The sequence below is a fragment of the Urocitellus parryii genome, chromosome 1, assembly GCF_045843805.1.
Source record: "Urocitellus parryii isolate mUroPar1 chromosome 1, mUroPar1.hap1, whole genome shotgun sequence".
NCBI classification, from domain to species: Eukaryota; Metazoa; Chordata; class Mammalia; order Rodentia; family Sciuridae; genus Urocitellus; species Urocitellus parryii.
In genome coordinates, this window is record NC_135531.1 from 38,545,825 (window position 1) to 38,617,913 (window position 72,089).

A 72,089-nucleotide genomic window follows, 5' to 3' on the forward strand; every position below is an offset into this window, starting at 1 on the left:
CTTATATCATGTAGCCATATTCAAGGAACTAAGAAGCTGCCAATTCAGGATAAGAACTATAAATTGACTATTTTTATTTTAGTGCGACTGATGGCCTATTATAGTTCCATGTTAACCTATGAACTTATTTTGTATATGTGTAATAGCATAGTCTACGCAGTATTTGATTTCACAGACACTATGAATGCAACACTTAAATCATTGGAAGAACTGAAAGTTTTGAAAAAATAGTCTAATTAAATAATTTCAAGTTCTATTATGAAAATATAATTCAAAATACAATTAAAAATAATTACATCTTGTTCTGCTACAAAAAAAGAAATAATAGATGCATTAGTCCATCTAGTTTTCACCAATTCACAAAAATTAAAATCATAATCACTTAGTGGCCATAGTATAGATAGTGCTCTCATTTTTGACTTTTTAAAATTTTAATTCACTAGAATCAAGATTAACAGAATTCTGAGATTAGATCATAGACATCCCATTTGTATTCCATAGATAAATTTTTCTCCTTTTTTTCCTGTTGATCTTCGATTGTGTTCTGCCCATGGAGAAGCACCCTGCAATACAGAAGATGAAGACTTAACTGATTAAGCCCTGTCAAAGATTGAGAGTCTCTGTATGTTCCAATTATGTCAGTATCCACTGGATCTAACAGCTAAAAATATCACGAAGTCTATTCCTGCCACTTGGGTTTTCTAATATTAACACAAACAGACTTTAAGAAGTGATCACTTGTATGACTGACTTATTATTGTATACACACATTTGTAGGCACCTGTATACTTTTCAATAGCAATATCCTGGAAAAGAGGAAAAAAAAAAGACTTCAAAACAGTTAACTTGAACCTCAAAAATATTGTTTCAAATTCAATAGATAATATCAATATGGAGAACTACACATAGTTTTTAATTAAAATTTAAATATCATAAGGATGTTAACTTTATGTATTGATGAATTTGTATTAAAATAGCTGCAATGGGAATTAAGAAATGTAATTAAAGGAATTTCAAAATTATTATAAATCTATTTCTACTGCTCTGTAAATCATCCCACTGAAATGTCCAAAAAAATGGAAAAAAAAATTTAAAAATAATTCCATACAACCAGACAGGAAAGATGTTTTGATGAAGCAAATTACTGAATAATTTCTGGAAGAGATGAATAAGAAATAAAACATGGAATAAAATAATAAGCATATACCATGTGATTCCATAAGCAGAGAGAGTTCTAATGAGAGATAAGTAGAAACATTCAAATGTCAATATCAGATATACCGGAGCTGAGTTACTAGAGCCATGAGTTATGAGGGGTAAAGGAAAGACAGGTTAAATTGTTATACTTTCCAGAACTTTACTCAGTGCATGTTAAATATACTGAGAAATTTTTACTAATACATTATTATAGGGTCCTAAAATAGCCACAAGAAGAACTTTAAATACCCCATTTAAATTTGGGATATCCCAAAAAACAAGGAGAAAAATCTATCACAAACAGAACAATGAAGTTCCCAATGTAACTGCTTCCATAGTTCCTATTGGTGCTAAATGTTTTAACCACACACTGCCACAACTGAATTCCCACCAGCAGATGCTGGAAGGATGAATGGGTTAGAAGTTAGAGGGTGTGATGTGGGTTGAGAGCAGACAGGGTTTAAAAAACCTGATGGATCCTCCAGGCACACAAATGTGCTTATCTGTTAAATGTCTAAGGACTAGTAATGAAGGTTCTGTTGATCCATGCTCACTTGCTTCGAACAGGGAGACACCTATTCAAAGATTCCCCCAAACACCTTCACATTCCAAGGGGGAATCCTCAGTAGGTTAAAAACAACAACACGCTGGGTGCACTGGCACAGGCCTGTAATCCCAGCGGCTTGGGAGGCTGAGGCAGGAGGATCATGAGTTCAAAGCTAGCCTCAGCAAAAGTGAGGTGCTAAACAACTCAGTGAGACCCTGTATCTAAACAAAATACAAAATAGGGCTGGGGATATGGCTTAGTATTCAAATGACCCTGAGTTGAATCCCTGATATCCAAACAGCAACAACAACTATAACCAAAAAAAAAAAAAAAAAAACATTGCAGAAGGCATCCATTCTATGTAATAGTATTAACACAAATCTATGTGTATCCCTTTGAATGCAAAGGTAATTTGTAGAAACATTCAGCAAGCTTCATCCTGTATGTAGCAAGTTAATATGTATCAGCAAACACACACACAAATCAATTACATGAAAACAAAAACTTTTTTATAAAAAAACATAGACTTTAAAAAATCTAGTTAAATTGTCAGTAAGATTCAACAGCATGTGAACATCCTTTTAATCATATTAGTGTATTCATAAAAAGATTAGGATGAGATGAAGGTTTATCATTGTTGAATCATAGGGTAAGAGTGTGCCAGTGGTTTTCTTTTTGCATTCTGACAGTGAATGAGAGTTCCTGTTGCTCCACATTTTACCAGCATTTGGCAATCTCTGTTTTGGATTTTAGCCATTTTAAAGGTGCTTAATTATATCTCCTTTTAATTTACAATTTTCTAATGTCAGTGACATGGAATGTGTTTTCTCGTGTGTATTTGCCAATTGTATATCTTCTCTCGTGTAGTATTTGTTTACATCATTTGTTCATTTTTAATTTGTTTGCTTTTTGTTGAGTTTTAAAAATATTGGTTTAGGAGATCACCTTGAAGATTTCAATCTCTGTCAACAGCAATAAGACAAAGAAATGCAATATTTTAACAGCTCTACTGAGGTATAATTTAAATATCACAACACTCAGCCATTTTAGATGTATGCTTCAGTGATTTTTAGTAAATTTACAGTTTTGCAATCATCACAATCCAAATTTGTTTTCAATTTTCACTTTTATATAAAAGTATTAATATCACAATGAAAAAAGTTTTTTTTTTCGTGTGTGTGTATATATATATATACACACACACACACACATATATATATATATATATATAAAATAAACCAGTTTGTGCACTATACACTTTTGCCTTTCCCATCTTCAGAAATGTTCCTACACTGACAATGGTTACTAAATAGCATCATGCCTGAAGACATTGGCCACACAGTAAAACAAACAAGGAACCCAGAAGTGCTAAGATAAAATCAAGGAATAAGGGGAGACAATTTAACATTCACCCAAAAGGATTTCTTCTATTTTTTCCTCTTGATTTTGTCATAAAAAATACCAATACAATGGTGTGTGGGTTTTTTTAAGACAAAAAATTTTTTAAAAGAAGTAAACAACCTTGGGGTCAGCTCTTCAGCTCAGATGTGATCAGTATTGATTTTCTAATAATCCACACATTTACAGAGAAGTGTGAGTCAATGTTGGAGGGAGTGGTGGGGCAAAATTAAAAATATAAATACTCCACCTGGTGTGCCCCTTTTTCCCTGAATTCTTCTCCCTTCCCAAGGATGGAAGGGTTAAAGACTGGCAGGAATGGGGATTGGTGGTGGGATTGGGTTGTGGTTGGGGCCAGTGATGGGCATGCCTAGGCCACAGCAATTGGTAGCTCTTCGGGCTCAACTGGGGAAGCCCCCACTGATGTCACAGTGCAGCTCTGTTAGGAGGGAAGGGAAGAGAAAGGTACATATTCTTCAAATTCCAGTCATGCACTTGGTCACAAATCTGACCATGCCTTGAGTGAGAGATCTAGGTGAGGCAAGAGGCATGATGCTGCTGGATTTGTGAGAGGGGTTGAATAACAAAGGCTTGACAGTGGCATCTCCTGCAGAGGTAACAAAGTGCAGGTCAGCTTGATTCCACTCACAGAATTTTTAAACAAAGCCAAGTACTTGGGGCTGTTTTGTGGAACATGATTATTGATTGTGTGGTTGCCATAAGCTGGAGAGCAGCAGGTACTACAGCAACACAGAGCAGTGTACATGAGTAGAGAAATAATTAGGGAAATCCAGGATCTCAAAGCTGCACTTGAGGCACATCTACCAGCCTGTGACACTCATCCTCCTAATGGCTGTCCTCTGGATGTTGCACTGGACAGGGGGACAAAGGGAGACAAGCAGAGGGTCAGCTGAGGAGGTCAATGGGGCTGCCTCCTGCAAGGTGTTAGGAAGTGTATCCTTGGAAGATACAGGAACAATTCATGTCTGCCCTCAGGAAGCCTGATTATCACCTTGGTGCCTGGTTTCAAGCCATCCAGTTACTTGGATATTTTTGTGGTGCTGAAGCTTGTGTTCAATCTTGTTCTTGGCACAGAGAAACAACAGCCAGCACTGTTGTTTCTTTTCTGGTGCCTCGTGGACTGCTGTTGAAATGCACTGCCATTTTTGAAGGACTTCAGGCAATTAAGAGCAGAGCAGATGCTGGGTATCCTCATGGATCATCCCAAAATGGACATCTATCTCAGAGTCGAGTCAAGAGCAATATTGATACACCTGACAATCATAAGGCATCTCTCCAGGCTTATGTTTATCCTTCAAATGCTGGAGAAATAGTGGCTCACATTCAAATGTCCATTCATGGACCTTGCATTTGGTAGTAGATCACGGGGACTATGAACATTTTCCAAGTGGCATTGTAGCTGGAAGGAAGTGGAAAGCTGGTAGTAACAGTGTTGGCAGATAGTATGACTGTCCACCTCACCATCCTGCTGAACAAGTTCTACCTGGTGTTTCATATTGTCCATGAATAAAATGTTGTTTTTTAGCTTTTAGGTACAATGAAGTCATCGGAAAGATGGGATAACCTTACATAAGTTTGTGTTGGGATAATTTGCCACCATAATAAGAAATTCTCTACTAGCATAATGTGCTAGGTCTGGACAGCATCGCTGACCTTCTCATTGAGCTTTGGAACTTTGATAGGTGGTGACAGTGGGAATATTTGTAGAAGAAGGTGTGGAAGTAATGGAGCTATTTTCTCAGGGGATGGGGGCTTTGTTCCTGATGAGATACTGGGTTCTGAATCCAGGGACTTTCCTTTCTTGTGATATTCAACCATTTCTGGGCAATAGTAGCACACATGACCTCTCAAAGCTTCAATTATATGGAATTGAGCATAACACCGTGGACTTATTTTCTGTCTGCCATTCTAGAGGTAAAACATTAGAGTAGAAAAGTTATCTTCATTGAAGGATCCAGTCCACTGGTTGTTTGAACACCATGGGCAGATCTATTGTTGAATACCAGTGGCCCAAGGCTCTGGCTCAGGGTAGACATAGTTTTGAGAGTATTCACCAATTTGGACACTTCATTGTTATTTTCACCTGTACACCGAGTCATTTCATAGTGACAAGCCTGGCAATGCTCACTGAAGGTGAGAGAGAAAGAAGGGACTAGCTTGGGATTTGAAGTCTATTTGGAAAGGCCTAAGAGACTGGACAGTTCTACATGGTGTTTCATATTGTCCATGAATAAAATGTTGTTTTATTCATGGACAATATGAATAACTAATGAGGTTGGCTACATAGCAGTGAGAATGGTGGATGTGTTCAGAGTGGACCTGGTCTGCTATGACTGGGACTATCATAGAATGATGCTTCTAATGAGATAGTAGCTGGAATGATGGTGATGAAGGTGTTGGTGGTGGGCCTCATGAGCATTGTGGGGAGCCTGGTCTCATGGGGTTCATGTGAGAATAATTGTAGTTCCAACTGTGGGCTTAACAAACCAGATACTGGAGCTGGGACTATTGCAACTACTGTAACTGGCTTTGCTGTACATTCTACTTAATTATAATCTGCAACTAAAGAGTACTCAATGACATCACTGATTTTCTGCTATGGCTACAATTCCTTCTCCTCACATTGCCTAAACAGGTCAGTGTCTGCTATGCTCCTATCTGTGGTCATTGCCATCAGGATGGTCTCCAAAATTTATTTTGTCACTATTCAGGTAATCCCAGCCAGCACCCTTACCCCAGGCAACCAGTGACCTGTCTCATATATTTGCACAATCCAGACATTTGATATAGATAGAATTGTACAATATGTAGTCTTTCGTTTATGCAATGTTCTTGAAGCTCATTCATGTTGTCCATTTACCAGCAGGATGTTCCTTCTTACAGCTGGGTAGAATTTTATTTTTTGTAGGTACACTCATTTTATTTATGCATTCACTAATTGATGAAACTTGGGATTTAAGTTCAGGACCAATACAAGTAAAAAATTCCTATCAATTCTTGGTGCTGATATTGACATTTTAGTTCTGTTGGATAATAATAATTGCTGGGCTTTATAGTAAATACACACTTAACTTTTAATAAACTGCCAAGATTTTTCAAAGCAAATTTAATATTTCACATTTTATACCAGCAGTGCTTTCTTATTATTAGTTGGTGTTATCAGTAATTTCATTTATAGACTTTTGAGTGGTCATGCAAGAGTACCTCACTGTGGTCAGAACAATTTTGAAAGAAAAACTTAAAAGAAAGGAGAAAAATTGAAAAGATAAAAAAAAATTGCTATGGTTTGGATGTGAGGTGTCCCCCAAAAGCTCATGAGTGAGACAACACAAGAGGATTTAGAGAAATGATTGAGTTGTGAGAGTTTTAACCTGATCAATAGATTAATCCCCTGATAGGTATTAACTGAGTGGTAAATCACAGCAAAACATAAAAATAAATAAGCTTATATTTTATTATTAAAAAACTGAGTGGTAACTGAAGTGGTAGGGTATGGCTGGAGACGGTGGGGATTGGGGGCATAGCTTTGGGGTATATATTTGTATCTGGCAAAGTGGAGTGTCTGTCTCTGTCTCTCTCTCTCTCTCTCTCTCTCTCTCTCTCTCTCTCTCTCTCTCTCTTTCTCTCTTTCTTTCTCCTGCCAGCTCATCATGTGAGCTATTTACCTTTGCCACACTCTTCTGCCATGATGTCCTGCCACACCTTGAGTCCTGAGGAATGGAGCCAGCTATTTATGTGACCTCTGAAACATGAGCCCCCAAATAAAATTTTTCTCCCCTACAATTGTGCTGGTTGGTTTCTTTAGTCTGGCTAAAACAATATTTGATGAGGTTTTCAGGAATGGAAATTCGACATAATAGAGAAACAATAACAAAGCTAGGATTCCTGTGACACTGAAGAGAAATATACAAGCATACATAATTTTGAAGTTTGTAAACTCCAGTGAAAAAGAAAAAAAACATGCCAATTTCTGGAAAGCCAAATATAATTTCTATATAGAAAGATAATCAGATTATTGTTGGGACTGAACTCAGGGCTTTGTGCATGCTAGGCAAGTGCTCTACACTCCCAGCCTGATTTTTCTGAATTCTATATCCCCAAGTTCTGTACTCAACTCTTTTTTTTCTTTTTTTGAGTAATCAGTTTTTTAAAATGTGCATATACGAAAATCAAGTACTAAGTGATTAACAAGTGGAGAGAATTATAAAATAAAATCTTTCTTTCAAAGCAAAAAAAAAGATAATCAGATTAATATCAAGTTTATTGCTTAACGTGCTACATTTTGGATGACAAAGGAATAGTATTTAAAGTGCTGAAGACAAGCAGTCTTGAGATTAGATCAACATCCCAACTCTCAGTCACAAATGAAAGCAAAGGAAATGCTTTATGGAAAAAATTAAGAAAATATTCAAGTTATGATGGTGCATGCTTGTAATCCTAACAACTTGCAAAACTGAGGCAGGAGGGTTGCAAGGTCGAGACCAGCCTCAGCAACCTAGTGAGACTCTGTCTCAAAATAAAAAGTCACAAGAAAAAGGCTGAGAATGTGGCCCAGTGGTTAAGCCCCTGAGTTTAATCATGAGTACCAGAAAGAAAGAAAGAGAGAGAGAGAGAGAGAGAAAGAAAGAAAGAAAGAAAACATCTAGTAAATTAAAACATAAAAAATATAAAGAGTAGAATGTGAATCAAATTATGGTAATGGGGTATAAATGTCAAATATAGAAATAATAACAATGTTTAATATATTTGGCAATTAATGTCCTACAGAAAGACAAAAGAGGGAAATTTTGATATTGCCTGGAGATATCAAGACAGGGGTCTGAAAAGAGAGCATTTGAATTAAATCTTGAAGAATCAGCCTATAATAATTAAGTGAATATATATGGAGGAGGCAGGAAGCATGGGAAAGAGTTTAGGAAAAACAGAAGACATAAAATAAAATTGCTCTTTAGCTTAGGGCTTTATAAAACTTAAGAATTAAATTAAGGATCATGTGCCCGCTCTGTGGGGCATGATTTACTGAATAGTTTCAGTTTATGAAGCATACATTAAATATCTGGGTTTTTTTACTTTGATATATTCTGGGGGTCTAAAATAAGATCTTATAACTTCTATTCAACACATATTTATAGTTTAGAAGGAAAAAAATAAACAATTAGACAAATTACTATAATATATGTAATTCTTTAGGAAAAACAGACTCTGAGAGTCTGAAATTTGCATCCAGGAGGTTTACCCAGCAGTACTTTTGGAAACAAGACCTAAGAAAGGCGATTGGAGGGTTGTGCAGGGAGAGTTTAGCTGATGTCCAGGATCAACAAAAGTTCCGGGTGATTTCATAGGGATATATGGAGTTACGATGGCTGTTCAAGTTTCCCCCAATTAGCCAAAGGAGTCAGGCCTTGAAAGTCAATAGACAGGGAGAAAAACATCTCCAAATAGGCAGAGCTTCTATCCATGCATCTAATCATACACTATCTGTAAAATGAGAAGACCATGAGAAGAGAACATACATAGATTTTTTGGCCATTGCCAAAGGAGTTTATAGGATGAGGAGTTTATAGGAAATTAGCTGAAGATAAGAGAATGAGGTCTGAAACACAGTAACATCATAGATGGACATGTGGAAGTAGGTGCAAAGAGTAAATATTTGATATTGCCCATTAATGTTCCCCAGAAAATATTTATGATGAACGAATCACAACAAAATATTATAAAGTATTTTAAAGCATTGTAAAATATACAAAATCACTCCGCCAGTTAACAATAGCCAGTTTTTAGGTATTTTTTATCATTAAATGACACAACAGGCACATGAACTGACTGTCTATAGTGGCAGACATGCAACCTACAGGTCAACCCATCAGCATAGATTTTAGCTTACCAAATCAAGTTTAGCTACTGCTTCCTCTGAATGCCAAGCCTATCAGCAACAGACACCAAAGCTAGCCCAAGATATAGCACCTCAAAGGTTGCAGTAGCACCCTCCTTAGAAGGATCCAAAGTTTTACATCACAAGTATAGATATTTGTTCAAAGCATGAATGTTTCCTTTCCACAGAGCCTCAGCTAGGACCTCATGGAATCCATACATTACAGTATCTTACCAAGGGATTTGCACATAATATAGCATTTGAAAATTGGTCACATCATACATCACACCATCCAGAAGCAAGCTGACTTTATTGAACACTGAAAAAGCAACAGCCTTCTGAATGGGTAAAGTGCCACCTTAGAGGCCACTCCTTCAGGATGCAGTATGTGCAATATATCAGAGACTTCTACGTGGCACTCTCTCCTCAACAAAAACCATAGGTTTCTTTGTCCGAAAATAGAGGCAGAAAGCAGGAGCAGCCCCACATAACATCTCTTCCAATGACCTGCTGGGAATTCATGCTTCTAATCTTTGCAACTCTGTTCCTGCTACTCTAGGCTTTACAGATTTGGAGATGCTAGTCCCCAGAGGAAGCATATTCTTGCCAGAATACACTGCAAGAATACCATTAATTTACAGGCTATTTCTGTCACCAAGGACTACTTGTCTCCAGAGAGTATCAGTTAAAATGAGACGTCAGTAAGAAGAGGTGGAACTTCTTTTACAAAATGAGTTCAATTAGTAATACATAGAGAACCAAAGTGATCTACTTGGGCACTATTGATTCTAACTTAACCCCTCTGAACTGTGAATAGACATGCGCAGCAACTGAGGCTAAAGAAAGCATAATTCCCTAGGACTCAGTCTCCTCAGGTAGGAGGTTTTAGTTATAATACAGGCTAAGACAATTGAGGTGATAACTGAGGCTTTGGGTTACATAAAATTGGTAGGAGAAAAGAGGACGAGTGCTAGTTGTAGATTTGAGACTATCTGCCTCAATCAAGGGTGCAATTCATCCCACTAACCTCTTCTTTCTAAGTTTCCCCTTAGGAAGAGGGGAAAAAAGCATCAAGAAAAAAACTGTTTCTTCCACACTGTGGGATGGAGTCTGGTGGCCATAAAAGTTCACCACTCCTGCTTAGAGAACATGATTGATTGACAGGCAAGCTGCTGCCCTTCTGTATCCTCCCTAATACTGTACTGAGGCCAATACTTACTGTTGTCTGATTGCAACCCTGACAGCACATCAGGGATCCTAATGCAGGCCTCTTCCTGCCTGAGCCTGGACTCCCTTAACAAAGCTGTGGCTTGAAGGCTCCCCATTAATCTGGTCAAAGCTTTCTTAGTCTTGACAATTTCTCTAATCCTTTTTCTGTCTCCTCCGATCTCAAATTTGTCACACCTGAAGTATGTTCTGTACGTCCTCCCCACCTGCTCTGATTCCCTTTCCTTTATTCTACAAAAGAATTGCCCAATACAAATTTTTGCACATCTAGTTTCAGTGGGAAGTCCCAATTAATAGAAAAAGGATCATGATTGATTCATCCTTCTACTTCCAGTACTTTGGGAGTGTCAGGTATGTATAGGGATTTTATTCTCAACAGAAGTTCTATCACACAGTGGCCTAGTTGCTGAATGAATGGATGCATTCAAGAAATGTTTGTATAATTTATTACAAGTATATCTAAAATAGTAACTACATATAATCTTACAAATCCAAACTTCAGTTTATGATGATTGCTTTGGCATCCAGTCTATCTCAATGAATATAAATTCTAAATAGTTTGGTAATTTTTATGTGAGATGTATGCATGTGAAAAGAGATTTGTTAAAGTTAAGATAATTTAGCTTCAGAACATATTTTATAGATAGGTGCAATTGTCCTGATCTGTTAATGTTCTTAAAGGAGCAACAAGCAACTGTACTAAGAAAGGACAGTTTATGATGTGCCCAAACATTTCCATATGCTTCTGGGAAAATTAATGTTATTGGCATGATAAGATTATCATGGTACAAAATGCCTGTAGACTATAAATGATGTTAATAAAATGGACAAGAAAGTATAGTAGTAATAAATTGTAATCTGCAATATAATGGCACTAACAATAAAAACCTATTAATAATTTAGAAATAATGTTTTAGTCCGTGCATGCTGTTGCAACACAGAGTATCTTAAATACTGGAAATTTATTTTCTCACTGTTGTGAAGGCTGAGAAGTCCAGGATTAAGGCATCAGTGGATTCAGTCCTTTTCCAGGACTCTCCTCCTCACTTGCAGTCAGTCGTCTTCATAGTGGAGAGCTCTCTGTGTGTGTCCTCTTGTGAGAACACTACCCTAGCAATGCAGAACCCCATCCTATGATTCTATTTAACCTAATAACCTCCTGACTCCAATTCAGCCACAAGAAAAGCAAGGGCTTTGACATATGGATTTTAAAGAGGCACATTTCAATCCAGAGCGCTTATTAGGTCAAGTTGTTTCTGGATTTTCTTGGAGCTCTGGTTAGTAAATCAGTAATTACAAAAGAGGTTGAACACTGTTTCCTTGGCCGCCTGGCAAATAATACATTTTGTTTCTCTCTCTCCCTGTCTCTTTCTCTGTCTCTCCCCCTCCCTTCTTCTTTCTCAACCTTTCCCTCCCCCTCTTCCTCTCTTCTCACCCCACCACTCTCCACCTTCAGCCCTTTTCTCTGTATTTCTCTTCTTCCTAAATACCTGGAGTTTGAAAATTATGTATTGAAGTGTATATAAACACTAATTTTAAAAATTATAATTCTTAATGAAATTTACAGTTTATTTAACAGTAAACTGAAACATTTTACATAGACAATACATATTTGATTCTCTCTTCAAACCTGTAAAATGTAATATAAGAGAATACTATATGCCCCAAACTGTCTTTATTTTGCTTTTCCTAGCTTGAAGTTTCTGAGTCCATGACTTCTAGGCATAAACAATCATACTGGGAAAAGTGAGCATATTTGGCTTCTGTTGCTGCCTATAAATTATAATAAGATCAGTGGCCTTGAACAGCATCCATGTATTAGCTCGGTTGAGTAGGTCAGGAGTTGAAATGCAATGTGGCCAAGTTCTCTACTGGAGGACTCACAGGCTGAAACTGAGTGTCAACTAGGCTGCATTCTTATCTGGAGGCTCTGAGAAAGAATCCACATTCATGCTTATTTAGATTATTGGCAGGAAATTCTTTCCCTTGTGGGTATTCACCTGAGGTCCCTGTTGTTTTGGCAGCTATGGGCCTATAACATGTTCCAGCTCATAGAGGCTATTCTTAGGTCCTGGCCAAGTAGCCCTTTCCATCTCAGCCGTAGACAAATGCTTTACATCTAACCCATCTCATGCACTTAATTTCTCTGATTTCCCTTTCTGAGATCACCAAGAGTAAAAATCTCTGCTTTAAAGGGCTCATGAGGCATACCAGTCATATCCAGATAACCTTGATATCTTGAGGTTAGCTGCTTCAGCATATATCCTAATCAAGATGCAAACTCCATCACATTACAGCCTTGGGTGGATCAAACAGGGATAGGAAATCTTAGGGACCATCTCAGAATTCTGCCTATCATAATGTTAGAGGTGAAATGACAGCTTTAAAAATTATCAACAAATAAAATATGAAAACCTATCTTATTTTTTTGTGCAAAAAATTCACAGTAGCTTTATTTATAATATCCCCAAGCAGAAAACATTCAAATTTTTTATATATTCATTGTTTTATTTGTTCTACTTAGTTTCACATAACACTAGAATATATTTCAAATCTTCCTACACAAATGGAGCAAAGCATTTCAATTCTGTAGTTGTACACAGTGCAGAGATGCACCATTCGTGCAATCATACATGCACCTAAGGTAATGATGTTTATCTCATTTCACCATCTTTCCTACCCTCATAACCTCTCTCCCCATCCTCTTTGCCTACTCCAAAGATCCTCCATTCTTCCCATGCTCCCCACCATCATAGATCAGCATCCACTAATTAGAGAAAGCATTCAGCATTTAGTTTTTTGGGGATTGGCTTACTTTGTTTAGCATAATATTCTCCAACTCCATCCATTTACCTGCAAATGCCACAATTTTATTCTCTTTTAATGCTGAGTAATGTTCCATTGTGTATACATCCCACAGTTTCTTTGTCTATTCATCTATTGTTAATTCATCTAGTTTGGTTCCACAATTAAGCTATTGTGAATTAAGCTGCTATAATAATACTATAATGATGTCGTTGCATTACTATAGTATGCTGATTTTAGTCCTTTGGGTATAGACCGAGGAGTGGGATAGCTGGGTCAAATGGTGGTTCCATTCCAGTTTTCTAAGGAATCTCCATACTGCTTTCCAGAGTGGTTGCAACAATTTGCAGTCCAACCAGCAATATATGAGTGTACCTTTTCCCCCACATCCTCACCAGCAGTTATGGTTGTCTGTATTCTTGATAACCGCCATTCTGACTGATGTGAGATAAATCTTAAAGTAGTTTTGATTTGCATTTCTCTAATTATTAGAGATGTTGAACATTTTTTCATGTATTTGTTGATTGCTTATATATCTTCTTCTGAGAAGTGTCTGTTCAGTTCCTTAGCTCATTTATTGACTGGAATGTAGACCAATGGTACAGAATAGAAGATACAGATACCAACCCACATAAATACAGTTATCTCATACTAGACAAAGTTGCCATACACTGGAGAAAGGACAGCCTCTTCAACAAATGGTGCTGGGAAAACTGGAAATCCATATGTAGCAAAGTGAAATTAAACCTCTGTCTCTCACCATGCACAAAACTCAACTCAAAGTGAATCAAGGACCTAGGAATTAGACCAGAGACCCTGCACATAATAGAAGAAAAAGTAGGCCAAAATCTTCATCATGTCAGATTAGGCCCCCACATCCTTAACAAGACTCTTAAAGTGTAAGAAATAAAATCAGGAATCAATAAATGGGATGCATTAAAACTAAAAAGCTTCTTCTCAGCAAAAGAAGCAGTCATTGAGCTGAAGAGAGAGTCTATATTTTGGAAGCAAATTTTTACCATATGTACATACATCAGGTAAAGCACTAATCTCCAGGATATATAAAGAACTCAAAAAACTTAATACCAAAAAAAAAAAAACAACCTATACAATCAATAAATGGGCTAAGGAACTGAACAGACAGTTCTCAGAAGAAGATATACATGTGATCAACAAATATATGAAAAAGTGTTCAACATCTTTAGTAATTAGAGAAATGTGAATCAAAAAAAACTACTCTAAGATTTCACCTATATTATTTTTAAGTGTCTTTCAAAGCTTGTCATCTTTTAAAATGTGTGTAAAGCTAGTCACCTTTTAAAATATGTGTGTGTGTGAAAGAGAGAGAGAGAGAGAGAGAGAGAGAGAGAGAGAGAAAGTAGAAATAGTCTTTTGTGATCATTCTTTATTAGTTTTTCATTTTATGAGTTGCTGTGAACAGGCAATTTTTAAGAAATAATTAGGAGAAATTAAAGAAAAGTTCTCAGCTCCAACTCTATAACTGCCAAATTTAATACTTTATTTGGAAACATCTTACCCCAGTTCAACTTTTAGAATTTTCTATCATGAGAGCAAAGTTATATGTTAAAAACACAAGCACCCATGATTTTTTTTAATAAACAGATATCTCTGCTTGAATGTGTGTAGTCCAGCATAGTGCTTTATACATAAAAATTGACACACATTAATTCCGAGATGGTACAGATTGTTCATATATATTAGCATCAATAAATATGAAGATAATACTTTTATCACCCTTTTTTCTCACAAACATTATATAAAACACTTTAGCGAATTCACTTCTTGCCCACAAACTATTGCTCTCACACTTCCCACTCCCAAGTCTGAGTCATATTCATTTTTATACTAATCTTTTAACTGTGAAGTAATTTATTTGAGCTGACATTCAGGTACTTCATGTGAAATCATGCACATAGTTTTTATTAAGAAGAAAAATCTACCAAAGATCATATTCTGGACTTTAAAACCTTACATAACATTTCCCTTTAATTTGTATTTTCAATTTTAATAATACATTCTCAATAGTACTATCCTTGTTTAGACTTGCTACATTTGAAATAACAGTAGAATTTTATACTTTTGATTACTATTATCAAACAATATTCAGCTAGGGAAAGGAGTCCTAGTTTCCATGGCAATGGTCCAGAAGTTTTTACCTCTCTCTCACTCAGTAAAGCAACCAGAATCAATCCTGACTAGATGGCATACCCAGTTGTCTTCCTGGAGTTAAATTGGGAACATGTCCACTTGAGGCCTTGCCTCCACCAGCAGTGTCCAGGTATAATCACACTGGATTGTAGCAAACATGCTCAAATTTAGAAGGACTCCTTGAGAACTAAGCAAGATGATGTCTTAGTATCTGATTCTGCTAATGTTTTACACAACTCTGGAAATGTAAAAAAAAAAAAATGTTTATTTGTGAAGACAGACAAAGGCATTAAAATTCTGTGGAAGTGAAAGAGGTTAGGCTACAGATGCTGCTTGGCTGGGTGTAAGCACAGGGAGGTGAAAAGATTGGTATTTTCATCTTGATAGCAGTTGCAGAGCACTGTGGGACATGTTTCTATTTACATAAAGACTAGTTTAGTTATTCTAGAAATCTTGGCACTGGGAACACAGGAGGGAGAAATCCAAGAAACTCATGACTATGAAGAAGAAAGATTCTTTTTAAGTATAAGTTCACAGTTCAAACGGAATACAAATAAAAAGTTTCTAGGGCTTGTGAAGTTGGTTTCAAAAACTTGCTTAAAATACTTGCTCTGTAGAGAAAAATACAGCTTAAGGTGGAAAATCCAGGTTCTTTAAGAAATACTATGCTAATCGTTATTCTAAAGAAGAAGATAAATCTATAATTTTACAGCAAAGAAGGAAAATATTTAGACCATGAAATACTTAGCAACATTGACATTTTGAAAATGCTACAGTTTATTTAGGGGAAAAAAAAATTTTAAATGTATTTCTGGTCTGGTTACAGGACCAAGAAGCAAGTTGCTTTTATTGCTTTTCACTGGGTAAGCCCAGTAATTTTTAAAATATTTACTCTGGTTTTATCATTTATAACACGTCACAACTTTTATTCTGGAAGAAAGTCTACCATCATCAACCACATCATTATTTCACAAAACTACCAAGAATGCTTCTCCTGATGCACTGTCAGCACTTAATGATACTTCTTCTGAAAGTCATAGGTATGGGCTGGGGATGTGGCTCCAGTGGTAGTGTGCTCGCCTGGCATGCGTGCGGCCCGGGTTCGATCCTCAGCACCACATACCAACAAAGATGTTGTGCCCGCCAAAAACTAAAAAATAAATATTAAAACACTCTCTCTCTCTCTCTCTCTCTCTCTCTCTCTCTCTCTTTAAAAAAAAAAAAAAAAAAGTCGTAGGTATACCATCCAGGTACTCTTGAGTGCAACATAAAGCTATTGCAAGAAAACTGACAGGCAGGGCCTAACGTTTTTAAGAAGTTATTCAGTCAAAATTAAATGCTTATTTTGTATTTTAAGAAATAGATGCAGCAGGTATTGTAGTGTATTGCATGTATGAAAAGCAGAGCCTGGAATGAAGAGCTAGGAAGTTGGTGGCAAACACAAATAACCGTAACTCTCCTGAGGCTGGTAGTCTCCTGGTTTGGGAAAGTGACTGGGTCTGAAGAAGGTCACACAGGTGAAGCTTTCTGATGGAGGAAAAGACATGGGTTGTGCAAAATGGGGCTTTTCTTAAAGGAAGTCATTCAAAAATGTATCCCCAAAGAAGTGGAGTGGCAGAGAGAAAAACTGAGTGATACAGAGAGTATGGGAGATATGAGCTCATGAGTACTTATTCAAAGTATATTTTGAGATGATGGAGAAAAATGTATAACATATAACAAAGGATTTCAAAAATATTTCAAAACAAAGCAGAGGAGGGGAGGCTCCTAACTCTACAGAGGTTTCTCTCTAACAAACTACACTGGGATCCTCTTCAAGAGGTCATTCATTCACTGGATCTTAATGGATCTGCTTATGTTCACTGGACATTCAATATCATACCAATAGTTGAATAAATTGTATTTATTTATTTGGCCATATTAAAAGAAAAACAGCTGTCTTGTTTTGGATACTCATAGGACCTATCTCAGTGAAGTATATATGAAAAGAATTCAGCACACATTTGTTGGATTTGGATAATGTGATTGTATATTTATATCCAAAAATTATAAAATAAACTTTTTTTTCCTAGGTTTTATCATAATATGTTTAACTTCCTCAAATTATATACATTAAATTTGTACCTTTTGAGTTGCTTTCCTGGTGTGAGGATGCCTCCTAGCAGCAGCCCTGCTTTCGTGCTTTCAGTGCTGGTACTGTGATGTACAACCCTGAAGAGTTCCCCCCTACTCATTTTTTTCCCCTGCAGAAATGAATCTCATTGAGGAAAGTGCAAAGCTTTATAAAGGGATAAAATTTGAATTTTATGGAGTGTAATTTTGTGTATGAATCACATTTTTAATATATTGAGTTTTCATAAAGAAAGCTAGTAAATTCTGATACATTCTGTGTAAACAGTAATTCTATTGGTAATATAGTGTTAGGCATTTGTGATAACAAAAGAGCTATCTTGATAAATTGATTCCTCATTTATCATGACTGATACCATATCTGAATGGTCCTTAAATTAAAGTCAGTTTATTTAAAATTTTTAATGCAAAATAGGAAGTGTGTGCTGTGGAAATTTTATGGCTGATTTTAATGGAGAAAATACCGTCAGTTGACCAGGTATAATAAAGAGATATGCAGAGTTAGGAAGAAAGACAACATGATACTGCAGGAAATAGAAACAAAATAGATAATGTTTGTCAAAGGTAGAAGAGTTAACAGTGAGCTTTAAACAATATTCATTTGACATTTCATATAACAGGTGAGGAGGGACACAATAAGGCTTTGGGTGTTGACTTCCCCAAAAGTTGTTGGCTGAAGCTAACATAACTGACTTAAGTCAATTCTGTGATAAGTTGTGTGCAACTAGCTTGAAAATTGTAATTACTTATTTGCTAGAATAAGATGAGATTATTCTGGATGTCACAGTAAACCACTTATAAAGGGAAAAAAGCCTAAATTTAACTTTACTTTTGTGGCATAATCAGTAATTGTCCTTATATCTAGGCTTTTTAGCTTGTAACCAAAAGCAAATTAAAAAACATAATTTAGATATTCTATAGTTACTTAGAATTTTGAGGATATAGACTTCTTTGAAAAATAATTTTAATACTTTTAGGAGTGTATAAACTTTTTTCAGGCCTTTAAGTCAGTTATTATACCAAATTGTGAGCAAATGGCATGTAGTTTACATAAAAGTGTTAATAGAATCCCAAAGTATCTTGGTAATTCAGGAGAAATATAAATCTAGTAAAAGGGTATGGAGGTTCAACTAAATAGAAGTCTTTGATTTTTTTTTTTGTGGTAAAAAGTGACAAGAAATTGTATGTGAAAGTTTTAGCCATCAAAAAGTACTGCTTCCTATTCATGAACAAAACTACCTTTAAAGAGTTATCCAAAATCCCTTGCATCAAAAAATAAGGAGTATAATGGAAGACAGCACAATCCTGTCAAATTGGACAAATGACAACAAACAATGTAGTATGATTTTTCATGTGAGCTCTACAGAATGTCTACATATTCAACTTTCCCCATCCGTGTTCCTGTTTCAGAAAGGAGTCTTGCTCATGCTGGTTTTTATTACACTGGTGTGAATGACAAAGTCAGATGTTTCTGTTGTGGCCTAATGCTGGATAACTGGAAACAAGGAGATAGTCCTATTGAAAAGCATAAAGAGCTATAGCCTAGCTGCAGCTTTATTCAGAATTTGCTTTCAGCTAGTCTGCAATCCACTTCTAAGAATACCTCTCCAATGAGAAACCATGTTGCACATTCATTATCTTCTAGTTTGGACCATAGTGGCTCATTCAGTGATTCTTATTCCTGCCTTTCACCAAATCCTCTTAATTGTAGAGCTGTTGAAGACTTCTCTCCATTGAGGACTAACCCCTATAGTTATGCAATGAGTACTGAATAAGCCAGATTTCTTACTTATAATATGTGGCCCTTAACCTTTTTGTCACCATTGGAATTGGAGAGAGCTGGCTTTTACTATGTAGGACCTGGAGATAGGGTAGCCTGCTTTGCCCATGGTGGGAAGCTAAGTAACTGGGAACCAAAGGATGATGCTATGTCAGAACACAGGAGACATTTTCCCAACTGTCCGTTTTGGGAAAATTCTCTAGAAACGCTGAGGTTTAGTGTTTCAAATCTGAGCATGCAGACACACACAGCTTGAATGAGAACATTTATGTACTGGCCAGCTAGTGTTCCAGTTCAGCCTGAGAAGCTTGCGAGTGCTGGTTTTTATTACGTGGATTGTAATGATGATGTCAAATGCTTTTGTTGTGATGGTGGCTTGAGATGTTGAGAATCTGGAGATGATCCATGGGTAGAACATGCCAAATGGTTTCCAAGGTGTGAGTTCTTGATACGAATGAAAGGGCAAGAGTTTGTTGATGAGATTCAAGCTAGATATCCTCATATTCTTGAAGAGCTGTTGTCAACATCAGATACTCCTGAGAAGAAAATGCTGAACAAATTGTTCATTTGGGACCTGGAGAAAGTTCTTCAGAAGATGCAGTCATGATGAATACACCTGTGGTTAAATCTGCTTTGGAAATGGGTTTTAGTAGAAGTCTGGTAAAACAGACAGTTCAAAGTAAAATCCTAACCACTGGAGAGAATTATAAAAAAAAGTTAATGATATTGTATCAGCACTTCTTGATGCTGAAGATGAAAGAAGAGGAGAAGGAAAGACAAGCTGAAGAAATGGCATCAGATGATTTGTCATTAATACGGAAGAATAGAATGGCTCTCTTTCAACAGTTGACGTGTGTCCTTCCTATCTTGGATAATCTTTTAAAGGCCAATGTAATTAATAAACAGGAACATGATATTATTAAACAAAAATCACAGATACCTTTACAAGCAAGAGAACTGATTGATACCATTTTAGTTAAAGGAAATGCTGCAGCCAACATCTTCAAAACTGTCTAAAGGAAATTGACTCTACATTATATGAGAACTTATTTGTGGAAAAGAATATGAAGTATATTCCAACAGAAGATGTTTCAGGTCTGTCACTAGAAGAACAGTTGAGGAGATTACAAGAAGAAAGAACCTGCAAGGTGTGTATGGACAAAGAAGTTTCTATTGTGTTCATTCCTTGTGGTCATCTGGTAATATGCCAGGAGTGTGCCCCATCTCTAAGAAAATGTCCTATTTGCAGGGGTATAATCAAGGGTACTCTACGTTTATCTCATAAAAGGAGAATAGGCTATATTTTAGTCTTTACCAAAAAGCCTTTAAGCTGTTGTTGAACATTGGAAGCCATCTAAAATTAAAGCAAGGAATGTTTGGTTCTTCATTTAGTAACATTTATGTTCTATTTTATTTAGGTATTAATAATCTTATTTCAAAAAGAGATAGTATTGTATATTTAATCTTAATCCATTTAGTTGCAAAAGAAGACTTGTTTTTCATGAACTAAATCAGTATTTAAGTGTGAACACAGGAAGAATTAATGAAGTAGTGTCAGTGTTTGTTACGGGTCATTTCAGGAGTTACTGGATTTGGTATTTATGAAAGCTTTGAGTACTACATTACAGTATAGTTGAAAACTTTAAATTAGTAACACTGTAATTAATCAGAGTTGCTGACAGATTCTTTGGTGCTTTTCACTTGTTTTGTTAAGCAAGGATTTTTCTATTACCGATAAACAATATCTCCCTGTGAGAAACAATAAAATTCTTTATAAGTATTGTATCATCAAAAAAATTGCACTTTTTTTGTTTTTCCTAGATTTTGTCATAATATGTTTAACTTCCTCAGATTATATACATTAAATTTGTACCTTTTTTAAAGGTTCAAATTGTATACCAAAACCACTTTCTAAAAAGGGGTCGATTATTAAATCAAACAAATGATATGATAGAATAATGATGTATATTGAAATTTTCAAAGGTTTTTCTATCAAATTAATTTAACACTTCTAGATTAATGACTTCAAGAGGAGATAACATGTCATCTAACACTCCTAGATTAATGACTCCAAAAGTAGATAACATGTCATCTAACACTTCTGCATTAACAACTCTGTAAGGAGATACCATGAAGCTCAGTTTACATAAACTTCAATCTATGGCTCCATCTGTGTCTGCCTTCTTTGTTGAGGAGGTAAACAAAGAGAAACTTTCTTGGTACTGATCACCATGGATAAACTTGAAAAGTTGAGAAAGGCAGGAAAAGAGAAACATATATCCCTATATCTGGCTACACAGAAGGACATGTGTAAGGAATGGGTCTGCCCCTTGAGTGGTCAAGAAATATCAGCCAGGAGCAGTGGCACATACCTATAATCCCAGCAGCTTGGGAGGATGAGGCAGAAAGTCCATGAGTTCAAAGCCAGCCTCAGCAATTCAGTGAGACCCCGTCTCTAAATAAAATATAGAAGGTGCTGGGGATGTGGCTCAGTGGTTAGTGTTGGGAGTTGACCCAGCTCCAAAGACTAACTTTCCCACCCCCTAAGAAGAGCCGTCCAATGGTGAGCCCTGCTGGCTCACATGATCCTTACCCACCAATCAGACTAGCCCTACTGGCTCACATGATCCTTACCCACCAATCAGACTAGCCCTGCTGGCACACATGATCCTGACCCACCAATCAGAAAGTACCCCATACCAACTGTCAAACCCTTCAACCATTAAACTGTCATAACTGTCAAACTACCCCCAGCTCTATAAATATGCAGAGCTGTTCCTCAATAAATGGGCATTTTCTCCAACAATGAGCCTTGTTAGTTCTTTCAGTTAAGACCCCCTGGGTTCATTCCCTAGTGTATATATATATATATATATATATATATATATATATATATATATATATATAAATCACAGCAGAGAAAAATGACAGGAATTCTTGCAGACTGGTAACCTTGACCTAAGAGAACACCCAAGATAAAGTACATTTTCCCACAGCTTATTCTCATACCATTATGAACCAAAGAACTTCCCTTAGTACAACCAGTGTCCATGTAGGGAGGACTGAAAAGTTAAACGAATGTGTTTGTGCTCTTTGTCACACACACACATAAATAAACCTAAATTTAAAAGCAAGTGCATATTTATAAAATGTGTTGTGCCCAGAGAACCCAACCCTATTAACCAAATATCCTGATAGTCACTGCCAGCTCTAAAGAATAATGTCATTTCTAACAAGTAGCAGAATATCTCATTTTAGCACACAGTCCTTCTATCGTGAGGGGGCAAAATTGCTACATATGGAGTTGAGGGGGAGAAATAAAGAATGTCCACATGCTTCTGCCCCTGTTCAATGCTTTATTCACTCAAATTACTCAATATAATTTCATTCTATAGGTTCTTAATCAAGAAAATGACAATCCTTAATGCTGGGCACTGCAATAGACATAATCTATTCATAGCAAACAATTCTAGATTAATTAATTCACAGCAAACAACTCTAGATTAATTCTAAGCACTGCAAACACACTTAATTATGACAGGCTAATGACAGACATTCCCTCTGTGTGCTAGTTCAAAAGTCTGAAGGCTTGGGCTTTACTTCCAGCAGATGCACACTCACTCACTCAGAGGATCAGAAAAATGATGACAAGTGATGGGGTGTCAGTCCTGGTCCTCATCAGGCCCTCCAGCTCCAGTGCATCCTTGTTTCAGCTAACTGAATCCCTATTCATTAGCTCTATTATTTATACTAAATTTTTGGGCTTTTGACCCCCCTTTCAATCCTTATAAACTACCACCGGATTTCTCCATGACATTATTTACCTTGGGATCAAAACTATCTAATCTGGTGGTCTCCACCCTGATCTTCTCACCTTTCCCTCTTATTAGGCAAGGACAGCCTGCCAGCGGCTTCACTCTATTTATCAGGATGAGGGGAAGTGACTTGTCTGAGGCCATAGGGCTCTGTTGGATATGCTTAATGAGACTGGAATTTTCAAACTAGAGTTTTTAAAATGGAGTTGCTTAGGCTCAGGCCTAAGTCCATCCTCACACCTTCATTTCCCGAATTATAATCTGTTTCTTCACCTCCATGCTGCTGATGTTCTTTGTTTTAGTTCAGTCCCCATGGTCCTCATTACAGTAGGATTTTTTAAATCTGGTTTCTATTACTCCAGTCTCTCCCCCATATTGTATACCAGAGTTACTACTTTCTTCCCTGTGTCTTGCACTAGGGTTACTTTCTATTATACACATGTGATTGTGTCCACTTGTAATGTTTTCTAATGGCTTTATCTTGCCAATTGCATAAAGTTAACATTCCTTAGCATAAAAATCACAGCCTTTCACATAGGATCTTAGGGAATACCTCTCTAAACTCACTTTAACCATCTTTCCCCTATCACAATCAGAAGCTGAAAATTTATGTACATATCGTGACATAAGATGTTCCAAATACAGCTGTGTTTTTATTCCCTGTATTGCTGACTATGTTCTGTTGCCTATAATTTCCTCCATCATTTTGTCCTCTCATTCTGCTCCTTTGAAGTCCTCCACACTGTTCCACATATAATTAGCAGTACATTCTTTTTGTGCAATCATTTTTTTATTTTAAGCATAGCAATATTATTTTGTACTAACTTAACTGTCTTATAATTATCTACTTATTTTTCTTTTATCTCTCTCTGATAGTGGCCCCCATAAGAACAGAAATACCTTAGTCATTTTTGAATTCTTACTCTCCAAAATAATAGGTGATCAAATGACATTGAATTGATTTTTGAGTTTGAAATGTGACCAATCAAGTTAATTTTTCAAAAACTTCATCTATATGAGTTTAATCTTTTTTTAATTTGTGCTTTTTACATATACATGACAGTAGAGTATATTTTGACATATCACACATATATGGAGTGTAAATCCCATTCTCATGATTGTGTGTGATGTGGAGTTTCACTGGCTGTGTATACATATATGAACATAGGAAAGTTATGCCCAGTTCATTCTACTGTATTTCCTATTCCCACCTCCCCCATCCTTCTCTTCATACCTCTTTGTCAAAGTTAATTTTAATCTTTTTTTAAGAGAGAGAGAGAGAGAGAGAGAAACTTTTTTGTAGATGGACACAACACAATGCCTTTATTTTTATGTGGTGCTGAGAATCAAACCTGGGTCGCACCCATGCTAGTTGAGAACTCTATTGCTGAGCCACAATCCCAGCCCAAGTTTATTTTAATCTTTAACACAAGAATTCTACATTATTGTAGAGCCAGACTCCATAGTCACAATGACAACCTAGTAAAAACTAAGAGATTCTGTCACCTCACAATTTTGGAATAATCAAGTTTTGTGACAACATCAAGAAAGCAATTTGAGCTCATTATTGGAATCTGCAACTCAGGAGGCAAAGTATGGTCTCATTTATTACCTAAGAAGTTTCCAAAAGATTCTAGATTTCAAATGGGAGGGAAAGTTCTGCCTCTGGGTTTCAATATACTCTAAGGCTTTGCTACTCAAATGTGTGCATAGATCAACAGCATAAGCATCATTTCAGAGTGTATTAAAAGAAATCTCAAGCCACACCCTAGTCCTTCCAAATCAGAATCTGCATTTTTACAAGATCTTCAAGTAATTCAAATAAGGTCTCCTAAAAATGATAATGCCTTCTAAGGTTTCCATTACCCAGAACTAAATTTTCCATGGTTTCTGTAATTCCCTTATGCCCTATTTCTACTAGAGATAGGCCATCTTGTAAGAAGAGGGAGAAACAAGAGCACGCTTGCCCCAAAAGAGAGCAGGAAGTGCACAGCTTTTGGTAGGAAAAAATGTGGTCCAACTTCAGGGGTCTCATCATTCACATAATGGTTCTTGGAGTTGTGCCCAAGAACTCTAGGCACTTTATAGTCCATGCAGATGTTGATCCCTAGAGCAGAACAACAGTGTATTCCTGGTTGGAGTTAAACAGATCTGCATTGAACCCCCTGATGCTTAGCACATAGTTTAGAATATTTTCCCTTTTCCCTTTTTTTTTTTTCATTTACAAAAGTCAATAAGTAGTTTAGTGGGTCAAACATGAGGGTTGACCAATTTTATTTGCATCTTTATAATACACCAAACATTGGGATGCATAAAACTGAGTTGCTACCTTAAGGATTTTATTGTCAGCATAAAATAAAATCAGGTGTCTAAATTTCAAGGTTTGTTTTGTCAACTATTGCTCACACAAAAAGTATTCTAGCAAAAAAGGGTTTCCATGGTCCAATAAATTGGGGGAAACATTGTTTGACCATCAAAAATCTGTGTGTGAGTGTGCACTTGTGTATGTTTACAAGTCCTTATTCATATGCCAAGGGTATATTCCTGACACTTTCAGAATGTGCTTGCCTAGATCAGTCATTAGAGGCTCAGTCTTGCTCTTTTTTCTCTTTAACCAGATCACTTTTCTCTTTATTTTGTGTACTTCCTTTGGTTTGTATATTCAACCTTTATTTGAATATGTCCAAGAAAAAATATGTCAAAGAAATTACTGTAAATGATAGTCTAAGAAATGTTTGGAGTTTCAAATATTTATTTGTTCAAGATCAAGATTCTGGGGTCTGGGGATATAGCTCAGTTGGTAGAGGCCATGCACAAGGCCCTGGGTTTGATCCCCAGCACCAGCAAAAAAAAGAAAAGAAAGAAAAAAAATCGAGACTCTGTGTCCTTAATGACTATTTGCTCTCCAATTTCCTGGTTCTATAATCCATTTCTGAAAGTTGGTCTAAAGTTCTCTTTTGATGTCTACACTGACTTACCAGTTTCTACTGCCACCATTCATAAATCCATGATTTCTTAATTTTTATAACAGTGACTGTAGGAAACAGAGACTCTAACAAGAATCCATTGATAAGCTTAGTCTTCTCACAAAAAAGGAAAACAGTAACATAACAAAATCATTTACATTAAACTCTACATTTGATATTTTTACATAAATAAAATAGTTCTGTACAAAATAAGTTGTAAGAAATCATACTGCAATGTGTCAGCCCTTATGGAACTGAACAAGCCTGGAGGTAGAATTTTAAGCCACAATAATCAAATATTATATAGAAACATATTTTAACGAAAATGACATGATGTTTTCCTCTTCCTTTCTTCATTAAAAAAACAAAGTTTTCTTTGCATTGAGAGTATAAAAATATTTTAATCCCAGGTCCTACTTTGATCTACTCATTTGCATTACAAATTCCAAAAAAATAAAATGGGTTTATTTAAGATTAACTGTATTAAATAAGTATATGTAAGATAAACATATTATATAATATACATACATATGTATACCTATCTATATCTATCTACATATATATGGTTGTCAATGGACCTTTATCTTATTTATATGCAGTGCTGAGAATTGAACCCAGTGCCTCACACATGCTAGGCAAGCACTCGACCACTGGGCCACAAGCCCAGCCCATTGTTTGCAGTGTCTTTAAACAAATGAATACAAGCAAAAGTTAAGATTTTGGTCAATTTTATAAATAAACTCCATATAAACTGGATATCCTCATATTGAGCTAAATTTGTTTCAAAGTTATTTCCATTATTACTTAGATTGGTGGAAAATGCAAAGCATTTTGTATACAGATTAGGTACAGCTGCTATAGTTTTTAAAATTGCTTTAGATAAATCTCTCAAGGTAATTGAGGGCTGCAGTTGTGGCTCAGTGGTAGAGCAATTGCCTAGTATGTGTGAAACATGGGGTTTGATTCTCAGTCCTGCATATAAATAAATTAATAAAATAAAAGTCCATCAACATCTAAAAAAATAGAAAAAACCTAAGGTAATTGAGATTGGAGAAGGGACTGAAATTATTTTCTCATGTTTCTTTGGCACAGATAATCAAAAGCGAAGCCCCAACCTACCTTGAGATTTTATCACAACCCAACATTAGAGAGCAGATGAAGTTATCAATCCTTCCCATTTCACTACCACCCTTTTTATCCCTAATGTTTCTACCACATTTGAAGACAGACATTTTAATTTTCAATTAGAATTGTTTATTGTCAGAAATCAATAAAAATGGCCTTATTAAAAATAAATGGTAATATTTTGATCAGTGACATCCTTGGTATGACCCATTCTGTATATATTTACTACTCAACAATTTTTTTAAAAAAAATCAAATTTCCCACTTCTTTTCCTGAAGCAATAGAGTACATAATCTTAAAACTCAATTTTTCTAGTAAGGCATTGTATTTTACAGTCCACAAAATTTACATCTTCCTTGAACCCTATGACACCAAAATGGATTACTCCCAAATATTTTTTAACTATGTTCTTTTTGCTTGTCTTTGTCATTGAATGGTTTTCCTAAGGTCCATTCTGTTGGAGGGACTTGTGAAAAATATTAAGGAATATATGATATTTGATAATATTTGTACTTATGAGGAATAAATAAAAATTCACACACAGGAATAATTCACTGAGTATTATTAGAACTCTACTTTTTGCCACGAAATAAACCCTGTGCTCCTTGGCTTGGCATTTAAGACCTTCAACGATCTTGCCCACTCACTTTCCCTCCTTGCACCCTTCTAATTGAAATGAGGTCTCCTATCTGATCAACTGACCTGCTGGTGGTTCCTGAGGTACATCTTCAATGCTTCTGACTTTCTGTGTTTTGTGAACTGAGTGCCACATCCTCTGCAGGAAGCAGCTTCCTCAAAGCTTCCCCCTGCCTCTATTCTGTACACACATCCCTGAAAGCTCAGTTGAAATGGCATTCTTCCTGAGAGACCTTCCTTTATTTCTCCCAACCTTCTTCACTATCTTTCATTTAACATATTAAAAAGCCTGACTTACATTGTTATTTATTATTTTATGTTTCCATTCTGAGATCTTTCAAAAACAAACTCTATGTCAGAAATCAAAAAACTTGGTGTGGTTATTTTTGGATTTTTTTTTTTTTTGTAAAGAAGCAAATAGTAAATATATAAGGCTTTATGAGCTAAGAGTAAAAATCTAAGATTACATAAGCATTCATAAAACAAGAGATAAAACAAATTTCCATAATTTTATGAAAATTAAACACTAACAATAATAATTGATTACAGTGTTTGTTACACAAATATACTAATGAGAAGAATAGAATTATTTGGAGAGTCAAAGTTAAATACATCGCAAAGTTAAATTCATCTCTCATGCTAATTTATAAAGCAATTTTATGTATTTCATCTTTGAAAACACATTTTCACATAGATAGGTATTAACTAATACCAACAAATATGATTTTGACTGAAAGTATTTATCACTTGGAAAGTATTTTTAGAATTATTTTAAATTGTTTTTTTTATTTGCTTTTTATAATGTCATTACATTGCAGATTATCCTTCCAGTTGAAGACCAGTTTGAAGCTTCTTCATTGAAAACTTGGATTTTGAAATACATATCTTTTTGTACTTGCATCAAATTTTGAGCAATATTATATGCTCAAATTTTAAGTGCAAATGCATCTGAGATATGAATAAAGATTTTGCTTCATGTTTAACTTCTGATAGCAAAATGACATTACTTGCAATTTCAAAATGTTAGTAGTCAATAATGATTTCAACTATAGTGTGAGTTTAAGCACTATTTTGCCTTAAAGTTTAGGTTAAATTTATTATGAATCATTATGAAGTATGTACCAAAGCCATTCAATATTGAATAATAGGGTTTGGTGGTAGTTCTTTCTAGGAAATTTTTAATTGCATCCTTCAGCTAAAACCATCAGAGAAAATTAAAAAGAAAATCTTTTCTAAGTCATCAGTTTGCTCCTTGATGAAGAAACAGGATATTCAAGTTCACAAGAACAAATTAAGTTCAACATTGCCAAATTTTGACATTTTCAATACTTTCTTCTGATAAGTAATACAATGGATATTCTCTAAAAGTCTTGGCAAATTCAGTTCATACTGAATTTTGGTTTTCTAAACTGAAAATATTATCACAGACTAGTGTTTTAGTCACTTAAAACTCAGCACTGAGATCTTGAAAAAGCAATAACAGAGCAATATTTGTAACATCAGTCAATTCATTAGAAAATCAAAGATATCACTAAAAGTGATTTACTCTGTTTTCCTTTTGATTTTCCTCTCAAAGTTCTCAATAATTTAAAAAGCTATTCTTACTGAAAAGCTAATAAGCTTAGATAAGTTTTTTTTTCCCTATGGACAAATTGCTTCAGCTCCTGAAATGAAACATGGCTTATATAACTTACTAATTTATATAATAATTTTACTAATTACTGATTTTAATAATTTATGTAACTTACTAATGACAACTAGCATTTTTTACTTGAATAATATGTGAGATACTGGAAAAGTTAGTTAGAGCTTTATTTGCAATTTATTCTTCTTGAGAAAAGAAAACTCTTTGCTCTGATAAGGTATTCCATTTTAGATATGACCACAATGCTGACCACTGGTTTCCTATGAATTGATAATATTATTTACTTGGTCTGTTAATGTAATTTTGATCCAGTTATATATGTGCATTAGGAAAAATAAAAAGATTTACTACTGTGGGTCAGTTGAGTCAATTGAAAACAAGGTAATCTGAGATTATCTTCATCTATATCCACCTATTTAGAAAGAATTATACTAGTAAATATTGGGCCATTACAAAACTTATAATCAAAAATTTCATTGGTCATGTATCTAAACTAAAAAAATGGTTTCATTCAATTTTTGCCTCTGAAGGAAAAACAATTACAACAATTTAAATTCATGTAAGTTTTACTTATTTGACTGTAATTTATATTTTAGATTTGTGTCTTTGGAAAGAAGTACAAAATAAATAATTTATTTCTGAACATTAGAACATTGAGTTCTATTATAACCACCGGGAATTTCATTCTGGCCTAAAAAATCATTTGGGAACATATAGGCAGCTTGGAACATCTTCTATTTTTGTCCCTGTGAAAAATAAAACCTTATTCAATAAATTTTCCCAACAGAAGTGAACAGAACTTATAACATACTTCCAGATTGCAATTTTTTACAATCTACCTTTAATGAGACAGATTTTGAAATATTCTAAAAATATTTAGGAAAAAAAAACAGAAGAACATACGTTTAATTTGTATTTATGTATAGACATTTATTAATTCAGTATACATTTAAACTTTTCATGCTGCCAACTGATCATCTAATTATTTTGGTAATCAACATTATTTAAAATAGTAGAGATCACAATAATGATTACTCTGTGACAAAGACCACTAGAAAACCTAATGCTCAAGTAAAATTTGCTTTATTAAACCATCAAGGGGGAAGTCAGGGAAAGATGTTTAGAGTTTTAGGGCCTGAACTGTTTGCAAAGTAATTCTTGCAAGATAGAAGACAGGCAGGTTGGGCAGTTATGATGCAGTAGCTTTGAACTCATGGGCAATGATGAAGCAAGAACCTCAGCACAAATATTTATTAGAAAAGAGTTAAATTTGATGAATATGTTAATATTTAATTCGTGTATTAATTTCTTATTGCAACATAACAAATCACTACAAATATTCTCTTTTTATACTTTTATAATTAAGTTCTATACATTATTCTTAGCTTTTCTGCCTTCCAGCAGTAGGAATTCATAATAACTTTATGTGCAGCTGAGAAGTCCCTCCAATTTTCACACATTAGACTTTCCTTGTGTTTCTCCACTACATCAGTGGTACTCAGCAAGAGCCATCTGTTGTCCTTGTCCATCTAATCACTGCACGCTCTGTGTGTCTCAAAACCTGAGACACTGTAATAGCAGTTGCATTCCTGACCTCTGGTATTCTACTCCCATCAATTTTGTTCTTGCACCTTGATAGCATGCTAGAGGTAGCACTTTTCCATCTACCTCCAGTAACAGGGTTCCTGCAGTTAGCTGGCTAGCTAGTTGTTGAACTTCAAAATCTATTTTGGAATTAGTTTACTTTAGAATCTAAGATCAGATTTCCCCAGAAATACTCTGGGGCAGAAATGTACATATAGACCACAACTTAGGGGGAAAGTCTTGGGAATCAAGAAAGACCTTCAAGAGAATAAAAAGAAAAGGATTGGCCAGAGGGAGGATCTGAAGTTCAACACAGCCATAACTTCGGCCTGAGTTGATCCCAGTGGAGCATCAAAATCAGACTGTTTGCTCTGTGTTGTTTCACCTGGAATTGAGGAGCCTAGACCAACACAACTTTGCTTCAATCAATCATTGGATACTAGTGTCCACTATGAAAGGGATAGGACTTTCACAAATCAATGCTCCTTGGCTGAGAGCAATTCCAAAAAAAAAAAAAAAAAGAAAAGAAACTTAGCTCAGATACACCAGCTCTCTGAAGGAGAGATCAGGGAAGCTCCTCACAGAATTCACAATTATAAAATATTGTATAAAGTATGAAATTTGATCTTGTAAGTATTTTACTTTTATTATTAGCATTTATATGATAATAACCTCATGACAATGACATTTATCTTTTGGAAATGCATAGTCATAATACATGTTTATCAATCCATATAAAAAATCAGCTAATTAATAAATGACATGTTCATTCATAAAACTATTATATATATGAGAATAATACTTTCTTGTTTCTTCATTTGAAATTTTAGGAAACAGAACCCCTATCAGGATGACTTGTCTTTATTTTAAAATCAATTATAAACAAATTTGCTATTGCCACAGTCAGCTTTTCTATTTATTTATGTTCTCTAATTGTCATTTATCATATGACTATGGATAACTGAGTTGCTTTGTCCACCATGGGTAACTGTATTCTTTACTAAATTTTTAATTCCATGATAGAAATATATTATTAAGCCAAGCATGGTGGTGCATTCCTATAATCCCAGAAGCTCAGGAGGCTGAGGCAGGAAGATCAAGAGTTCAAAGCCAGCCTCAGCAAAAGTGAGGCACTAAGCAACTCAGTGAGACCCTGTCTCTAAATAAAAATCCAAAATAGGACTGGGGATGTGGCTTAGTGTTTGAGACCCCTGAGTTCAATCCCCGGTACTTGTAGGTATTCTGACCATGGAAATGTACAGGGAAGCATTCCTTTGGTGAGCAAACTCCCCGGGGTGGGTGGTGGGGTCAGGGGTAACAGGCATTCTGTTTTCCACTTTTGGAATGCCCATCAGTTTCTCCTTGAAGCTAGTAAGATAACTAATACAGGTGCAGTATCTAGTTACTATGGTAATATCCTTAGAGAAAAAAGCTCTGTGTCTTATCAGCCTGGACTTTGATCTGAGATATTCAGCGCCTGGGATTAAAGTAATACTAAATAATGATGTAGTCATGGCACTAATGACCTAATGTAACCTACTGATATAAATAAAGCATGGCAGTTTGACCTCTGCCATTCTGCCACTTCTTTTCCTGTCTTGTCTCTGTGTCTTGTCTCTGTGTCTCCTTTTATTTCCCTTACAGCTACCCCAAAAACTAGAAAGAAATATATTATTAAATGTCTACTAGAAGGTTAGTAATATCAAGTTTTGGTATTCAAGAATTCAAAGAAAGATGAACTTACGCAAAATATATATTTGTTATAACAATTATACAAAAATGTATAATCCATAGTATCAGTTGTTCATAGATGTAATTTTTGATGCTTAACAAAGTATAATGATTCTAGCATGTTCAAAAACATTTATAATAAAACTAATTTCCTATTTAAGAATGCTGATAGCAGCAAATAGAAATTTGAATATGAAAATCAGAATAAATATACCAATTAATCTTTTATCAAGCATTCACAAGTCCTTGTTTAAAGGACAATATACAAATCAGAGAAAAAGCAGGCTTTAGTAATTACTTTGGTGTGATTAACCACATCATTTTCACACTGAATCAGATCATCATGAAACAGACATATATTGTCAATGTCCGCCTGCTTACAAAGCTTTCACACATTTTGTGGGGGTGTTAAAACCTTATGTTTTATGAAGATAATTGCAGCCCAGGGATACTTTTTAAGTAAGTAAGTTTTTTTTTGAATAGGCTTATGTAGTACAAAATAATTAATGGAGGAGTGATAACATGAACAACTCTAAGAGTTTTTCATAGGTATTTTGACTCATTTGGGTTTTTGTTCATTCATTCATTCATTCATTCATTCGTTCATTCATTATTTCTTGAGTACTGTTCTCTTGCCAGGAGCTGTTCTAGGCATGAGGATACATCCCAAACCAAAAAGCACAAAGATCCCAATCTCATAGGGTTGACAGATTCAGAAACTAGTAGTACAATTTCCCTTCAGTTACTTATGGATGGTTTAGTAAAATAATATTATTTTTAAAAAGAAAAACTTAAGCATAGTAATCTTATTCCTAAAGATCCTACATTCTAAATAAACTGTGGAGGTAAAAAGGGCCTGATAATTTCTATGCATTTGGACTTCAACCCACCCTCTTACCATGCAATACCACTAAATCTAGTTAATGCCCACAGACCTTTACCTTTTGGTTCAGAGTCTTCTCAACAATTGACTAACTCTTTAGACCAGATGAAGTCTCCATGTAAAATACCTTCCCAGCATGCCATGCTAATCATAGCATCTTGCTAAAGCCTGCATTTATGTACTTGCATGTTTATTGAAGTATTATCTCTTTCCCACGGTGGGATTCAGGCTCCAAGAAGTCTCAGATATTACATGATGAATCAGTCCACTGCTTAGTCTCAGGACCTGGTACACTACCAAGCCCATTGTTGAAATTTAACAAATATTTATTGATTGAGATAATGAATGAATGAATGAATGAATGAATTAACAAACTTACTAGACTCACCTTTGATATATAATATGAGGCTGGCCTTAGTAATGTGAAATTTAAGAAAGGTTAAGTTGGCCTTCAAGATTTCACATTTTTATTTCTCTTTCTCTTCCACTGCCTTTACTCCCAAGATACCAAGCAAGTCCCATCATTCTAATATTTCTTTGGATTTCAATGCATTGTTACTTAATTGAAATATAGTCTCAAAAGAGTCCTTAAAAATCACTAAATTATTAATTTATGTATAAGCCTTAATTTTTACAATTAGCAAGAGCAAAAATTATTTGGTTTATATAAAAGGAATTTCTTTCAGTGCTAAATCATAGGTTTAGTATTGGAGAACTACAGGGTTTCATATTTTGATTTTATTTTGTAAGAAAATAGAGGAGGGTCATTGTAGTAAAAGCTTACAATTTAAATATGATTAAGGCCATCTCAGGAAATGAGGACCTCATCTTTACTATCTGTAGTGTCATATGCTTCCTCTTCTTTTACTGTCTTATACATAATTTCCCAACACAATGATAATCATAAAATTTTCATAGCATGAAATAAAAAAGCTTGCTTCTACAATCATGCTGAAAGATATTTTTCCTTCTTATAAAAAATTATAAAATATATGTACTTCCGAGGTAATTGTGTTCAGAGGGGGAAGCAGGATTAGTGATTAAGTGCACATATTAAGGAGTCAGATGCCAGTTTTACTTCCTAATTTGACCACACCCTGGCTGTGCTATATTGCTTAACCTGTGGGCATAACATTTTTTCATTTTTTATATAGGAAAAGAATGTCTTGTGGTGCTTCTATGAGAATTAACGGTATTATTATACACAAAATAGCTTGTTAAAAAATCTGAGCATGAAATATCAAAGAGAATATTCAATAAAAGGAATACACCAAGGCCTCACAATTCCTGTGAAGTGAGTGTCAACCAGTTGTGACACTTATTAAGTGTCCATTGTGATTAGATAATGTAAAAAGGAAATCACAGCTGAAGCAAAAGGAACGTGTCTCTGAATTGTTGAATCTAATGAGAGTGGGGGAGATTGTAATCCAAGTTGTATTCACCTGCATAACAGAACTATCAACATAAATATGCAGTGGGGATATTTTTACATGTTATGTATAATTTATACATCATAAAACTTAATGACTTTTGGAAAAATTACAGAGTTGTATAATCATCACCACAAACAATATATAAAACATTTCCATTGTTCCAGAAATACCTAGTCAATCCACATTCCCAATTCTTTGTGAGCCAATAATTTGGCTTCTGTTTTTCTAGATTTGCTTTTTCTAAATCATTCATATAAATGGAATCATAGTATGCAGCCTGTGGGAGCTGATCTATTTTACATTGAATAATATTTTTAAGGTAATTTGCCTTATAGCATATATTAGCATACTCTATAATACTGAATAGTATTCCAAGATATACCATATATTCTTCATCCATTCACCAGTTGACAAATACTTGAATTGTTTTCACTCTTTGGCTAAAAGAAAAATGGGCTGAGGATAAAGCTCAGAGGTAGAGCACCTCTGAGTTTAATCCCAGTACCAAAAAAAAAAAAAAAGCAAACCAATAATCCATAAAAGGCAAATGTTGGCAAATTGAATTTCACAATATTTTTTAAATATTTACTTCCAAATTTTAAATGTTTACTTCCCAAGACAACATTAAGAAAATGAAAAACAAGCCAGGTGTGACCGGCTTCAGCAACTTCTAGAAGCCCCTAAGCAACTCAGTGAGACCCTATCTCCAAATATGATATAGAAAAGGGATGAGGATTCACTCAGTGGTTAAGTGCCCCTGAGTTCTGAATTGTCCATTACCTAAATACAAATGTAGTGTATTCTTTTTTTGAAGTGTGCTGGGATTGAACCAAGAGGTGCTTTATCACTAAGCTATATCTTCAGTCCTTTTAATTAAAAAAAAAATAAAGATGGACACAATATCTTTATTTATTTATATGAGGTTCTGAGGATCGAATCCAGTGCCTCACATATGCTCTACCACTTAGCTATAACCCCAGCCCCTCATTTTTTGAGACAGGGTTTTGTTAAACTTCTGAGGCTGGCCACAAACTTGTGATCCTCCCACCTCAGCTTCTCAAGTGGCTAGAAATACAGGGTATGTACAACTGTTTTTGGCCAATTTATTTCTACATTGACATGTAATCTGTGACTTTGTTGAAATTATTAATTTTATGCAGTTTTATTTTGAATTATTTAGGATTTCTACGTATGGAATTATGCCCTTTGTACATGAGACAGTTTTATTTCTTTATTTTCAATCTGGATTCCTTGCAGTTTTTTTTTTTTTCCCCTGACTGACTACACTGACTAGGACTCACTGAACACTGTAGAATAGAAATGGCAGGAATGGATGCCATAGACTTGTTCCTGATCTTAAGGGAAAGATGCTTAGTCCTTTATTATTCATTAGGATGTTACCTATACATTTCTGCCGATGCCCTTTATCTGGTTGGGAAATCTCCATTGTTTCCATGTCACTTCATTATGAGTTTTTATCAAGGAAAGACTCATAATGTCAGATATTAAGAGTCCTAAAAATGATTTTTTCAGCAAAGGTTAAAAGAGGAGAAATGGTTTTTCTAATCGGTAGGTTCAAGAAAGGGTTAGAAATGACCTATTGATAAAGCAGAGAAATAATGTGAAAGTCATCGATCTGATGAACTTAACTGTTTATGATATCAAGAACTCAGGATTGGAGCAGTTGTGTAACTGCTCCAGAAAGAAGTCTGAGGACAAGAAGGAAAATACTCAGTTAGGACCCAAGAGGAAACTAAGATGCATTCTCCTTTGTGTCTGTGGCTATTTTCACTACAGTTTAGATTCTACATATTGGTTGAGGAAAACAGTGGGTTTTTTTTTAAAGTGTTATGAGACACAAAAGACAATAAACAGCACACGTGTGCATGACTACACTCCTTATTAGCCTACCATAATCTGTATTATTTGGAGGTTTTGTTTTATATTATGAAGTATAATCTCGTTTCAATTCAAGTCTATTTTTCTTCTCTCCCAATGTCAGAAATTTGGAATATGGTTGCAGTGTACAAATGAAACCCTGGCAGAGGTTTGCTTATTTAAAAAAAAAAAAGTTACTGTTTTTTAAATTGCCTTTATTAATAGAAAAATCACAAAAGAAAAATCAACAAGATCAATACTTAGCCTGCAAATCAGATGTACATAAAATAAATCATAATAATACTAAATGGTCAAAAAGAGAGTAGAAAACATCTACAGTAAACACTGTAAGAGTTAATAGCCTAAATGTGTACAGTTATCTTGAAAATTTAAGAAAAAAATCACAAATATAAAAATGAGGAAAACGAATTTAATTACCAAAAGTAAAGTCTTGGGGAAAAAAATCTTGAAACAAAGTTCAACTTCTGTAACAACAAAAACAGTACAAATTGATAATTTTATCTATCAAACTGGCACGATTTTTTAAATGAATGATGTAATGAGAAAAGCAATGAGCATAAGAGGAGTGTTAGTTCTGATAACCTTTCAGAAAACCAGGTATATACATATGTATGTGTACATGTGTGAATACACAAACATACACCTTCAAGCTCAGTATATGTATAAATAGCCTAAAGAGATTTTAAAAAATAGAAATTGTTTTTATCATTTAAATAATTAATTTTACTTACAATAAATCAACCAAAATAAATTTTTAAGATGTTCGGTCAAAATTTATGGACAGATTTTTTTTCTTATTTTTTTAATGATTTCAAAAAAGAAAAAGAACATAATATTTTTTGGAAAAAGTGGTACTTTCAAATAATCAAATATTTTATAAAATATAAAATCTAGAGTATGTATAAGTTAATTTTATAATTAAAAATCAATAAATATTTCTAAAAACTATGGACAGGGTTGAGGCAGAAGGAGATGCTATTGAGAAACTGAGAAGCAAGCCTAAAGGTGGAAACCTTAGCTTGTGGGATAAAAGGTGATGGATAAAAGAAAGAAGAATTTAGTAGGGTCACCTAGCCAACAGGAATCTGGGAGAAAATTAACTGTGGCTATAGAAAGCCACCTTCACTATTAGGCTATTTTAAGCCCAGGTAGTAGTAGGAGGAGAAATTCCTGTGCCCTAGTTGTTACCGAACATTCTTCTTTAAATACTGTCTGAGCCAGAATGTGTGAGTTTTAGCATTAGTTACTTCCACCAGTGCACACTTGAAAACATTTTTTAATTGTTACCCATTTCCTCTTCTTCCTTCACAGCTAAATTTAAATGGCTTTCAACAAAAGTACATGCAATTAAATAATCACAAAGGAAAAATACAGAATAAGAACCAGGAAAATTTTTCAAGAAGGCAATAAAACTAGTTTTGGATCCTTCAACATTCTATATAACTCTGCCTTGCAAATACAAAACAATCAGCCATCGTGTTTACAAAATGCAGCTCTACAATGAATCCCAATTTTAATTTTGAGGAAGATGGTGTGTCATTTGAAACAAGATGAATATGAAAGTTTCAACTTTGGCTCCCAGTCTTTAAAGCACCAGTGACAGCAAGTGAGGAGGAACAAGCTCCCTATCACCACGCGAAGCTTTCTGTGGCACCTCTTCTAATGCAGACAAAAAGTAACCATTGACACAGGATGGGGTGGCCAGAAAGGTACCCCTGCAGTCATTCCAGTGCTTCAGTGAAGGCTCACTATTTGAGTTAAAAAATAAAATTTTTGAATATGTCCATTTTGTTAATTTTATATATCTGAAAGCAAATCTATCTGTTCTTCATTTTCCTGTAACAGGAGAAATCAGAGAGATATGAAAACAGGATAATTGGAGAAGAGGTCAAGGAAATCTGTGCAATATAGTTGGCAAATAAAGACAAATATCACCTACTCAATGTTTTTTCAAGCCAAATTTGACCTCTCAAAGCTATTTAACAACATAAATAAATCACTTCAAAGTAATTTCTTTAGAAGATTACTGAATTTGAAGGTCTGATGCAATCATTTCCAGAACTACCTTATGCCTAGGGAGTCATAAGAACACCCGCTGACTCATGGCAATGAGGCATCACCACACAACGTTTAAAAAGACTGATTCTTTTTATGCCAGTCTTTTGAAAAAGGCACAACTTTCAAAGGAGTGTTTTCATAATGTTGACAGGTGTGCTGCGATTACTCATCAGGCTGTGAGCCTCATACTAAAAAGGCTCTTTTTTTCCGTGGTTAAGACCTGTAACCATAAAGATTTTCATTCCACCATAAAATAGATGCTAATTAGCAGAACTCATTTATTAAAAGAGTTCACGAGAGTGGGAGAGAGATGAGCAGGACTATGAAGTTCAACTGTTTAGGTTGACTTGCCCAGTCAAGTCAATAAAATTAAATGGTTCAAGACCCAGCATGGTGGCATGGAAAAGCATGGGTCTTTGAATAAAAGCATTGAGGGTTTGAATCTTCTTTTGTAAGACATTACTTTTGTAGTTTTCAATAAGCTGCTTATCCTCTCTGCGACCCATTTTTATATGTTAACTCTGAATAAATTAATAATATATATAAATTGTGGAAATATTAGAGTGTATTGTGTGCATGTATATAGAGATGGATTGTGTGTATGTGTGTGTGTGTGCGTAAGTCTGTGTCCAACCAACAACTAGTATTCAAAGTGGAATGAGGGCATTTATTTTGTGGTATCATTTTGTTGTCTTCTAACTTCTAATGTCCTTTATAGACAAATATATAAAATTGAAAGCATGAGTCTCTTTTTATAGCTACTACAAGAGCTGTAATCCTTTAGTGGAGAGATTAAAAAAATTAAATGAAAGCTGATGGTCATTTGGAAGATGGATTAAATGGGTTGGATAACTGATCTACTACCTGGGCAAAGCCAGTACCTGAAATAGGCCATAAAGCAGAGCCTTGATGAAGTGAATAAAAGAAAGATCAGAAGAGAAAATTGGCAGATTTGGAACAGCAGGGTGGGATGTACCACAGCCACAAATCACAAAATTTTTGTACTGACTGGGGAGTCTGTTGTTATTTACCTAGATCCCACATGAAGGGAAGAAAATCCTAGGTAATTAAATTGCAGGAGACTCTATCAACTGTTATTCAAGCTTGTGCCTGAATCCTAGGCCAAAACAGAAAGCCAAGACTTCTACGGTCATCTCTTCTAAGCTGATGTGAAACCCAAACTTGTTCCATCTGGCAAATTTCTAAGATTTCTTAATTTCCTAAAAATTGTGACTAACAACTAGAATTAGAAAGCCAAAAATTACATTTTTAAGTGTGTGTGTGTGTGTGTGTGTGTGTGTGTAGCCAGGTGTGGTGGCCCACGGCTGTAATTCCAGTGGCTGGAGAGGCTGAGGCAGGAGGATCAAGAATTCAAAGCCAGCCTCCACAATTTAGCAAGACTGTAAGCAACTCAGCAAGATCCTGTCTTGAATAAAATATGTTTTTAAAAAGGGAGTTGGGGCCATGGCTCAGTGGTTAAGGGCCCCTGGGTTCAATCCCCTGGTACCAAAAAAAAAAAAAAAAAAAAATTAAAAAGTGTGTGTGTGTGTGTATGTGTATGTGTGAAATTTTTCTGTACCTGCCTCATTGAGAAAAGACTTGGTCAAAAATTTTCAACCTTCTGAGCGTGAATAATAAATGAGGTCATGGAATTTCTTTAGAAATTCACTCCAAAGATCACTTCAAAACTAAAAAAGGAGTCAGTGTAAGTTTACTTCCTGTAATTTTATACGGAATAAATATAAAGTAAAAGGATTTTCTTTGTCAGTTTATGTAACTTTGATCTTTAGTTTTCATGACTATCCACAGCCATCAAGGAAGTTCATTTAAACAAGGTTATCAGGTGACATAAGAAGCTTTCTATACATACTGAATTTTTCTTCTTCTGAACATTCTCAGAAGCTCTAATTGTCCAAATTGGTAAAAAGGAAAAAAAATAACTCAAAAGAACACTGAGAAAATATTTAAAAGAACTGACTTTTCCCCTTAGGATCTGTAAATAAATATGTTGATGACATTAAAGCAGAGCATAGTTTAAATTATAAAGCTGTATTAAGCATGTTTCCTCTTACAACTGTAGAGAATAGGGTCTTTTCTATAAATCAAATAGAAAATACTTATTTTAAGATTCAATACCAAGAATGCTTAAATAAATTTGGGCTCTTTGCTTGTCATATTTGTGAGAAAATATTAAGTGCTAAAATATAAACTTCAAAAATAGTACATATTTCATATTCACAATAGCTACATGAGACTTATCCTAGTCCAGCTCAGATGCATGTATGTATGGCTGGGGATAATTTCATGTATTTTATACTCATCCTCTGTCTTTTCCATCATGTACTTTTTTCCTTAGACAATATAAATTGGGATAATCATTCAGAGAGTATTTTACCTATTTATTATATTAATATCATTAAGGAAACAACCTTCAACATTTGCAAAGAAACTTCTGTGTGAGTTGATACTTAGGTTGAGTTTTTTCTCCTATTTTTAATAAATAATTACTACTTCTTATTTGTTCTAACAACAATGTTTAAGAAATAATGGCTATTAGATTTTTATTAAAAGGCAGGTATAACAAAACACCACAGACAGTAGTTTAAAGGACACTTATTTTCCTACAGTTCAGGAGACTGGATGTCCCAGATCAAGATGTCTGCAGGGGTGGTGTCTCTTCTTGGCCTGCTATGGCTACCTTCTCTCTTTGTCTTTTGTTTGCCTTCCTTTGTGCACATACATTTTGGGGGTCCATGTATCCATATATACTCTTCATATGAGAATATTAATTAGATTATTTCTCTAGTTAGATTGAATTAGGGCCCAAACTAAGGGCCTCATTTTAACTTAATTACCTTTCAAAAGGCCCAACTAGAGTCACATTCTGAGGTACTAGGGAGCAGGGCTCTAGTTTTCAGGAGGTGGTAGAGGGACATCATCCATCCCACAACACAGATCTTTAGGAATAAATAAATTTTCAAATAGAATTACTTTGCAAAATTTTACCCAAAGGTAAGCCAATAATAGACAAAAGGGGTCAAATATTTATGTTGCCTCCTAACCTGAAATGTGAGCATTGTTTAATGTGTGTTATAGCAGGAGAAGGGGTTGTCATCATGCTAGTGAATGAGAACAAGTAGTTCAACCCTTTTTTCTTCTCTTTTGTGTTCTCTCATCATATGATGCCTTCCAGCATGTAATGGATCAAAACGCTCTTAACAGCTGGACCTCCTCTACCTTAAACTTCCCACCCTCCAGAAGCCTGAGCCAGATAAACTTCTATTGCTTATAATTTACATGGTCTGTAGTACTCTGCTATAGCAAGAGAAAATGGACTAAGATATCAAATTCTTCATTTATCAGAATATAATCATCCTCAAATTATGGCTGAATGGATTGGAGGCATCTCTATCATGTTATTCAAACACAGGAAGCAAGCAATAGTAGTTTGTAGATTTTTGTTTGGTTTGGGTTGGGTTTTGGTGCTGAGGTTGAAATCCAGGGACTGACACACAGCAAGCAAGTGATCCATCACTGAGCTACACTCCTAGTCCCCCAAAACAAAATTTTATCGTAATTTACTATATATATAATTTTATTTATTATTTTATTTATTAAATTTTATTAAAATTTTTTGTCATATGTTATTATGTGTTTCTTTTTTCCTTCTTCATATCCACACTGTTAATTGTCCTTCCCTTTCCAAGAGAATCGTGACCATCCTCATCAGTCTTTTATACCTTTCCATTTGAGAACAAATTTTTCACTAAATATTGTATTTAAAAAAGCATTATGATTTTTTAACCACTTTCAATGAAATTATTTTTTACAATGCTAAAAGATTATAGAATTATATATGTTAAGAGACTACAAATATAATGTAAATGTAAAAGGCAAAGGAGTCAAAGAAGTTAATGCCATCAGCTATTATCAGTTAATATCTTTTCATTCTAGAAGAATTTTTGGTAGCTTCTTTTTCCCCCTATGACAATAATAAACTGCATTAATGTCCATCAAAAAGAGGAGAAATCCACTGGTTAGAAAGAAGTCTAAAGGACAAGGAGAAAAGGAAAAACATAATCAAACAGGAATTGGAAATAGATCCATAATAAATTTATTTTTCCTTTATGCAATCATCCTAAATTCCATTCATTTTTTTCCTCTTTCTTAACAGTGTCAGAACAAGTGCTTCCTATAAAATAGTTTTGACAAGTAAAAATAAACCACAGTAATATGACCCCCTTATTTTCAACATCAGCATTAAATTACTTTGCTGACTTGTACCCTTTAAAATGTTCTTGTGGAAGCACCTTTCAACTCAGTACACTGAAGTATAAATATAAAAAAAATGTTATTTTGAAAAAAATCACTCAACTATTTTGACAGCACTATATAAAAATGAGAGTCCTCAAGCCCTCATGCTGTTGCCTATGAAACTGTAAGAAGCCTCCTGAACAACTGAATACTGCAGATGACAACAGGATGCTAGACATTTGCACATGGTGGACTTTTTGAAGGAAATTGTCAAATATGTGTACAATATCTTGAGAAATAATGCTGTTCTTGAGATATGCTGTGGCTAATTTCATATTTCAAAATATAATGCTGGTGCTTAATAATATAATTATTTTATATGGGGCCTAAGTTTCATACATGTACATAGAATTCCACTTGATAAGCAAAGCACTTGTTCTTCCATTGTATTATCATTGTGACACCAATGAAAACTAGAGGATTTATTCTGACTCAAAGTTCACCCTATTATTATAAAAATAATAAAAACTTCCATTTTCAAAAGTCTACAATTTCATAAATATAGATACAGCAAAATTTTCTAAGATTAAAATCCTCTTCAATTTTTCACAGGTAAGATACTTCCTAGTTCCAAGAAAAACAGATTTTATGAAGTCTTTTCAGCCAAGAAATGAAACAATGTCAGCAGTTGACTTCTAATGTTTATTTATTTCTGATAAACAAGGTAATTGTTCACAAAAGACAAAATATAACCAATGAAAAAACAATTTTGACAAACCAAACACAGAACAATAACAAAGCAAATAGCTAGACAAAGCCTAAAATTGAAAACAAGGAAAAAGATATTTAAAGCTTTATTTACTATTTGTATAAGTGTGTGTTAATTGAAGCCTTTAAAAAATATTTCCTATAGGTATGAACACCATGAGTCATTTTAATTTGTTTCTTTGAATTCTCTTTAGTCTCCAAATTTTCAATAACAAATGCATATTGATTTTATCATAAATATATACATAAAAGAAAATTCCTGAGGATGGGATTGGGGTTCAGTGGTAGAGCACTTGTCTCATAAGCAGGAGGCACTGGGTTCAATCCTCAGGCACCACATAAAAATAAATAAAATAAAGATATTGTGTCCATCTACAACTAAAAAAAAATTAAAAAGAAAATTCCTCTTATTTTTAACAATACAATGGAAAAATAAATTTTACATAAAATTCTGTATTTCTTTGGAAAATTGAACTAAAGTTCTTCATTCTGTGATTCTTTTAATTTTAAACATAAAAAATAAAATATTAGTTGTTGACATTTGACCATCTTTAAAAGAGAGAACTTATGCAGAAGGTAAAACTACCTCAACCTAACCTATCCTTCAAAAACTGTGCACAGCTATATGTTGAAGCAAGTTTAATGAAGGGGAGGAGAAAGACAGATGGTGATTGATGCTGTACTTAGTACATAGATTAGAACAGTAGGTGAAGCCAAGTTTTCATTTGAAACAAGCATCCTCTCCAAAACATCACTGCTTTAAATCATTTGTAATTCTCTTTTCTGATTACTTAATACACTACGATTTACTGTGTATTAAATAGACAATAAATTCTTTGTGAAGCAATTTGCATTTTTCATATGAGAAGTATCTTATATGGCATGGGTCTATATAGATTTGATGTAGATAGTGGGGATTACTCAATGAAATGTCAGTAATAATGATAACAAATCTCACCCAGGGAAAGAAAGGAAATCCAGATTCTATGTTCATGAAATATTTAGTTACTGGTTTGGGTGAATTAATTGCCTTTATATATTTTTTTCTAAATGATATAACAAGAGATAGTCATGTGAATAAAATCAAGTTGTGTTTAGACAAAGGTCAATTAAGGTTTACTGTTGTTCCTAAATCTAACAACTAGCAAAGTATGTAAGCTAAAGTTCAAGCTCAGGACTTTTGCCTTCAAACTGTATTCCCTTTTCCCTGTGTGGTGCTACCTCAGACACAAAGAAAGGACAATATGGCCTCCAAGTAGAAGTAATAGATTAATAAAACAAGAAATTTGGTACAAGGGATTATCAGGAAGATTAATAAAATAGAAAATCTGCCCGGTGTGTTGGCACAGCCCCAGCAACTCAGGAGACTGAGGTAAGAGGGTTGCAATCTAGCCTCAGCAATTTAGCAAGAACTTGTCTCAAAATAAATTTTAAAAAAAGCTGGGGATGTTGCTAAGTGGCAAAGTATCCCTCGGTTTAATTCCTAGTATCAAAAATAAACAAACAAATAAATAAATAGGAAATCTGCTACAAGATATTATCAGACATGTTAAGACAGGAAATCTGAAATTTTTAATAAAATAATAGAGAAGCCCAGTGATTTTAGAACTAAGTCTAAAGATGTAATTTCAGTAAAAATGCTATCACCAATAATAATCCCCTTAATAAAAGTAATTGATAATTCTTACCAAAAAAATTGAAAGAATCCACCTTTTCAGAACTTTGGAAATTAACCAAAGAGTTGCAGCAATTTTGGGAGTTTTTTTTTTTTTTTTTTTTTGGGAAAGAACACCGACACTTGCTAGGAACAGTCAGTTCTCCATTATTCTTATCCCACATTCACCAATTCCACAATTGCCTTTAAATTCAATAACACATCATCGCCATGAAAACAAATAGTCTTCAGCTAGTGTAGGGGAAAGAATGGGGTTGTAGCTTCTTCAAAGCCCTGTTCTCAGAGAATAGTTTCAAATTTCCCTGTCTGGGTAGTTTCCTAGAAGATCCACTATGTGAGACTGTCTTCATTTGACCTGACTCAGAGTTTGCCCAATGCAAACAGTGTTCTCCTTGGGAGGATGTGTTGAAAACCATCCAGATGCAATTACTAAACATCTCTGTTGACTGAGTAGTCGATAAAAGGAATAAGCAATAGGCTTGGAAAGTGCTTTAAAGGTAAAGCTGGGTAATGTGATATGCACAGGGAGCTTTGAAAAGCTCTGATATATTTCTGAGAATCTGGAAGGCAAAGACATTGTTGTAGAACTGCCCAAAGAAGTGTTGAATGTGTGCTTCATAAGCCACACAGGGGAGATAATGGAGATCAACAGGAGCAAAGATTTTGTATCCAGTCAAAATTAACTTCTTACTAATTAAAATTTAAGATGTGAATTGCAATCCTTATAGTAATAGTGGAGAAAGTTATATTAAGAAATGAGAAGAGAATTAAAATAAGTACAGAAGAAAATATCTATTTAACATTGAAGAGGGCAGTAACAAGAATACTAGAACAAAAGAATGTAAAACATGCAGACAGCAAACAGCAAAATGGTAGGCTTATTAACTACCTTAAATGTAAAAATATTAGAACTTCCAATTAAAAGGTAGAGATTGGCAGAAAGATTTTAAAAATACAAATCTAGGTTGTCTACAAGAGATAAAATTCATAATCAAAGACATAAATAGGTCAAAGATAAAATGATGAAAATGTACTTCCCATTCCCAAAATAATACATAGCATTCTTACAGTAATCAGAATACCAGAATACAGTAATACAAAATATGCTGCAATGGATATACTACAGTGTGATCATTTCTAATCCAAAATACTCCAAATTCATTTTTTTGAGTACTGACATAACACCACAAGTAGAAAATCCCAAACCATGTAAATTTGTTTCAAAAATAAAATTATTTAAAATATTGTATAAAATTAATTTCAGGATATGTGAAAAAGATATATATGAAACATGAAACATGAATAAATTTCATGTTTAGAGTTGACCTCAGCCCAAAGGTATCTCATTGTATATACACAAATATGGCCAAATGTAAAAATATCCCAAATCTGAAATACTTCTAGTCTCAAACATTTTGGATAAAGGATGGTCAACCTGTAGGATCAGAAAAAAAAATTGACTATAAAAACAAAAATTGTTACTAGGGAAAAGGGTCATTTTATGATAAGAGACTCAATCCTATCTAGAAGTTATTTCAATTATGTAGGTTTGGTCCATTGATATTTGACAAATATTCCAAGGTAATTCAATGGGGAAATATTAGTCTTTTCAAAAAATTATTCCAGAACAGCTGGATATCCACATACAAAACAATGAATCACACTACATACAAAATTTAACTCAAATGAATCAAAGTCTCAAATGAAGAAGAAAAAGTATAAAACTTCTAGAAGAAAACATTTGTAAATCTCTGTGATCCTCGATTTAGACATAAGGTACCAAAAACATAAGTAAGAAAAGAATAAAATACATAAGTTGGACTTAATGAAAATTTAGGATTTCATGGTTCAAAGGACACTATCAATAGAGTAAAAATACAATTCATAGAATGAAAGAAATATTTATAAATCACATATCTGGTAAGGATCTTCTACCCATTATACACTTTTTAAAAACTATTACAATTTGGTAATAAAAGGCAACCAACTGAACTAAAAATAGACAAAGAATTTTAATAGATATTTCTTCAAAGAAAACATACAAATGGCTGCCAAGCATATGAAATGATGTTCAACATCATTAGTTATTAAGAAATATAAACCAATATAAACCCCAGGGAGATATTACTTTAGATCTGTAATAAAATAGACAGATAAATGTTGATAGGATGTAGAGAAATTAGAACATTGGTCATAGCAGGTAAGAAGTGAAAAAAATGCAATACCCATTAAATGATGAAAGCATAAACAAAACAGAGTATATGAATAACCGGACTATTATTCAGTTATATAAAGGGGTGATACAATAATTAATAATATGACATCATAAACTTTTAAATATCATGTTAAGAAGCCAGTCCCCAAAAGTCACATATGGTATGATGCCACCTATATGAAATGTCCAAAATAGGCAAATCCATAAAGACAAATCAGTGGTTGCCAGTGGATAGGGATAAGAGGGAATTCACAGTAACTGTGGGTTTGGGGGGTGAGAGCAGCCATGTAAGTGCTAGATTAGACAGTAGTAATGGTTGCCCAATTGTAAATATGCCAAACAGCACTGAATTTTATAATTTTGAATTATATTACAATTTTCTAAAAAATAAAACTAAAGACTCTTTTAGCAATAAAATAACATTCCTTGCTATAACTTCCTAAGTAATGGGGGAGATTAACTGGTTTTCAATAACAGATTAAATGTCTCAAAACTCACAACAGTGTGTGTCTATTTACTCATAACAAGAATAAAGCAATAATGTCAACAAAATACTTAAACAATAGTGATAATAGCAACCCCATACTGAGAACCTCCGTGTATCATGAATCATAACAAGGACTTTTCATACATTACCTCATTTAGTCCCAACAGCAACAATAAAAGCTAAGTACCATTATAGTTGTTTACAAAAGAGAGAGAGACTTAAAAGTTAAAAAAGTTTTTTTTGTTGTTGTTGTTATATCAAGAAAGAAATGGATTTCAAATCCTGCTGATTTTGATTTTCAAGTTCACACTTTGAACCTCCAAATTATGCTACATCATTCCATCAATCAGAACTTGTTTTTCAACATGACTTCATTTGATAAACTGTGTAAACTTTTAATAATCCCAGCAGGGCCCATGTTGCATATTTGCCTCAGAAGGAAAACATCGAATTAAATGCCCATGTTTTCTATGAATCGCCTAAGAGAAAATGTCCAGATTGAGGAGATAGGAAGGGCTAGCAATAGGTTTCAAAGAAGCAGGTTTTCCTCGTTATTTAGCTCCTAGGGAAGTCAACGGGTTGAGAAGGGAATCACCAGCACCCACAGTAATTGTGAATTTGCAAGGCTTCTTCCTCATCCAGAATTAGGAGCTGTCTGTCACTGGGGGAAGTGCTTTGATTTGAAAATATGCAGTGTGTTTCACGTTGTTTTCTGATGCAGTCTCCCCAAACATCTATTTCAAGTTCAGGCAAATGAATTAGGCAGTAAGAAATGAATAAATGAAGCAAAGTTATCACACATGTTATATAATTTCTCAGTTAAAGGGGCAGGAACTAGAAGAAATAAACCCTCCTTTAGAGTTCAGAAAGTAATGGGAATATATCTCTGAAGTCTAAAGTTTCACAAACAGAGCTTGATGCTTCCAACAGAGGAGAAGGAGAGTCCAAAATCATGCAGGAATGAGAGGCAGGATATCCATGGGTAGTAAATTTTAAGCCTCATAGTAGAATGATTGGCAGCAATGAATCAGTAGATATCAACAGGGCCCAAAGAAGAGAATCTGAAATTAAAGTTGGGATTTTAAACAGAGTTTTTGAAATCAGGTGAGGAAGCTACCAAAAACAAATTGGAACCAATGATCAGGAACTGGGGAATCTGAGAACTTGGAGCAGCTGTAATTATCATAATAGAATCCTGTAGCAATGGTGAATTTCTTTACCACTTGTTTTTGTTTGCATTCCTTTTAATGTCTTTCTCTAATGAATGTAGTCTGTGTGAAATTATACCTACTGTTCTAGTCGTTCATAAAAAGCATTTGATACTTTTCTGGTATCCTTAGGATTTGTACGTTTCCATATTTGATACTAGTGTAGAAGCAATAAAAGTCTCATCTCTGATACCTGCATTATGAGGCTGAAATGTTCTACACTCACTGTGCCAAGCATAAAACTGTATGTATTGCTTATTGTCTAGAGTCTTGCCTGTTTTCCTACCAGAATAGAAGACATAACTCGAGCAAATGTGTGTGTGTGTGTGTGTACACGCGTGCATGTGCTGCTAGTGCAGTGTGTATGCATGTTGTAGCGTGTGTATTATTCAAAGTTTCAACAGAAAATAGTTAATATTCTCAAATTTCAAGGGAGGTTATTTACAAAGTGACAATTTACAAAACTGTGGGTGTAAGAGTATGATAACCTCACTTAGTAATAGAAAAGCCCTGCTATCACCTTTGGACAAAAGAGATTAAGAGAGGAAGAAATTAACACCGAGAACCAAAAAACACAGAAGGTCACATATAGAAGACTGCCTTGAGTTGAGTTATGGTCATCTGCCTCACCCACAGAAACATTATCAGAGAGAACCAGGAAAACAAATACACTAATCTCATTTCTAATATCTCATTGTGTTTTCCCACTGGCCCAAACATTTAGGAAGCTAGAACTCACAGAATCAGCCTCCTGGGAAAGAGATCATGATGGAAGAGGATGAAAAGTGAGCGTGTACTGGCAAATGGAAGATAGTCAGCCCAGTGTGCATCCTGGGAGGCATTACATCTAACAAATATTGGTGTTCTGCTCTATTTAAAATTGAAAACTGGTACAGTCATGTACAGACGAAATATGATTTCTAAGAAACTAAACTGACATTTACATCATAGATATGTGGTAGTCAAGGCTGAAAAGCTCCAGCTCGATCAGTGGAGCTGAGCAATGCATCCCATAGAACAACAACCAAATAAACAAATAAATAAATAAATAAATAAATAAATAAATAAATAAATAAATAAATAAAACACAACAAATACAGTGTTATGATTTAGATATGAGGTGTCCCCCAAAAGCTCATGTGTGAGAAAATGGAAGAAAGTTTAGAGGTGAAATGATGGGGTTATGAGATCCTTAACCTAATCCATGCATTAATTCCCTGATATGAATTAACTGACAGGTAACTATAGGCAGGTGGGGATTAGCTGGAGGACGTGGGTCACTGGGTGCCTTTGGGGTTTTGTTGCTGGTGAGCACAGTGCTCTATGCTTCCTGATGGTCATATCCTAAGCTTTCCTCCTCCACAGCTTTTCGACATGATATTCTGCTTCACCTCAGACCCAGAGTGATGGAATCAGGTATCTACAAACTAAGATCACTGAAACCGTGAGTGCCAAATAAACTTTTCCTCCTCTAAAATTGCTCTTGTCAGGTCTTTTGTCATAGTAAGCAAAAGCTGAGTAATACACATAAAAGTTCAAGAGACTGACCCAAGAGAGGCAACTTAGTTGTGAGGTTATGGGAGCATATCATGGGGTTGAACCACCCCATGCCCATCTCTGCTCTGTTGCTTACTATCTGGGCAAGTTTTTTCTTCATTCTCAGCTCCAGTTTCCTCCCCTATAAAATGCAGATAATAACTTCAGCTAACTCATAGGATTATCATGCTGTTAAAATCAATCAGTGTGATAATAGTTTTTAGAACAAGGCAGGGAGCATGATGTCACCTTTCTATTGATTGAGTAAAGAGAACAAGCAGATTCTAAAGTGACTAGGCAGCTGAAAAGTTGTAAACAAGTTTGTAACCACCTGCAGTGATGAAAAGACATTGAAGGTCTACATCTAGAAGTGCATCCTAGGAAGTTGCCCGCAGCCATCTCTGTCTGGTAGAAGAGCATCCAGCAGACAGGGAGGCCTCTGCCTCTTTGTTTATAAACATGGTGATAATATTAGGGGGAGAATTGTACTATTCCACCTGGACATGTGGTTGGGGCAGGGCTGGTGAAGGAATTAATTCAAGCTTAAGAGTGAGATCTATTGAGGGATTTAAAAACACACAATGTATCACCTGATGGCAAAATCACACCATATTATGCAAGGAAATTACATAGAGCATGATTTCCAAAACCAGCATTCAGGGGAAGGAACTGAAAGTCAGTACTAGACTCTTTTCCATTCCTCACTGAGATTGTAATACGTCAAACTACACTCAGATACACACATTCCTACCAATGAAATGAAAGGCTATGTTCCTATATCTTGGCAAGGTGGTACTTCATTCCTCAAAAGGTCATTATGTGTCAAATTATTTCCATTACCTGCTAACTGATCTTTCTACCTGCATTTCAATCAGCCACCAAAATATTTTTCCCACTGTTCCCAATGTGAGCTGGAGACTCCTTCTGTTCAAATTCAAATTAATTTAACTCTCTGTAAGCTCTAAGTGTGGCAAGTGAGTCCATTCATCCTTTGGCCCTAGTTTCTCAGCTTTCCAGAGTCATCTCTGATCTTCCTTCCTGAATATCATCCTTTAACCTGGCCACACTGAACCACTTCATCTCATATCTAAGGGTGAAACCATCCTGTTCTCCATGCTCTTCTCTTCTTCTTCTGATGTACTTACCGTTCGTTGTTGATTATGGCCAAGCTGAAATTGAAAAGATAACTAACTCAAAGCACAAAATCATGATGTTTTGAAACAGCATTTTGTTTGCAGCTAGTTAAACATAAATTAAGATGAATTTATACTGTAATAAGTACAATCTACTTCCCACATACTTGGGAAGGCAAATATTATAAATAAAGTGATACAGGTTGATAGCTCCAGTTGTACTCAAAGTTTATTGAATGTGGGATGTTGGTATTTTACTTTTACAACATCAGTTGAAAGTTTCATGAGGACACCGGTCAATCCCCATCTTTAAACAATGTATATTGATTTACCTTGTGCTGCTAGAGCTGTGGCTGGTCTCCTTCTCCAATCAAGCCTACTGAAGTCCTCTTTTATTTTTCATGAAGTATATATTAGTTTGCCACATGCACATCTGAAATTCAAACAGCTATTGTTGTTGTTTAATAAGTAATGTTAGGTCATTACTTAGCAGAGTTCAGCCCTTGAAAACACAAGTTTGCTCACATTCATCATCCCCACATGATACTGATCAGTCAAATCTCTATTTTACAGTTGTCCCAACTACAGAAAGAACATTGAACTTTTAACCAAATGCATGCTTTTTGTTTATTTGATGACAAACGTGGGTCTAGATGAAGAATTATCCTTACTGTGCGCACACACACAAAAAAAAACCCTCATAAATGCCACCATTATATATCTTACCTCACTATATTAAAATGATTTTGTATGAGTCTGAATTCAAGGCTTAACTATGCAGAGCAGGTGTAGTAGTTAAAATGTTGTTATTGTTGTTGTGGGGTTATAGTACTAGCAGTAGTTCTGAGCACAATAAATAAAAATAGTATCTCTTACATGAAACTAAATCATAAATTTCACAAATATAGTTGAATATCCAGAACAAATACTTCAGGTTTTTTGGTTTATGTTTTTTGTGGGTTTGTTTGTTTGTTTTGTTGGTTGGGTTTTTGTTTTGGGGTATGGGAGATTGAACCCAGGGGCACTTACTAACCCCAGCCATTTTTTATTATTATTATTATTATTATTATTATTATTATTATTTACTTTCAGACAAAGTATCTCTAAATTTTCTAGGGCCTTGTAAGGCTGGCTTTGAACTTGTGAACGTACTGCCTCACCCCCCTGAGCAGCTGGGATTCAGGCATGTGCCACTGCACCCAGCAACAAATAGTTCTTGACAGGAATAAATTCTTCAATTGTCATTGGATTCACCACTTCATGCACTCATATTTAGAAGAAAGACAGTTTCATGAAGAATATCTTAAATGAAGAAGAGATATTATTAATATTATTCTTGGCCCTTGAATATACATTTTTAATGTTGTTGTAAAAGTCTGTGTGTCCAAATAGGAAGCACTCATAAAGCATTCCCCTCCGTAACAAAGTACAATAGTTTTCTCAAATAATAGCAGTTATGTGATTCTTAATCTATGAGCTAAACAAGCCAGTGTTCTGGAACACCACTGTTATTTGAAATAAAGAATGACAAACTACATATATCCATATTTGGGTACTTACCAATTTTTTTTCCCAAAAGTCAATAGTGCGCCTCTCAAAGAAAATAACTGATTTTAAAGTATTCATCATTTTTGCCAATGATAAAATTTGAGCTTTTTAAGCAAAAAGTTAGAATTTTGGGAGTCTCTTAATGGCCACCTATGACTTTGGCAGATTCTCAATTTATTTCTAGTGAATCAATTAAATAACGAGTGGTAATATTAATGTTATATTGTTGCTATTGTTTAATGAGATATGTCAGTATTTGAAAGATACGTAACTCAGTAAATCAATGTTTTCCAGGCAATATTACAAAATCTCATGTAGGGAAGAGATCTTTTTAAGATGTGACATAAACTGATGGATTTAATGTAATGAAATAAGAAAAGTTTATTGGTAACATTTCAGATTCCACATTGCATCTTTTCCTTCAAAAAATAACCACTTATTGATAATGTAAAATAATATATAAAATGTTCACGAAAGGTTGTTAAACCCTTTTCCAACAACTTCTTGGTGTGTATCTGAATATTCATAAAATACACCAACCAAAACAATCTAGTACAACAGATTGAATGCAAAAGTAAATATGAGGAGATGGGGTTGTGGCTCAGTGGTAAAGCACTTCCCTGACACGTGTGAGGCACTGGCTTTAATCCTGAGCACTATGTAAAAAGAAAGAAAAAAAAAAGATGGTTAGGTAGGTAGGTATTGTGTTTATCTACAATTAAAAAAAATTTTTTTTTTAAAAAGCAGATATGGGCCAGGTGAATTGGAATATGCTTGTAATCCCTGTGGCTTGGGAGGCTGAGGCAGGAGGATTGCAAGTTCAAAGCCAACCTCAGCAATGGTAAGGCACTAAGCAACTCAGTGAGACCCTGTCTTTAAATAAAATACAAAATAGGGCTGGGATGTGGCTCAATGGTCAAGTGCCCCTGAGTTGAATTCCCAGTACCACCACTCCCCCCATAAAAAGCAGATATGAGAATCTGCTGTCTTCTTAAGGCAGGTGTTGTTTTAATTGCATAAAGGTAAATACTTTGTCACTCTATTTTTTGTTTGTTATGCACAGTATAGCTATTTTTAATAAAATATAAGTATATTAATATTTAATAAACATTGTTTAAGTAGATTAATAAACAAATATTTTAAAATATCTCATTTTTAATTTCTAGTACACTAAATACTAATTAATACATTCCATAAAATGAAGCTTTTTGGCATTCTCAATATTTTTTAAGAGTGCAAGGGTCTTAAGTCCAAAAAGGTTAATGACTGCTATCCTAGTAATTTTCTGTCATGTCACCTTTGCTGCTGTTCCTGCTATAACAAGTTAACCTAGTCCCAGTGGAATGGAGATTGACCTTCCCCACAAGAAAGCCCCTTCTGGGTCACATATCTCTGTGATGGTGCCGTGGAGTGGTTCAACTACAGCTGGGCAACCCTCTCACTGTACTACCAGGTAAAAGACCTTGGCCTCTCTGAGACTTAGTTATGCTTTGCAAATGAGTTGAGTGCCCTGAGTTGGGTTATAGTAAAGACTCACTAGATCAATATATGTGAAGCACATTGAGTGGTACCTAATTGTTATGATTTAGGTATAAGGGATCCCCCAAAAGCTTGTGTGTGAGAAAAATCAAGAATATTCAAAGGTGAAATGATTAGATTATGACATCTCTAACCTAATCAGTGAACGAATCCACTATTTTGGATTAGGCAGGTAGGGTGTAGCTGGAGGAAGTTACGTCACTAGGGATAGGCCTTTGGGGTTTATCTTTTGTCCCTGGTGAGCAGGGCTCTACTTCTGCTTCTTAGTTTCCATATCCTGAGCTGCTTTCCTTCCCCAAACCCTTCCAACATGATGTTCTGCTTCACCTCTGGCTCTAAGTTATGAAACTGGCCAACCATAGATGGAAACCCTGAAACTCTGGGCCAAAAGAAACTTTTACTCCACTAGATTGTTCTTGTCAGATCTTTTGGGCCCAGCAACACAAAGCTGACTAAACACTAGTGTACAAAAAAATATTCAATCCTTGCGGCCAAGTGCAGTGACACACCTGTAATCCCAGTGGCTCAGGAGGATGAGGCAAGAGGATCTTGAGTTCAAAGCCAGTCTCAGCAAAAGTAAGGCACTAAGCAATTCAGTGAGATCCTATCTCTAAATAAAATACAAAAATAGAGCTGGGGATGAGGCTTAGTGGTAGAGTGTCCATGAGTTCAATACCCGGTACCCCATCCCTCCCAAAAATGCAATGCTTATTAGTTGTTGTCTTTGTTTTGCTTCTTGCTAAGAAAAGAAGCAGTAAAGACTACTGATTTAAAATGTGTCTTTTGTATTCCAGGCTGTCTGGATGCAAATCCTGTTTTCTCTACTTATTATTTCTCTAACACCAAGAAAATTATTGAGCCTCCCTGTGTGTCAACTTTCTCATCTTAATAATTGCTAAAATAGAATCCACCTCATGCAGGTAGATAAGAGATATTGAGACAATAATTATAAAGCACTTGGAATTGTATCCGGTACCTCTAAGAATTCAATAAATTGTGGCTCAAAGGTAATGATTTCTTTACTTCTGTGCCCTTGCCTAAAGATTTCTCTCTCACCCTATTTTCTATGTGTCTGGAATCAGAGCCCAGGATCTGACACTAATTTTGTGGCTGTTTTAATGCTGTTAGGGTCTCTGTAACTCTCGTCTGAGGGCTTATCTAGCTCTTGTTTACTAATGTCTACCAGTTATTATGCTCAGTATTCCTGGACTTTCACCATTACGTCTGTCAAGAATTTCCTCAACACCTGTGCTCTGCTCTATTACTCTATTTTCATTTGCTGGCCATGAGACTCTTTGGTCTCTCACTATATGAAGCAGGGTCCTTGTATAACCATATGAGGGCTAACTGAATCCAATTCTGCTGTGACTACATTATTCTGCTAGGAGACAATATCCACGTCTATTAATATGTGTTCACGTGTGTGTGCGTGAGTGCTTAACAGAGTAAACATGTGCTCTAGTCATCCAAAAAGCAACTCATTTCACAAATAATTCACTACTTTATTAATTTTTAAAGTATTTATTTTTAGTTATAGGTGGACACAATATCTTTATTTTATTTTTTATGTGGTGCTGAGGATTGAACCCAGTGCCTCAAACATGCTAGGCTAGCGCTTTACCGCTGAGCCACAACCCCAGCCCATATTTCATTAATTTTTTAAAACCCATTGCACTGTGTTTTAATTTATGACAGGAAACAATCTCTTTAGCCTTCTTTATTTTAAAAAGAAATGGGTCCTAATCTATAGAAATGAAAAATCATTCACTCTGATTCATACTTTTAAACACATCCTATAAAAATTGGAAAATCATTTTTCTCATCATGTCTTTATATGTCTTCAGAAATAAAAAGTCAAGCTATTAGTTTTTATTTTCTAGTTATTTCTAACTAAAATAAACATTCTAGACTTTGAAAACTTCAGAAAAGTCAACTACTCTTAATGTTCTCAAATACCAGTAAGGTAACTAATAACCAAAAGTGCAATTTAAGAATAATACTGAAAAGGTCAGGTGTAGTGGTGCAACCTGGTAATCCCAGCAACTCCACAGGATGAGGCAGGAAGACCCCAAGTTCAAAGCCAGCTTTAGCAACTTAGAGAGACCCTGTCTCAATTTTAAAAATGAAAAAGGGCTAAGAGTGTTCTTAGTGGTTAAGTACCTCTGGGGTCAATCCCCATTACTAAAAAAAAAAAAAAAAAAAAAAAAAGTAATTCACAAAATGTATATTATATAACTTTATTATCTCAAAGTCAAGCTGAGATTTGCCTTATTCAATTTTTAGACATAAATAGAATGAAAGAATGCTCATTTATCATGTTATCACTTAACCTTAATACCTTAATGTTCAAAGTTAATGGTAATTTCATTTGCTGAACGATTTATATGCATTATTTCAATTTTTAATTGTTTATAAATATCCATTGAAAAATTTTCTGTGCACCAGGGATATAACAATAAGCAAGATAGAAAAGGTCTCTGTATTCCAGGAGGGGAAGCTGAAAATAACATTGTATTATAATTCAGGTTCAGAAAGAAAATAAGTACAATAAAGAAAGGAAGTAAATGGGGAGAGAATGGATGCTTTTGCAGAATTAATGAGAAGAGACAAAAAAAGAAATAAGGGATAGGGACATGCAAAGACTGATGAAATAGTAGACACACAGAAGGAACCACATGCAGACACATGTGTGCCAAAGAGAACAAACAAGCTCAGTTTTACTTTAAGCCTCATGTATACAGTTTCTCAACACTGGGAAATAGATTTCTTTTCTTTTTTTTTTTTTTTCCAGTACCAGAGGTTGAACCCAGGGTCTTCTTAACCTCTGATCCACATCTCCAACCTTTTTTTAAAAAAAAAAATTTACTTAGAGACAACGTTTCACTAAGTTGCATAGGGCCTTGCTAAATTTTTGAGCAGGCTTTGAACTTGCAATCCTCCTGCCTCAGCCTCCTGAGTCACTGGGATTACAGGCATGAGCCACCACACCCACCTGGGAAGTAGATACTTCTGTCATTCTTTTTTTACCAAGAGGAAAGTAGAATTAGATAACTAAATTATTCATAAAGAGCTAATGGCTTGAAAGTATTAAAACAAAGATTTGCACAGAGATAATCTTGTTACAGAAATTGAAATCTTAACTATGAGAGTGCCTATCAATAAATGATGTAACTTACATGAATCTATGACTCTGATCTACAATCAAGTGGCTATGCTTCATTTTGAACTACAAAACCTACTAAAACATGCATCATAAAAGATAATTTATTTCTTATGATCTGCAAACAATTTTAGAGTTGTAAACCAGATTTGAATGCAAATTATTTTAAGCCAATATGTGTAAAATTTGCAAGTCATGCTTAAAATGTCTTTATGCTGTTCTGTGAAAAATAAAATAAAACAACAGACTGATAATCCAATTCCCAACCCTTACTTTGAAGAAGTGATTCACTGAAGAGTCTTCATAAAGCCAATAAAAGAATTTCAGAATATACATTGTCATTTATACCATGGGTGGACGAAGAGATTCTAGAAATAAAATTTAGAAAAATGCAGGAAACCAAGCAACAGAGCATGAATACCTACCTGCATGTTATGCAGGGAAAGCAAAGGAAGTAAGAAAGAGATTGTTTCAGAATTTAGGATTTAAGCATGCCCTGCCTTCCTCTCCACACATCTGCCTTTCTCATTCCTCTCCATCTCTGTCTCTTCAATTTCTCAAGTTGTTGTTGTTTTTCTAAGTCTATAGTTTATTATTTCCTCCCATCTATTGTTTGGATTTTCTTTTAGTCTCTGCATTCCTCTTCTTTCATTAACCTCACACTTTGTTAATAGTTAGGGTAGCTACTGTGGCCCAAAATAATAAGTAGAATGTACCTTCATGGGAATGTTTTTGTCTCTGTTAATTTGTATGTTAATTATCTTTGTCTATGTTAATTTGTAACCCATGTATGTAATTAAGCAAGCCCACTGTTTAGCTCCTGCATTTACAAATAATATTTGTTGTATCTACCAAGAGGAAACTTGGACAGGTAGGTCATATTCAATAAGACATATGGTTAGAAATACTTCAATCGATCAAGTCCATAAATTTATATGAACTTCTACTAATGTAAATCCTCAAGGGGCAATAATAAGCCAATAAAACAGGAATTGCTGTAAAGAACTCAATGAAATAGTGTGACATGTTGTAACAATTAACTAAAAAAGAACAAATACCTTTAATTTGCAAGGCGACTGCAAAGGAAAGGCAAAGGGAAAAATAATTCTTTTTTTGCTATTGTTTTTGTTTGTTTATTGTTTGTTTGGGTGGCACAGGTATTAAAAATAATTTTAAAAATAGAAAAGTTGTCCTGTCTAGATAACATTACAACATTTTGTCTTGATTTTCTTTATCTTTAGTTTTCTTTAGCAGATAATTTACTAAATCTTTACAGAAAGGTTTACTGATGTTCTCCAGATGCAGAATTTGAGAGTTTGCTAATTAGACAGAAAGAAATAAAATCAAGGAAATATTTTAGGTCAGTTACGTGCATGTGGACAATCAAGGGAATCCTTCCCAAGAGCCAGGAACAAGCTTAGCACAGTGGTGAAGGCTTTGCAAGTATACAGAATTCCCACTGGGGTGATTTCCAGTCATTAAGCTGAAACAGACCACCAGGGGGCACTGGTAAGTGCTTGGTGGGGGAGGGGAGTGTATCAAAAACTCTCAAAGGAAAATTAATTGAATAACAGCAAATTATTCTTTAATTTTGATTGAATGGGTTACACTTGCATTACACAGCCTGGAGTTAGGGTTTTCTTTATGATCATTCTTCCTCTCAGACTTTATTCTCTCTAAATATCAAGTGTCCTCGTCCCGTTTAATACCACCGTCACGTGTTTTTTCTTCTTTTAAGTCATTTTAGATCCTGCTTTCATTTTTGTAGAGGTCCACAGGACTATCCATGTGTCAAATTTGACATGGTTTCATAATTCTTTCACATTTTCAATGCCATAAGTCCAACATATTCACCATTTAACAAATATTAGGTCCATTTCCCTTCTTTTTAAAACTGATGTGTCATCTGCTCACTAAAAGAATAAAATGAAGATCAAGAAGTCTTATTCTTCCTTAATTTGCCCAAAACATCTATTACTACACTGTACTAAAGGTGTTATCTGAAAAATCTTTGCTGAATTTGGTGTCATTCTTTTTTAAATTATGACTAAAATGCAGTTCAAATAGCATATCCATATGTAAGATCTCAAAAACATGATGCTCATAGCTACTTGTCTAGGGAAGGAAGACAGCTACTAATGTATTTTTTCTTTCTTAACATTTGATTATCCCTTGCTACAAAGAATATCTCTCTTGACTAGTTTCATCATAGAGAAATAAGACGCATTAAAAAAAAAAAAAAAGAAAAGAAAAGAAAAGAAAAAAATGCTGTCTGGCATCACTGTCATTACACGGAAGTACCTGGTGCTAGATGCTGCTATTCATTGCTGTCACTGGAAAACACATTAGAGACCAGGTTTGGTTTATGTTCTAAGTGTGTTAGCTATTTTCTAAGCAAACGTTCAATGTCTTTTTATTCTGTGTTCTATGTTTGTATTTTATGCTTTGTTGAAGCCAAAATCAACTATTTTCTCTGGCCAACAACTCCTCCATCTTAAATCAAAATGATGAGATATTTATTCTTCCCAGAATTTCAATAATAGAAAATTTGGCATGGTGTGACTGGCCTTAAACAAAACCATCAAGCTAAACATTGAGTAATGAAACAAAGAAAAATAGGGTGGTAAAAAGGTGATACTTAGTCATCCATAAAAACACAAACCAGCCATATAATCAATATAAGATGAAAGGCCAGTGTCATATTGTTTTCTTTCTTTCCTTTTTATTTTTTTTTAAGTCATATACATCTAAAAATAAGTTTAGAGAAGTAAGGCATAGGATGCAAGGATCAGTGCAGGTGAAGTTGAAGCAATACGAAGGACAATACTTGGCTGTCGGAGGAACAGCAGAACAATTGATTTTTCTAAATGGTACTCACTGGGAAGAGAATATTCAATAATCCTGTGAGACATGACGAAGAGAATAATAGAAAGTTTCCATTTCCAAGTCTTTAAAACTAAAATAAGTCATTGCAATAATCTAGCAGATACACTGTACTTTCTCTTTTATATTTTTTAAGTTAAAAAATTTTAAAGTCATGCAAAATGAATAAAGTGGGTTAGGCCCAATCTGTGTTGAGGTGTTGAAGGGCAAGGAGAAACCACATTGACAGTCACTGACATGCTATCCACTGGTTCATCTGGAAGATCAGCATGTCCTGGAAGTTATACAAGACATGCCCAGATCTTAAGTGTGGTAATGAATGATGTCATCCAATCCTCTGTATAATTCTGATTTCTCTGAAGTCTCACTTTTCAGATGAAAATAGCAATACGTAGTCCTACTCTGCTTCAAGGGAGAGAGATTCCACCTTTTCACAACTAAGCTACTACTCGCTGTCTTGAATTTGATTTTGTCATTGCTTCAAATACTTTGCATACATGCCCCCACCTCCTCTCTCTCTTATTTTTCTGGGTTACATGGAGATACGCTGAACACCATGGTTCCTTCTAAAGATTCAGTTCTTTCTTTCCTTCACTGGCCATCTCCTCCCTGCTACTGCAGTGGTTAATAATTTATTTGCAAGCAAAAGTTACTTTCTGTTCCATGGATAATATGGCACTAATAACCATTTGGGTGTTAGCCAACTATCACATTTGTAATAATCACATGGGAGTTAGTCATTCATATCAAAGAGATAATAAATCTTTTGAATTGAAGTATAAGACAGGAGTCTTTGATGGCTTGCAAATTCTAGCATATTTGCTTCATGAAATCTGGTTTGGGGTAAAGGAATCAGAGAAAGTATTATTTAGTGATAAAAGCTATTACAAATATTTAGAGATACAAATTCTCCTCTAATCTTTAAATCCAAAGTAATCTCCAAAAGATACTGAGGAAGTCCCCAAAGATGATGCTTAATTATATATAAAGAGCAAAGACACAAATATAATCAAGATGCTCATTGAAGAAGAAAAACAAGGCAGTGGAGTTGCCCTACCAACATCACGACCTATCATAAAGATATAGAACCAGAACTAGAACAGGTGGTTGCAGGTCACAGAAAGCAAAAGAGACAAGTGGAACATAACTGAATAGTGAGTTCAGAAATTCAATTTACAAGAGAGAGCTTATTGAAGATCGAGTGTTGGCAAGGTCTAGGGGCACTGAAAATATCCACTGTGAATTGGTATGCTTGCCTTGAAAAAAAAAATCAGCATTACTTAGTCAAGTTAAATGTATATATGCCCACAGATCAGAAATGGCACTTCTATTTGTGGACCCAAAATAAATGCACGTGTGTATGAACCAGGCACATGTACAAATTTTCAGGGTGTCATCACATTAATTTTAAACCAAAGCTATTAAAAACCTAGAACTGTTCACCAGGAGGATCATAAATATATGGCATAACTCTTTCTCTCTGACACACACACCTGTATAATGTGTGTGTGTGTATACAAACATACACATGTACAAATGAATGAAGCATATCTACAAGCAATAATATACATGAATCATAGAAAGAGACTACTGAGTAAAAAGAGTACGTTTTCAGAAGTCTTTTGCCATGACAACATATTAGAATTTCAGACCTCCAAAACAAAATATCATTGTATGGTACTATTTAAACATGTGAGAAAATTAATTTTCAAATGTAGAAATATAGATAACACAAAATTCAGAATAGTAGCCAAATGGAACAAAACTAGCAGTAAGATGACATGATATTTACAAACAGTCAATGATACTAGTAGTATTCTAATGATTCAGATATGAACTTTTAATATATTTTATAGAATAGTAAAATAATATGGTGCTTTATAATTTACCAAATATTTAAATGCATTAATTTGTATTACATATTATTGTATTTAAATATTATGTTAAATAAGACAAAATTCCTGTAGTAAAACATTGTGTGCATCATGGTCATTTAAATTTAAAAATTAAATTATAGCAGGGCTTGGTGGTACATGCCTGTAATCCCAGTGGCTTGCGAGGCTGAGGCAGGAGGATCTCAAGTTCAAAGCCAGCCTTAGCAATGGTGAGAGCAATCAACTCAGTGAGACCCTGTCTCTAAATAAAATACATAAAAATAAAGCTGGGGATGTGGCTCAGTGGTTGACTGCCCCTGAGTTCAATCCCTGGCACAAAAAATAAATTAAATTAAATTATACACTTAAGGGCATAATAAAAAATTTGAAAGTTTGACACCGAAGTTATAATAGATTTTGCCTCTGAACAATTTATGAATATCTTATTTTGACATAAGTCAAAATTGGAGCACTATACATTTTTCCTATATCCCATAACACAAATAATCTGTATGGATTTACATTAAGAAGTTTTTCAAGTTAATAATTTGTTACTAATATTTAAAAATAAATAATCCAGAAGTATATGAGTGCCTTCTTACTGAGAAATATAAGTTCAACAAGCTGGTCACAGTGGCTCATCCTATAATCCTAGTGAATCAGGAGGCTAAGGCAGGAGGACCACAAGTTTGAGGCCAGCCTCCACATCTTAGTGAGCCCTCATCAACTTAGCAAGACCCTGTTTCAAAGTAATACATGCAAGAGGCTGGGGAGGTAGCTCCATGGTGAAGTGGCCCTAGGTTTGATCCCTAGTATCAATAAGAAGAAGAAAAGGAGGAGTCACTTTTCCTAAATCTTAAGAAGGAAAATGCTCACCCAACATTCCCATGTTTGTCCATTAGGTTAGTCACTCCACCACCAGAAGGACTTAAGGAGTTAAAAAGAGAAAAACAAGAAATGTTGCATAAATAATTCTTTTTTTTTTATTCCTTTCATGAGAAGGTACCATCTCTTTTTGCCCAAAATAGTCCACACAAAACAATACTCCAGCCAATCATTCTCCAGGATTGTTTGGAAGCAGCAGCATAATCTGAGAACTTGTTGGAAACTGCAGATGTTGGCCTCCACCCAGACTTATAAATCAGATTCTCTGGGTGGGTCCCTGCAGTCTGGGCTTTACCAATTTCTCATCACAACCCTTGATTCATACTAAATTTGAGAATGACTGCTCTGCTTTATTACATTTCCTTATGTACAAACACTTGAACTCTCTTTGTTTCAACACCACAACAAATGTGACACTATATCTAAAATGGTGTCAATATCTCAGTAAGATTTGACCAAATGAAAACAGTTCAGTGGGCACTAAAATATTCTTCCCACTTGTTGTTTCAACAAGGCCAAATACTCTAAGATGCCAATTCTCATGATCACCATGATAATGTTGGACCAAAAGATTTCTACAACCTCTTCCAGTTAAGAATTTTTAATGATTCTAAAAGTGTAAAAATTATTATATTCAAATGTGGCTCTAAACTCTTTAGCCATTTCTCTAGGTCTGTAGTGTATGCTCTGGCCCCTTTGGTCACTCCTGTATTCAGCAAACACATACGGGATACCTACTTGGTTCAAGGCCTTGTGGAGTGAGATCTGAAACACAGATGAACAGGATCCAGCCTCTGCCCTTACAGGGTATAGAAATCTATAAAATGGATTCCAAACACAAATATCTGTATTCCAAATAACAGGTAGGGAAAGAAAGTGCCATTATGACACAGAGAGGAGTTAGCATAGCTATTTAGTCAAAAAATCGAAACACAGATATGTAACAGGGCCTTAAAGGTGACCTTTGCTAAAAGTACTGACTCTTCCCTTGAACCAGCAAGTGCCTGATGGATAACTGAAAATGGGATAAAAGCTTGGCATTGCCTCCATATTGCCTTGGTGTCCTCTTGCTTCCTGGAGCTTTGGTTCAGATACCTGCTCAAGCCTACATGTGGGCGTGTTAATCATTTCAGGACACTTTGTCTGAAAACTGGTAACGCAAGGTTGATTAGCCTTGTGTTTACCTAAATTTACCCAGTTTCTCTTCTCCCTTCAAGTCGGAAGACACCAAAATGAGAGTAACTAACATATTTTAAAGATTTACAGGACGTCATAATTAACAGATTATGATAGACACATCAGTTCTCATCTCCAGCTTCTCTCAGGCTCCAGGAACAGCAAGACTTATAGGTGATAATCTTCCCTGGTCTCAACAGGACCTCAAAGAATCAGACTTGAGAAAATAATCACCCAGACCATACTTCAAACAAGACTACTTGACTAAACATACTTCTTGCTTCCTCCCCACTTTTGTTCTTTCTCTCTGTAAACCTGGAGCTATCATCAAGGCCCCAAAGACAGGGCTTAGGACATTGGACCTCCAATTCTTCCCAATATAGCCATATTGGATGAATTCTTAATTCACCCACTGTTCATCATTCTGATTGGACTCTTGAGGTAGCAGGTGATAGAATCTGGTCTGTTTGAACAACCCAGAGTCAGGCCTCTATAGAGTCTGTTAACAGATATAATGAAAACTACAAATAAAACCTTCAGCCTGTTCACTGGTTAGTGAATTTTTAGCAATTCAGTAGCAAAGAATTAATATTTTCATTATAAAAGTTGTTGATCTTTTTTCAGAATTATTATACTTTTTTAGTTTTTTTTTAAGTTGTAAATGGACACAATGCCTTTTTTTTTATTTTTATGTGGTGCTGAGGATTGAACCCAATGCTTCACATGTACAAGGCATGCACTCTAGCACTGAGCCACAATCCTCCCCCCAGAATTATTATTCTTTTTGAAAAATTATTGTAGAGTGTAAAGGCTTTCTTGTTATGGAAAACAAATTCAATTTTCTTCTGCTTATGATAAATGCTTGCTACAGAGAGAAAGCCTGTGACCTTATATCCTCTCTGTTATTTTGATGAGAATTATTTTAAACTGGAGTTTGCCCTAAGACAGAAACCAGTCTCCCTGTACTGTCCTGAAACATCAATGATAAACTCCTTCATCCAGGGTTCATTAGTTGAGGTTACTCAATCTCAGAGTTCCACCTTTAAAGTTCTAATTAAGTAACCTACACTCTACTCAAGTTCATCTTAGCCTAAAGGTGACTATTATAAATGTCATTTCTCATTATGAATTATGCAATGAATTCCTTAATATGCATAATAAATTAAGTCCAAATTTTTATAAGAAATGTATTTCAAAACACATTGCTTTGCTGAATTTACCTACATTTCTGTGGGGAAAGATGGTCCAAGGAAAAGTGATGCTAAAACAGACCACTAATATTTTGTTTTCAATGTCCTAGTGACTAACAGCTATAAGTTGGCCTGCGTATTGAGGTCTCAATTCTGTTTTAACTTTGAGCACTGTCCTAAAGAGGAATTGTTAGACCCTTACTTAAAGACACAGCTTAAATTCATTCATAATGAATTTTGCATTAGTATTCTTTCTCAGTAGGATAACAAATTCAGCCCCAAAGATAGTTCAAGAGACTGATACTTCCTCACTTAGCACCTCATCCCTTCATACGCTGTCAAAATCTACAACTATTTTTACTTGATCAAGATGCTAAAGAAATCCACTCATTCATTCTTTAATATATTCACTTGTTTCATTTACATTATAAATCTATTGTGTGCCACACATGCTATTAAATGCTCCAGGGAATATAACAATATATTTGGCATACTTTTCTCCAATACCTTACAATTTGGAGAAATACGTGCAGTGGAAAGTGGTTTAAATATCTATGGAGGGCTGGGGTTATGGCTCAGCGGTAAAGAGCTCACCTAGCATGTGCGAGGCCCTGGGTTTGATCCTCAGCACCACATAAAAATAAATAGACAAAATAAATATCTATGGAAGGTCTCATAAAGCAATCCTCTTTACAAACCTTCTTTAAAATAAGATTAAATGAACAAACTAGTAAATCAAAACAAAAAAAATCTGAACTTTTCAAAAATATCTTTTTTTAAAAGAGAGAGAGAGAGAGAGAATTTTTTAATATTTTTTTTTTTTAGTTTTCTGCAGACACAACATCTTTGTTTGTATGTGGTGCTGAGGATCGAACCTGTGCTGCATGCATGCCAGGTAAGCGCGCTACCGCTTGAGCCACATTCCCAGCCCTCAAAAATATCTTTTGATCTCTAAAGATATATCAGGATAGGCACACAGGAGTACTTTATTATGGTTATTAGAATAATTCTTTACAAAATTAATGATCCAAAGTCAAACAACCAATTAATTTCTTTCCCACCCAAAACCATATTTTAAATGAATGAAGTAATTATAATAAAGAGCTTTAGCTTAGATGTCATAATACCCTACTATCATTTTCAGTTTGGTGATATTCTAGGCATATGACCTTGAAAAGTATCACTTCTCTGAATTTTAGTTTCTTTATCTATACCAAAGAAGATATGAATACCTGTCTATCTTCCAAGGTAGATAGATATTGTGACTATAATAAAATTTAAAGTTAATTGTAACCTATAAAACACAGGAAATCATTTTTATTCATATATAAGTAAGGTAAAGAAGTAATGAGTCATTTAATTTAACAGTTGAATAGGTATTTTCCTTAATAAAATTTTATGAAATATAGTACTCCCATTTTCTCTACCTTCTGTAATAAGTTACATTGAATGATCAAAAATAATAAAATCTTATTTCTGCCTTTCTTCTTTTCTCTTTCTGGCCATTATTAACAAGTAAAAACACTTCCTGGAGCATCTACTTTTCTTGCTCTTTGTCTCTCTAGGACAGGTGCTAATGAGTAACAAAATGAGAAAAACCAGAGCTTCAGGAGAGCAAGGACTTTTATATTTCAAATGGAAGATAATCAGATACTAAATAATTGCTCGTTGCTATCAAAAGAACAAGAATGTCTGAGTTTCCATAATTACTTTTTCTAAAATAGAAGTAGCATTCCAACTCTTGTGATATTTAACATTTCAGGTCAGAGTCTTTCGGGAACAAATATTTACTGGTATTTCTGAATTGCAGACTTTTTCAAAGGGCATCTTTTTACATAAATCAACATTTATATATGTTAGAAATAATTTAACCATTTTAAAACCAGTTTTACTCTCCTTTCCTCAACTAATTACTTGGTATCATCTTAGCATCAGTAGGGCATATTGTCAAGTAATTTCTCATTACGACTACAGGTAAAATTCTTCTCATTTAAGTCTGAAGCACAAGAAACTGGGATGCCTAGTACTGCCACTAAATCTATGACAACAAGTAATTCTTCATATCTCTATTTCCTCGCCTATTAAATAAGAAATTGGCTTTAATTAATCCCTATGTTTACATTTACCACTGACAGAGTTTTGTTTCTTTTCTTTTTATAATGATTGATCACATACAGATTAGAAAATTACCATCAAAGATAAATGTGATGACCCCGGGCACAGTGGAGCATGCCTAGAATCCCAGAGCTTGGGAGGTTGAAGCAGGAGGATTGCAAGTTCAAAGCCAACCTCAGCAAAAGCAAGGCGCTAAGCAACTTAGTGAGACCCTGTCCCTAAATAAAAATACAAAATAGAGATAGGAATGTGGCTCAGTAGTTCAGTGTCCCTGAATTCAACCCCTGGTGCTTACCGCAAAAAGATGAATGTAACGAATAATTTCTCTCTGAAGGTAGTAGTCATATTTGGAGAGATGAGCTTTACCTAGAACTTTAGAAGTAAAACGTTCTAAATATTGTAACTTATTAATTGTATTATTGCAATACCAAAAGCAAAAGAGATGGGCAGGATTTCTAAGAATCAGCTATTTACACTCTGAGCTGGATAAATTTTCAGGGACAGGCAGGTATAGACTGTGCTATGCACTGTAGAAAGTTTAGCAGCATTCCTGACATCTACCCACTAGCTACCAGCAGCACCCTAACAAATACGTCAATCAATGTTTATTCATATATTGACCAATGTCCATTAAGGAAAGAGGACAGAATTGCCCCTAATTGAGAACCACTGAGATAGGGAAAGAGTTAAATTTTGGATCATTAAGATCTGTTAATCCAAATACATCCTTTTTACTATATTTATTGTCCTTGAACACAGAAAGTTACTCTTTCTTCAATTCTGTATTCAGCAATATTATATAATTATTATGTAATATTTCTGACCATACAATAACTTCCCTTAGAATTAGTGAAAATTTGCATGTGGTATCAATAGAAAAAAATGTTTTTTCTTCTACAGTTATCTATGAGATTGTTAATTTCCAAAACCAAATCCCAGAACAACTAAATTGTTATGGGATTTTATTGCTAGTAAATGAGATTAAAAAAAGATGCCTAATAAAAGAAACATTTTTTTTACTGTAACAGTTCAATATGGGAAAAAAAAAAACAGTTTAATTCTCTGGAAAATCAGATAATTGTCACATCATATTCTGTAAGAATAATTTCTAATAAACCAAACATTTTCTGGTTTTAAAAGAATGTGACATAAAAGGAGTTATCCAGTAAGACTAGCATATATAGGCCACATGCTGGATGGACTTCATAGCAAAACAGTGCATAGTACTCCACAATGGCTACTCTACACTGTAAGGATTTTCCCCATATAGACTTTCTGCAGGCCCACCCTCATTCCAAGGAAATCCACTTGAAATAAGCCAGTTAATACAACATGATTTTCACTGATCATGTTTAAACAAATCGTGTTCTAGGTAGCATATAGGTTCTATGAAAAAGCAAGGCCTGGGGCTGAAGTTGTGGCTCAGTGGTAGAGCACTGGCCTAGCATGTGTGAGGCTGGGGGTACAATTCTCCACACTGCATATAAATAAATAAAATAAAGGTTCATCAACAACTAAAAAAAATGCTTATAAATCATACCTTCTCTCACTCTTAAAAAAAAAAAGAAAGCAATGCCTAAGTAGGAGACATAGAAAATGAAGACTTTCCTATACATTGCAGATGCTGTGAAACTAAAAAAAAAAAAAATAGTGTATTAAGTGCTTTGAACCACAAGCAATATAAGTAGATGAGTGTTATTTTGTCTTTCCCTATTAACACTGTTCCAGTGAAGATATTCCTGGTTTTTCTAGGTAAGTTAGTTCAGATTAGCTTCCCTCTTTGATTGTCCTCTATTGACGTCAAGTTCAGCTCAAATTTCCAGTCATTTAGAGTAACTTTATAAATACAAAATTCTGATCTACATATCATTGGCATTAATTGGTGCATCTTTTATTTAATTGTCTTGGCTTTACACACAAGTAACATTGTCAATCCGGAAGTAGCTTTGTATTGGTATAACACTAGTGACTAAGTAGATATGTATCTATGTTTAATTTAATGGGCTCATTTCTGAGCTTCTGCTTAAGATCATCTGTTCAGCTTATGTGACTCATTGCTAAACTGTGCTCAACTTTAAGCATACAGAGATTAAAGCTTAATGTAAATAACAATGTCCTTGCTAGCTGATATCTTCTCTATTTCCTTGCCAGACAATAATATTATCCACCCAATATCACTCCATTGTCAGCTTCTGATCCTGTATGGGTAAAATGATGTGGCTTTCTTACATTAATTATTTACATACAACGTCACAGAAGGTAGCTATTGAAGTAGTTTCCCCAATAGATTCAGAAAAAAGAAAAATATTTGAGAAAGTGAAGACATATTCTACAGATATTTTCCTTGATTTGTAACATGATTAACTCCAAACTATTGAGTAAATAATAAAGTAGTGATACTAATTTGCCTAGGTGTCTTTAAAATTCATCCACACTTCCTAAGGTGCACACCACATATGTTTATCCTAAAATTGAAGACAAATAGTCCTTGGACAGCACTTTACCTATCAATACAAGTCATAATTATCCTTCATCTTATCCAGTAATTGGGTTTCTAAATCTAGGTTCCTCCCATAGGGTGATTTGGGGGAGGTACTATATGTACTTAGTTTTCTGATGGATTTTGTAAAGCATTCCTTTTTAAGGTAAAACTGATAAATATGAAATAAACTGCTCTTGATTTAATATTTTAGAAGGATGTTGGGAAAGTTCCACCTAATGTAAAGCAATCTTTTGGATTAATGAATTATACAACTTTATGCTAATCATCATTTCAAGAAAGAATATAGCACATTCATTATATTAGATTGTCTTGCTTCCTGATAATACCAAAGCATTAAGTAGCTAACCCCTTATATCCAACATGTAACCTATTAGAGATATCAAAAGTACACCAAGGAGTTCTAAAATTTGTGAGCTAAGCACTTGTAGCTAGCCATGTATACTAAGTCAATATGGTATCTCACACATATTCGAGCATATGAAGCTAGTAAGCTTTGGAATTGAATAGATGTATATTTGAATCTCAAATTCAATATTACTTAGAATATAACTAGCTATTTGATTCTTTTAAATGAGTTTTTTCAGATTTTATAAATAATATATGCATAAAAATCATTTCTGACATAAAGTACCAAAAAAATAAAACTACCAAATGTTACTTATTAATATTGTTCAGTTAAAAGAAATTTTACTCAAAATAGTTTTTTAAATTGTATTTCAGAATATAGAGAAGATGTAAATCACTTTTATTTCAAAGGTAAACTATTGATTTATATTAAGTGTGCAGCTATTATCATATGAGGTTTGCATAATTTTTGGTTAAAAAAAAGAATTTGCTATAAAATTTTAGGTGTGATGCTGTAAGAAAATGATTTTCTTAAGAAAATGTAGTATAATATACAGAAAATTAGAATCACAGGGTCTAGCTTTGAGCCCAGAATTCACCACTGTCTGGTTGTGTGGCCTTGGGTGAGTCATTTACTTTTGCAATCACTTTCTTAATCTAAACCATGGGAAATG

At 34.7% G+C, this 72,089-nt stretch overlaps 1 protein-coding gene and 1 pseudogene across 1 annotated transcript; one reads left to right on the forward strand and one right to left on the reverse strand.

Moving 5' to 3' along the window:
* Nucleotides 1-3,512: 3,512 nt before the first annotated feature.
* Nucleotides 3,513-15,395, reverse strand: Pogz (pogo transposable element derived with ZNF domain). The gene is given in 13 exon segments (XM_077797216.1): nt 3,513-3,577; nt 3,580-3,684; nt 3,687-3,767; nt 3,770-3,897; nt 3,899-4,259; nt 4,262-4,328; nt 4,330-4,526; nt 4,529-4,743; nt 4,745-4,767; nt 4,769-5,097; nt 5,100-5,252; nt 5,255-5,315; nt 15,348-15,395. Coding segments are annotated over 13 exon segments (1,833 nt in total).
* Nucleotides 15,396-18,638: 3,243 nt separating this feature from the next.
* On the forward strand, nt 18,639-20,486 carry LOC113180812 (baculoviral IAP repeat-containing protein 2 pseudogene; annotated as a pseudogene).
* The last annotated feature ends 51,603 nt before the right edge of the window (nt 20,487-72,089 follow it).